The sequence below is a fragment of the Excalfactoria chinensis genome, chromosome 8, assembly GCF_039878825.1.
Source record: "Excalfactoria chinensis isolate bCotChi1 chromosome 8, bCotChi1.hap2, whole genome shotgun sequence".
Lineage (NCBI taxonomy): Eukaryota > Metazoa > Chordata > Aves > Galliformes > Phasianidae > Excalfactoria > Excalfactoria chinensis.
Window position 1 is genome coordinate 1,726,712 of NC_092832.1, and position 72,089 is coordinate 1,798,800.

Below are 72,089 nucleotides of genomic sequence, written 5' to 3' on the forward strand. Positions count from 1 at the left end.
GGGCTGTTAAAAGGGGAATGAGTTCTACTGATCACTCCCTGATTCTCCAGCTGACGAATCAAATCGTGAATGGGGAGCAAGGAATCCCTGTTAGTGCGGTACTGCCGTCTATGTACTGTCTTTATAGCAATTGGTACTTGCTGTTCTTTCACTCGTAGCAGCCCCACAACAGACGGGTCCTCTGACAGGCCAGGCAAAACAGACAGCTGCTTAATATTGTCTGTATCTACAGCAGCTATTCCAAAGGCCCATCGATAGCCCTTAGGATCCTTGAAATGCCCCCTTTTGAGGTAATCAATACCCAGTATACATGGAGCCCCTGGACCAGTCACAATAGGATGTTTCTGCCAGTCTTTACCAGTGAGACTTATTTCGGCTTCTAACACAGTCAACTCTTGAGAGCCCCCAGTCACTCCAGAAATATGGATTGGTTCTGTCCCTTCATGACTGGAGGGCATTAGAGTGCACTGTGCGCCAGTATCCACCAGTGCCTTATATTCCTGTGGTTCCGATGTGTCAGGCCATCGAATCCACACAGTCCAATAAATTCTATTATCCCTGTCCCTCCCCTGACTGAGGGTAGGGCCCCTCTATTGGTTACCTGTGATAACCGGAGCAGCTCTACTGGTGGTTGGTCTATTCTGTAGTTCTCTCACCCGTGCTCGCAGTACAGAAGTAGGCTGGTTATGCCACTTCCTCATGTCCTCTCCACAGTCACGTAGGTAGCGCCACATGGAAACACGTGGTGGAATTGTACTGTTATTCCTTGCTCGAGCTGGGAAGCGTGTGCGTCTAATTGCCGAGACTTCTGATCTTACAGGTGAGGAGTAGTGTTCATCACCTTTAATTAGTTTGATCAGTTCCTTTAATAGACTTCCTTGATCGTTCTGATCTTCATTGGACACTGCTGATACCTGTATGGGTTTGTCACGATTGGTCAATGGAAATAGTTTCTCGTGCATCTCATCCAGCCGGTCTTTTACTTGTGAGATGGCAGAAATAGTGGCGGTGTACAGTGGGGAGAACTGATGTTCGAAGTATTGAAGTGTCCTAATCAGTTCACTAACTTCGGGCCTTCTGTTGTGGTCCACATATTCTTTACACGTTGTTGCCAGTGATGACGCGTATTTCTCTGGTGCTGTACTTGTAAGTTTCTGCCATATGTCAGGATCGGTCTTCACATTCTCAGGATCACGTTCGTTTAAATTCGCAGGGTTGTACAACAGTTCCACCATGGCCATTTCCCTCAGATACTGGATACCACTTTGGATTGTATCCCATTTAATAACGTTAAGCTTCAAAGCTGCCTTGTAGGGGTGCCTTACTTTCACAGCTGCTAAGAGTCGCTCCCAGAGGGTGGCATCTTCATCTGAACATCTGCTAATCTCTCTGTCGATAGCTGTGTCTCCGGAAATGTTTCCTAGCTGGCGTGCCTCATTACCATCTAGTGACAGGCTGTGGGCCCCGTTGTCCCAGCAGCGAAGCAACCAGGCAAGGATACCTTCGTTTTGACGCCGTATGAACTCCTTTCTTGAGCCTTGGATCTCAGTCAGCTTTAGAGGTCGACGATAAACAATTTCCTCCTCATCAGCCTCTTCTTCACGCCTCTTAGTCTTTCTTTTTGCCTTTCTCGGTGCCGATCCAGACGAGGTACCTTCTTCTGCTTCCTCTTCTTCTGCTCCTCCTTCTCTTCGTTCTAGACGCGTGGACACCCGTCTCCATTTCTTGCCTTCCACAGGGGCAACTGATATTGCTACTGATGCCTCCCGTGACTGATTAGAGTCGACCTGGATATTATCTTTGTTGGTCTGAATCTCAGATCGGAAACTCTCTCTCTCCAGAATAGTATTATACAGAGCACGGTATGCGTAAGCCAAACCCCAAATAATGTTTACCTCCTTAGATTTCTGACCCAAGTACTCACTTAATTTCTCAGGGTCCCTCAGGTGTTCAATAGTGAAATCCCACGACACTGCGGGTCCCCACGCTTCTAAGATCTTTCCTAAACCTTTCCATATTCCCTGCCAGTCAGCATTCTCTGGTTTTGGAGGAGACTTCTGCATAGAACGAATGTATAGGAATACATATACATTCACTGATATTGATAACATGAACATGAGTATGAGACCAAGAATTAATATTACCTCGGCTGTTGAAAAGCGTACGACAATCTGAGAGTACAGCCTGTACACTGGATTGAACATCGTGGTGTCTGTTAAATTAGCTATTCCATCTGGAATGTATGTGCCGACAATTAAATTATACCACACTGCATATAAGTACCAGGCAGGTGTCTCCATCACGGTTCTTATTAGGTTATATAGATACAGAATTCCGCAAAAAGAAAGCACGTATGGACAATATGTTGAGAGGATCATGATTGCTTTCAATCCCCTAAACAGAGCGACTGGAATGAAGAGTGGGTTCATAGCTGATAGTAGCTAGCAGGCCCTGTGAAAGTCAGAGCTAACTAGCTGTGCTCTGAGAGAGCAAGAAATCTCTTTGTTTTCTTTACAAAAGCAAGATAGTAATGCTCAGAGTGAGCAGCTAGCTCAGACTGTTGACAGTTCGTCTGGAATTTCAAGGTCACGCTCTCAGTGAGCAGCTATGAAAAAATAACACTCCTGTAACAAAGCTTTTAGAGAGCAAAAAGAGAGTTGTTCTGGAAGCTAAAAAAGCAGCAGATCTAATCGAATCAGATTGCCCGCATTCTCCACCAAGATAATGTAATCGGGTTATCTAGATTTATCCGTGATAGAGGCTGCTGCCCCTAGAAGGGGAGAAATGAACAAAAACAACGGCAGCAATCTAAGGAAAGAAATTATTTTACTAAATACGAGACACAATATGATACAATATAACTACAACTACTATATCAAACAAGGCAGAGAAAAAAGAAAGAGAGAAAAAGAGTCCCGGAGAACCGGGGGCCTACTGCAATCTCTAGGCGACAGGCTGGAACGTTGCTGATAGAGCGAGACGGCAGGGATGGAGCGCTCCAAAGCAAAAGACAGGGCGAAAAGAGGGACGTTCCAGCCTGGGAGCGAGATTATATGTGTGTCCTCCTCCTCTGGTGATTCATCTCTGGCCGCGTTGTCCCCTGGGATATGTAGTTTCCTCCAAGGGCTGAGTACTCGGGATGCTGCCATTCCACAGATCTGGAGCATGAACCTTCCACACTTCCGCATACCCTCTGTTACACTTCCACATACCCTCTATTACACTTCCACATACCCTCTGTTACACTTCCACATACCCTTTGTTACACTTCCACATACCCTCTGTTACACTTCCACATACCCTCTGTTACACTTCCACATACCCTCTGTTACACTTCCACATACCCTCTGTTACACTTTCTTATACCACCAAAACAGTTCATACCGCACATGATGTCATGATGTAGAATATTGACAGCACAAAACCATGACACACCTGCAGACTGTCCTGCAGTTTCTGTCTCAGCAGTCTCTTCCACATCACGCTGTACATCCTGCACTCCAGCATCCAAGAACTGGAACTCTCCCAGGGCAGGAAAGCAGACCTCCACCCTCGATGTTGAGGTACAGATGTTCAGCATTCCCTGAGCAGTGTCAGTAGCATCGGCACTGTCTGCTGTTGCTTGAGGCCTCAGCAGCCTGGGCACACTCATGCTGTTTGGCCAGGTTGCGTTCCAACTGGACAGCGTCTGGTCCTTCTTTGCTTCATCCTGGATTCTCTGGATCGCTGGGTGAACTGGAGGACATCCATACGCCTCCCCGTGCACCTCTCCGGGATCTTGTAATCTCTGTGCTTCTCCCAGAGATTGGTTGGAGAACTCAGGCATGGGTTCTGCCACATTGCCCTCCTCTGGAAAGCATTCAGCGTTGGAAGAAGTTGAGTTCTCCCCATCTTCAGGAGTGGTTACTGGGAAGGGCTCGAGGTGTCCTCCAGGCCCAAGGTCTGCATCAAGAGACGCTGCACATACAGTGTCTGCCTCAACAGATGAGGCAAGAGATGTGCTCCACAGGTTGCCAGATGACTGTCCCGTGGGTTTCTTCTCAGCAGCCTCTTCCAGCTCCTGCAGCTCAACCTGCACTCCAACGTCCCTGGTTCGGGAACCAGCAGGGGCAGGAATTTGACCCTCAGCTCCGGATGTCACAGAGCGTACGCCCAGTTCTCCCTCAGCAGTGCCGGCAGCGCTGGCACCGTCTGCTGCCGCTTGGGGCACGAGAACCATAGGCATGCTCACAGGGTTTGCCCAGCTGGTGTTGCGACTGGACACCTGTGGTATTTGTCTTGGGGGAAGTATTGGGAGTCTGAAGCTTCTAACGCCCATAGCGCATTCTCTGCCTCGCGCAGCAGGTGCGAAGGCTGCTGCTTGCAGAGCAGGCTGCTTACAGACATTAGAAGACGCTGCCGCACGCCGGGACAGCGGCGGCAGATGGACGCCGTGGAGGGACGAGTCCGGGCTTTGGATTTGGTCTAATTCATGTCACATGTATTTCTGGTTAAGCTTTGTTTGATTGCAAATGTCAGGACATCCTTTTGGGGGAAAAAATGCTGCTCTTAGCGAACAGTGCACAGTCGTGCAATTGCAGTAATCTTTCTTGAAGTTTTCATTTTAATTCAGCAAAAAAAAAAAAAGAAAAAAGAAAATAAAATTCAAAATAAGAAGAAAGAAAGCAGTGAAGAACGTTTGCTTTGGTTTTGTGTTTTTTTTTTGTTTGTTTGTTTGTTTGTTTTCTTTTCCTCTCACAAATACATTATTTCTGGAGGAGAACGGCAGTAGAGATGACAGTAGGAAGGTCCTACTTTAGCCTGCCGTAGTTTTGAAAATGTTCCCCTAGACGCAGACAGAAGACTGTGGGCTCATCCGTGATGCTTATTTTCTTCAAGAAACTGAAGCAGTGAACACAAAAAGCGTGGTTGTTGAGGTTTAGCCAGTCAGGCAGCTACACACCACACTACTCTGGCTCGCTACCCCACCTGGAGGTGGGAGACAGAATCGGAAAAGAAGAACGTTAAACTTTCTGGTTCCATTTTGTGGGGGCTCTTACTACTGCTGGCAGCCTCATGCCTCTCTTCTTGCTGTCCCCTGATGCAGCTGCAGGTGAATGCCCTGCGCGGAGCTTAAAGTCTCATCCTGATGACAGCAGGTCACTGTCAGCAAGCCGCTGTGTGTGGTGCGGCAGCTGTAACTGGGGGGGACAGAGAGCTGTAGGCAAGGGGCAGAGGCACGGCCCTGCCTCCACCCACCGCTTCAGGTTTTCTGCAGGAGGGTGGGCCTGGATATGGCAGGGCACGCAGTGCTGCCGGCCTCCATGCCACTTGGTGGGCCGCCTGAGCTGGGCGGGCCCTCCCTGGGATGGCTTTCTTCCCGGGGACGTAGCTGGGCCATCCTCCGGTGTGTCTCTGAAACACCTGGAGCTCTGTGCAGCTCCTCTCCACCTCTGCAGAAACCTTGCACGTGGTGTGGCAGCGGTTCCTGTGGGGGACAGATGGCTATGGGCAAGGGGCAGGGCGGGCACCGGGCACCGTATGCTGAAAATGTTGAGGGACTTCTCCTGGTGTGGAAGCCTAATGGAAAATGGGAGACTTGCAGGTACCTGGATGCCAACCCTGCCCCTTCAGCACCAGCTGTCCCAAATGTTTCAGAATTGACTGCTGCTCTACAGGAACAGGCTCGCTCCTTTCTGGCTGCTGTTGATGTCTAAGACAGGTTTTTTATGGTCCCCTTGAGGAAGGCGGAGGACAGTCAGTTTGCATTTACTTGGAGGGACTGCAATGCACATTCAGCTGATTACTCCAGGGGTACAAACACTCCCCCACTCTGGCGCTCAGAGCGAAGGCACGGAGGATGGAGAAGGTTACATCGGACCACAGTGTCCGGGTTTGTCTGTACGCTGATGACATCCTCATATGTGGGAATGATGTCTTTGTGGGAATACCCAAGACTACACAGTGTGGCACCTGAGGAGCCCCGATCCTGCTGGGACACTCTTGGTCTCCTCTAGCAGGTGCCTGGTTGCAGTCTCACCCCTACAGACACATCGGCACTCTCCCACCAGGGCTTTGGAGACCCTCAACCCCTTCATGGCAGGTCACCTCACACACACACCAGCTCAGCCAGCTCACGCTTTGCAAGCGAGAAATCACCGTGCCTTGCACGCCCACACTCTCTGCACTTGCTGCCATCACTGACACGGGGATTCACTGCGCCATGCTCTGACCCCAGTAGCCACACAGAGACCAAACGTGCACAGACCACACAGCACTCAGCCAGGATAGAATAAAGATAATAAGATTTAATAAATTAATAAGATTTCTACATCTACAGGATTGAGTGTTTCATCTCTGGGAGGTTGTGGCCAAGTTGGATGGGGCCCTGGACAACCTGATCTAGTAATTGTGGAAGGTTGGTGGCCCTGCCAGGCAGGGGAGTTGGAATTTCATTGTCCTTGAGGTCCCTTCCAACCCAGGTCATTCTGGGTCATTCTGGGATTCTGTGGTTGAGTTTGTTGTCTCTGGGCGCTGCCTGGTGTTTGCAGCCTCGTGCCTTTCCTCTTGCTCTCCACTGATGCAGCTGCAGGTGCAAATTCTGCACAGAGCCCGAAGTGCCGTCCTGATGACTTCTGGTATCCGGCGGCGAGCCGCTGCGTGTGGTATGGCAGCGGTACCTGTGTGGGACAGAGAGCTGTAGGCAAGGGGCAGAGACAAGGCCCTGCCTGCCACCCACCACCATGGAATTTCCCTGGGAGGACTGCACTGCATGTGGCAGGGCACGGAATGCCACCGGCCTCCATGGTGGACTTGGTGGGCATGGCTTTCTGCCTGGGGACGTACCTGGGCCATCGTCTGGTGCATCTCTGAAGCACACAGAGCTCTCTGCACATTCTTCGGCCTCTGCAGAAACCTGTGTGGACAGAACAAAACCACAACCCTGTATGTCACTGCCTGGTGATGCCTCAATTTCGTGCCTGGTACCAACCACACATGCCTTGCTTACCTCGTGCTGAGGGCCCACATCTGCTCCCACAGATGCTGACATCTGCTCCTCAGGCCTGGGATCTGCAGCCGCAGATGATGCTGAAGAAGTGGCCTCCACCTCACCAGATGAATTATCAGATGTGCTGGGTGTGACACTGACTGCCTCTGCTTCAGCATCTTCCACAGAGAAGTCTTCCCAGTCTTCCTCCAAAGAATCCAGAGTTGAAGGGCAAAGACTGGAGGGCAGGGGCACGTCCTCATCTGTCTCTGCAATGTCTTTGCTATCCAGCAGGCTCTCAAAAGTGCTGGTAGAACTGCTGCTGTCATCGCTGGACTCTGCCTGCTCAACTGGCCATTTAATAGCCCACATTCGGGAATCAGCAGAGTCAATAAACCAGCCATCAGCCCATGATGTCGTGGGCTGCATGTCTGGCATGTCCTGAGCCGCAAGTCCTGGACCAAAATGCAGAGGAGATGGTGAACACACAGTGTTTGCCTCAGATGAAGTTGAGTTCTCCCCATCTTCAGGAGTGGTTACTGGGAACGGCTCGAGGTGTCCTCCAGGCCCAAGGTCTGCATCAAGAGAAGCTGCACATACAGAGTCTGCCTCAACAGATGAGGCAAGAGATGCACTGCACAGGTTGCCAGATGACTGTCCCGTGGGTTTCTTCTCAGCAGCCTCTTCCAGCTCCTGCAGCTCAACCTGCACTCCAACATCCCTGGTTCGGGAACCACCAGGGGCAGGAATCTGACCCTCAGCTCTGGATGTCACAGAGCGTGCGCCCAGTTCTCCCTCAGCAGTGCCGGCAGCGCTGGAACCGTCTGCTGCCACTCGGGGCACGAGAAACCTGGGCACTCTCACAGGCTTGGCCCAGCTGGTGTTGCTACTGGACACCTGTGGTGTTTGCTGAGGTCTTCGGGGAAGTACTGGGAGTCTGAAGGTTCTGAAGCTTGTAAGGCCCATGGCGCATCCTCTGCCTCGTGCAACAGGTGCGCAGGCTGCTGCTTGCAGAGCAGGCAGCTTACAGGCATTAGAAGAGGCTGCCGCACGCCGGGGTGCAGCTGCCGGCATCCCTGCCCGCCCCAAGTGAGGCAGGAAGGATGGCTGGGGCTGTCTCCTTTGCCCGCCGGCACTGCTGCGAGTCACCGACAGCGTGAACTCCCACCCGCCCGCCTGCAAGAGAAGCCGAGGAGAAACACCAAGTGAGCGCGGTCGTTCCCGCTCACGCCCCACCGAGCACCGAGGGCAGCGCTCAGTGCGGGCGGTCCCCGCGCGACGCGGGACGACGTTCGGCCTCGCCTCGCTCGGGCTCCCTACCTGTGCGCGGCGGCTCCCGGAGGCCCGCGAGCTCTCCGGGCCGGGCAGCGGCGGCAGATGGACGCCGTGGAGGGACGAGCCCGGGCTCCGGCTGCCCGGCGGCACCGCTCGCGGCGCCGTGCGGCCCACCTGTGGGGAGAAGGAGGCGTGGGATGGAGGTGGCGAAGTCGCCACCGGCGTCCCCCGCGACGGCGACATCGAAGGCCGCCGGCGGCCCGGCCGAGCCCGGCCCCGCCGCTCTCCGCCTGCGGCGGCGGAGCGGCCGGGCCCGGCCGGGCCTCGTTCGTCGCGGCGGTCAGCTGCGTCCCAGGGCGTCCCCCGGGGCCGGCCGGTGTCGAGCCCCTCACCTGACGGCGTTCCTGCACGCGTGGCAGCCCTGCGTCGGGCTGGGAGTCGACCTTCTCCCGCTTCTCGCTCATCTCCGCGTTCTCGCACAGAGACACCGTGAAGCGCCCAGGATCTGCTGCCTCCTCACGGAGCCGCTCTCCTGAGAGTGAGCGGCACTCTCTCCAGGGGGCTCTGACCCCTCCAGGCAGCCCCGCGTCACAATGGCCTTGGGGCGCGATGCCGGCCCGCGTCACAAAGCCCTGGCGCGGGGCTCCCCTCGGCCATCTCCATGGCCGCCACCGGCCCTTTCCCAGCGGCGCCATCGCTGTCGCTGACGGGCTCGCCCTCGGCTGCGCTGGGGCCGTGGATATATATATTATATATATATGGATAAATATATATATATTTTAGGCTATATTTTGGAGTAGACCTTTGCCTAATTAGCTATCAACTTGGGGACTAAAAGGAATGTGAATTATATAGGCTGCTATTGAATATAAAGGTTATAAGCTAAGTTTTGTCAACATACTGAGAAACAGCTTCTCACACCAATTACGTTTTCACAGAATCACACAGAATCACAGATTGGCTTGGGTTGGAAGAGACCTCAAGGATCATGAATCTCCGACCTCCCCCACCACACACAGGGCCACCAACCTCCACATTTAATACCAGACCAGGCTGCCCAGGGCCCCATCCAACACCTTGAACACCTCTAGGGATGGGGCATCCACAGCCTCTCTGAGCAGCTGTTCCAGCACATCACCACTCTCGTAGCAAAGAACTTCCCTCACATCCAACCTAAACCTTCCCTCCTTCAACTTAAAACCATTTCCCCTTGTCCTGCTGTTATCTACCCTTTCAAAGAGTTGACTCTCCTCCTGTTTATAGGTTCTGAAAGGCTGCAATTAGGTCCTAGAATCATAGAATCACTAAGGTTGGAAAAGACCTAAAAGATCATCCAGTCCAACCGTTCACCTATTACCAATAGCTCCCACTAAACCATGTCCCTCAACACAACATCCAGTTGTTCCTTGAACACCCCCAGGGTCGGTGACTCCACCACCTCCCTGGGCAGTCCATTCCAGTGCCTGACCACCCTTTCTGAGAAGCAATACTTCCTAATGTCCAGTTTGAATCTCCCCTGCCACAGCTTGAAACCATTCCCTCTGGTCCTATCACTAATGACACGAGAGAAGAGGCCGACCCCAGCTCACTACAACCTCCCTTCAGGAAGTTAGAGAGAGCAATAAGGTCTCCCCTGAGCCTCCTCTTCTCTAGGCTGAACATTCCCAGCTCATTCAGCCTCTCCTCATAAGGCCTGTGCTCCAGACCCCTCACCAGCTTTGTTGCCTTCCTTTGAACACGTTCCAGGGCCTCAATGTCTTTCTTGCAGTGAGGGGCCCAATACTGGACACAGTACTCGAGGTGCGGCCTCACCAGTGCTGAGTACAGAGGGACAATCACCTCTCTGCTCCTGCTGGCAACACTGTTCTTGATGCAAGCCAGGATGCCATTGACAGCATGAGGATTAAACATTCAGAGAAAGCATTCACCAGAGAAACTCAACATGGAACCATAAATACATCCCTTCTAGGCAGTTTTTAGGGCTACAGCATACAGGTAGAGTAAGAAAATGAGAGTATCACTTCTAAGATAAAACAAACTAAACTGGGGCTTTGGTCTTAGTCCATAGGCACGCTTTAATCAAAGAAACTGTAAGTCTATAAAGTAACCCTTCCCAACTGAAACAGTGATCAGCAGCATTTTATTTAATACACATTAACTGGTTACAGATTAATAATACTTATTTTTTCTAAGATAATAAAGGTCTTGGGTCAAGGCAAAGACAGGAACATCACCCACCAATTACCATCATGGGCAAAACAATCTCAATTCGTGGAAAATTAGATTCACTGCCATTTTAAATGGTGGAGAATAGTGAGAAATAAAGACAACTTAAAGCACCTTTCCTTCATTCCTGCCTTCTTCCCAGACCCCCCCACCCCCCCCAAAAAAAAAAAAAAGACATGGCTTGCTTTCCATCCCTTCAAGAAGAATGCTGTTTTGTATTAGTGAGTGATCCAAAAGTCAGAAACCCCAAAGTTATTAGTCCCAGATATTTAGGCCAAATCAAAACCATGAAGTTTAATCTCAGACAAGCAAAACCACTGCACCAGTGAGGAAGTCACAGAAATAAAAAAATTAAAAATCATATAGATGCAGATATAAAGCAGTGTAGATAACAAATTATAACAAAAACAAACAAGCACACAAGTAAACAAACAAAGCACTCAAATATTTTATATCTCAACCTGTCTTCAGTTCCCTGGAACAAATGGTTACCAAACTGCATTCCACTGCCATCTGAAGAGTAAGTGCCTAGTAGTGAGCTCATATTGTACAGAGCACTATTTCTATATCTACTTAAGACTTTCAACAATGAGCTTCAAAATTAAGCAGTGTGTTGATGTTTGAACAGATATAACAAGCTCTCAGGCTGAAGAATTTGGAAAGCATTTTGGAGAAGTATAATGCTACCTTTCTTTTGAAAGGCAGGCCCATATCTCTGACATGTAGATTGAGTGTGATGTAGTGACTTGCCAGTTTGAAATTCTAGCTGCTGCTCCTTTTCAGGAAGTTCTTACATTCGGTAAGGGACAATAAGCTTATTTGAGATACTTTGTAAAGCAGAGATATATGATTCAGATGTTTTGCCTTATACAATTGCAGAGTCCTGAAATTAAGATGTTTTGGAAAAAATAGTTCTACTACCTGGCAAATTAATTTGATATGCAGTTCAATTTATACCACTTCTATGCAGAGACCTGTGTGTTCTGATGTTTCGTGTCCTCTTTTGCATTACTTTTATAATGAAAATGAAGGGAGAAGGTCTATAAATGGGTTTGATTGTTAAGGTATTTTGGGGACAAGTTTCACCGTGTCATTAATCTTTTGCGGGACTTGAGTATCTGCTTGCCCATCATGCCACAGAAAGCTTTTTCATACATATTTTATAATCACAGAATGGCTTACATTGGAAGGGACTTAAGGTCTCCAAACCTCTTGCCATGGACAGGTTTATAAACCATTTGATTGAGCTGTCCATCCAACCTGGCCTCGAATTCCTCCAAGAATGGGCAATCCGCAGCTTATCTGGGCAACCTGTTCCAGTGCCTCACCACTCTCTAGGTAGAGAATCTTTTCCTAATATCTAACCTAAATCCCTCTGTTAGTTTAAAACCATTCTAACTTGTCATGTCATTATCAGACTGTGAACAAAGTTGCTCCACTTCCTGCTTAAAAGCTCCCTCAAAATACTGGAAGATGGCAGTGAGATCTCCCCAGAGCCATCTCTTCTCCACGCTAAACAATCCCAGCTCCCTCAGCTTGTCTTCATAGGAGGGGTGCACCAGCCCTCTGAGAACCTCTCCTATGATCTGACCTTTGTGGCCCTCTGCTTTGCGGATCTGCTGCAACAGACATCCCATCTCTGCACATCTGGGCAACATCCCTACATTACGTCCAGTTCACTCACTGCTTCTACTGCTTTTACTTTTCCTTCTTTTCTCTCAGCCTTACCAGAAAGTCCTTGCTCAGCCATGCTGGTTTCCTGCCTCCTCTGCTCTATTTCTTCTTCTGGGAGATGGAGAGCTCTTGTGCTCAGAAAGGCTTCTTTAAAGAGCTGCCAGTTTTTCTCTGTTCCTGTGTCCCCAAAGATAACTTCTCAGGGGACCTCATCCAACAATTCCTTAAATAGTCAGAAGTTCTCCTTTCTAAAGTTTAAGCCCCCGACGCTGCTCACTGCTAGGCCCATATTCTTCAAGATCACAAATTCAGCCAGGGCATGGTTGCTACAGCCTCGGTTACCTTCAGTCTTAACCTCTTCGATGACTTTTTCTGCATTGGTGAGCACCAGATGGAGTAATGCTTCATCCCTGGTTGGTCTGTTTAATACCTAAACCAGGACTCCAGGAGTCTCCTGGATTGTTTGCAGACCTCCTTGTCGCTTCTCCAGCAGATGTCAGGGTGTGGTTGAAATCCCCTATTAGAATGAGAGCCTGCAAGCATGTCATCTCTTACAGCCGAAGCGAGAAGGCCTCATCCACAGGCTCCCCTTGATCAGCTGGCCTGTAGTAGATTCCAGCCACTGGCTGTCCTTTATTCATCTGATCCCTAATTTTAACCGGCAAGCTCTCAGCCATTTCCTGACTGTTTCTGAGAGGGAGCTCTTCACAGTCTATCCACTTCTTAGCATGGAGCGTAACCTCATCCTACCTTGCCTTCTAAAAAGTTCATAGCCCTTAGTCATAGTGTTCCAGTTGTCTGAATCATCATCTTCCTCTGATAGCAATTAGGTCAAATTTTCCTAACGTCTTTATATTAAATTATTAATCATCATGCACCAAGATGACACTCAAATACTTATCAGAGTACAAGAATCTAACCTGATTTTCTAATTTACCTATTCAAAAGGGAGTTCCATTATGGCGTACAAAAAGTTGCTTCACTCGATCCCCTTTCTGAGTAAATGACATGTAGAAAACTGATTTGAGTTTGTATTACATCACAAGCACAAGTTACTTTGTTGAGCTGTCATGTGTGAAAGGAATGCTCAAGGCTTTTACGTTTTCACATGGCCAATCACTTAGAAAAATGAAAAACCTCAGGAAATCGGGAAAAAAACCCACCAAATTAAACCAAACCAAAACAAACAAACAAAAAAACCCAACCCTGTTCTTATGCCTTAATTTTAAACTAGCCTTATAGACTTTCATCTTTAAATAACAGAACACTAATAAAAGACTAAACTCTTTAAAAAAAAAAAAAAAAAAGAAAGAAAAAGAAAAAGAAAGGCATTAGTAAATTAGAAAATTAGTAAATTAGAAATGCTGATTTCCAGTCTTCTGCATATAGAGTGACTGTGACAAAATACTTTGATTCTACGATACTGTATGATCTATGATCTCTACGATACTGTAGAGAATGTCCGTTACTGAGGCGCTTGGACTAGATGATGAGGTCCCTTCCAACCCCTACAATTCTGTGATTCTGTGATAACGTTTGGATGTCTGGATGTTGTGTTGAGGGATATGATTTAGCTGAGAAGTTTTGGTGATGGTTGGACTGGATGATCTTTTAGGTCTTTTCCAACCTTGATAATTCTGTGATTCTGTGATTCTGTAATGTGCTATGCAAGGATTTCCTCCAAGTGCTGGTTCAGCAAATGCACATTTGAATGGAACTGCCTCCTTTGCCTTTCCTGTGAAAACTGGGATAACTTTCTGCCTGCACAGACCACAGCGGCTACCCAGAAAACAGTCTATACACATACAAAAGGTAACAACTTGCAAAACAGTCTTCAACACTGCTACATTACTACTGAATTCTGAGACACCTTCACTTCCTTCTGACTGGTGGTATTCTGATTTTTCTCTCCCTCTTATAAACCTGTAACGTTTCACTGCCCTCTAAGAAATGTATTTTCCCAAATATGTCAAAATTCTTTACCAAGAAACAAAAAAAGTGTTGTCACACTCAGGGTGGCACCTTACAGAACCACTCACCAGCTTCACTGGAGGTGAGAAAAGCTACATACAAGTACCCAAGTGCCAGGAGGAATTGTCCCCTCACCACACTCCCCAGTTGCTAGATCACAGATGCAGGAGTCTTCGAGGCGACAGCACCAAACACTCCTGCTCTCCTCTACGAAGGCGCTCTCAGACCTATAGTCACACCACCTCTCTCAAACCAGGGCTGCCCCTCATGGAGCCATTCATGCCCTTCATCACATACCACATCACACACACCAGCCCCAGCCCAGCTCACATTTCACTAGCCAAAAATCACTCTGCCTTGCACGCCCATGCTCTCTACACTTGCTGGCTCCACTGAAACAAGGATCCTCCACCCCATGCTCTGATCCCAGTAGCCGCACTCAGAAACCAAATGTATGAGCGCACAGATCAGACAGCACTCAGCCGGGAAACAGCTAAGACAATCAGAATTCCCAATCTACAATACAGAACTAGACATCTCAACTACTACACCACGAGATAAAACAGCCAACGAGTGAAGCCGGTTGTGATTCTGGGTGAGGAGATGTAAGGACAGCAGCTGGGAGAGGGGAGCGAGGGGTGAGAGAGGCACTGCCGTGCAGTCACCCAGGTGAGTGCAGAAGGAAAGCAGGGTGTGCCCCACGCACGGAGCAGCAGCTCCCTGCAGCCCGCGGAGGAGCAGGCTGTCCCCTGCAGCCCGTGGGCACCACACGAAGCACGACTCCTTTGCAGACAGCAGCGGCCCGCAGGAGGCGGCATCCACGTTGTGCCTACAGGAGCAGCCCCGGGCCCGAGCTGCGGCCGTGGGGATGGACCCGACGTGAGGAGGGAGGGCTGTGCGGGCTGCCGCTCTCCAAGAGGAGCGTGCGGTGGCGGAGCTCCGTGGGGAGCTTCCTCACAGAGAGCTTCTCTGTGGAGAAACCGTGGGGCGGTTTCTGCAGGATGGACCCCGGGGTGCGGAGCCGCTTCGGAGCGGTGCTGGCAGAGCTGCAGCCTGTGGGGAGCCCGCGAGGGAGCAGAGCAGAAAAGATGGCGGCCATGAGAGGAGCCCTGTGTGGTGCCGTGTCGGAAACGGACCGCGGAGGCTTAGAGACCGCCTCTGTTGTTTCCACTTTTAAAAGGAACAAACCACCACCGGGAGAAATTTGCCTATTTCATGTGTAAAAAGTTGGTGACTATTTGTTCACTGTGTCGGGGAGGGGGCCGTGCGGAACGGAGTCAAGCGGGCTTCCGGGTTTTGTAAGCGCCGCTGCGGCTCCTGCGCTCTTCGCCCCCGTTTCCGCGGCTTCTGTTTTCCCGCTCCGGTTTTCGCCGCTTCGCCCCCCCCGCCCCAGGTCGGACGGGCTCGGGACGAGGAGCGGAGGCGCGTGGCAACGAGAGGCGGGGAGCAGAGTGCCGGGAAGCGATGGCAGCAATCAACAAGAAGAGAAAACCACTCGGAGCAGTACAAGGCCGACACGGCAGCCACTGAGAAGAGATAAGAGACTATAAAAGCTGGGGCCAGGAGGGGGGAGCGCGCGCCAAGTGCGGAGCCGTGACTCCCGTGGTCGGCCATCTCCGATTTTGTTTGCGATTGCTTACTCAAATTAATAAATTATTCATGATTTGAAAACGGACTTGGTCTAATTCATGACACAAGGCCTCATGCCTTTCCTCTTGCTGTCCCCTGATGCAGCTGCAGGTGCAAACTCTGCGCAGAACCCGAAGTGCATTCCTGAATACAGCTCGCATCCGGCGGCGAGTCGCTGCGAATGGTGCGGTATTGGTACCTGTGTGGGACAGAGAACTGTAGGCAAGGGGCAGAGGCAAGGCCCTGCCTGCCACCCACCACCATGGAATTTCCCTGGGAGGACTGCACTGCATGTGGCAGGGCACGGAACACCACCGGCCTCTGTGCCAGTTGCTGGGCCACCTGAGCTCGGTAGGCCCCTCCCTGGGATGGCTTTCTGCCTGGGGACATACTTTGATACTCCACCAGAGGATCTCCGAAGTGCACGGACTTCTGTGTACCTCTTCTGCCCTCTGCAGAAACCTGTGTGGGAACAGCAAAACCACAGCCCTGTAGGCTCCTGCGCAGCAGCAATCCAGATGCCAGGGCCCCAGGAAGAAGGATACCTCCCTCCTGGCTTGTCAAACATGCCCCTCGCTTGAAGGAGGTGTTATGGAGGGGATGTCCACCCTTGTGCACAGAGCTGGCTTGAAAGGAGACAGCATCAGGCATCGCCCCACAGTGTACACTCTGGCATAGCTACTGCCTGTGCTCTCATTTCACACCTGGTGCTGACCAAGTGGACTTTCCTCACCTTGCGTTGACTGCCTGTAGTTTCTGCTCCTTTGCATGCAGGTCCGAAATCTGCAGCCATGGGGGAAGTTGAAGGCGTGGTCTTCGCCTCATCAGATGAGGAACTCAAAATGCTTAGTAGTACCCTGACTGCCTCAGCATCTTCTTCCTCACTGTTATCTTCCCATTCTTCTCCCACACCCTCCACAGGATCAGGCCAAAAACATGCGCTCTCAGCCATCAGTGCAGTGTCCCTGGTATCCAGCATGCCCCAGGCAGTATCAGCAGCATCGGTACCATCATGTGCTGCTTGGGACACGAGAGGTCTGGGCAAGCTCGTACTGTGTGGCTCTGAGATGTTCCCACTGGACAGCATCTCCCTCCTTGCCTTATCACGGATTCTCCGGATTTCCGGGTGATCTGAAGGATATATATAGGTCTTCCGGTACATCTCACTGGGACCTGGCAGTTCTGACAAGTCTCCCAGAACTTGTCCGGAGGACTCAGGCACGGCCATAGCTGGTTCTTCTCGTACTTCTCCCTCACACTCTGACAGGAAGAAGGGTGTTTCACTGGCCACCTCCGGAGAGTGCGCTGCTGTGGAACAGCCTGGGTTTTCTGCATCCTCAGGAACTGATGCAGGGAAAGGCTCAAGCAGTCCTGCAGGCCCATGACCTGCGTCCAGAGCAGAAGCTGAATGCACTGTTTCTGCACTGTCATGTGCTGCTTCAGGTGCACTGGCACTGTCATGTGCTGCTTTGAGTCCGAACAGCCTGATTATGCTCATCACTGGCCAGATGTTCCAGCGGGACAACATCTGTTCCTTCCCCGCTTCATCAGAAATTCTCCGGATTTCTGGGTGTACTGGAGAACACCCATCGGCCTCAGTGTTGATCTCTCTGGGATCTTGCAGTTTTGGTGCTTCTCCCAGAGCTTGTGTGGACAATTCCGGCACTGCCATAGCTGTTTCTTCTTTTTCTTCTTCCTCACGTGCTGACAGCAGTGGTACTGTGTTGTTGGCCTCCTCTAAACAGTGCTCAGTCTCAAAAGAATCTGACGTATCCAAATCTGCTGGCACTGATGCATGCAGAGGCTCAAGGTATCCTGAAGGCCCAGGACTTGCATCCAGAACAGAAGCTGAACACACTGTTTCTGCATCATCAGATGGGGCAAGACATGCACTCTGCAGGTCACCAGATGACTGTCCTGCAGTTTCTGTCTCAGCAGTCTCTTCCACATCACGCTGTACATCCTGCACTCCAGCATCCAAGAACTGGAACTCTCCCAGGGCAGGAAAGCAGACCTCCACCCTTGATGTTGAGGTACAGATGTTCAGCATTCCCTGAGCAGTGTCAGTAGCATCGGCACTGTCTGCTGTTGCTTGAGGCCTCAGCAGCCTGGGCACACTCATGCTGTTTGGCCAGGTTGCGTTCCAACTGGACAGCGTCTGGTCCTTCTTTGCTTCATCCTGGATTCTCTGGATCGCTGGGTGAACTGGAGGACATCCATACGCCTCCCCGTGCACCTCTCCGGGATCTTGTAATCTCTGTGCTTCTCCCAGAGATTGGTTGGAGAACTCAGGCATGGGTTCTGCCACATTGCCCTCCTCTGGAAAGCATTCAGCGTTGGAAGAAGTTGAGTTCTCCCCATCTTCAGGAGTGGTTACTGGGAAGGGCTCGAGGTGTCCTCCAGGCCCAAGGTCTGCATCAAGAGACGCTGCACATACAGTGTCTGCCTCAACAGATGAGGCAAGAGATGTGCTCCACAGGTTGCCAGATGACTGTCCCGTGGGTTTCTTCTCAGCAGCCTCTTCCAGCTCCTGCAGCTCAACCTGCACTCCAACGTCCCCGGTTCGGGAACCAGCAGGGGCAGGAATCTGACCCTCAGCTCCGGATGTCACAGAGCGTACGCCCAGTTCTCCCTCAGCAGTGCCGGCAGCGCTGGCACCGTCTGCTGCCGCTTGGGGCACGAGAACCATAGGCATGCTCACAGGGTTTGCCCAGCTGGTGTTGCGACTGGACACCCGTGGTCTTGGGGGAAGTATTGGGAGTCTGAAGCTTCTAACGCCCATAGCGCATTCTCTGCCTCGCGCAGCAGGTGCGAAGGCTGCTGCTTGCAGAGCAGGCTGCTTACAGACATTAGAAGACGCTGCCGCACGCCGGGACAGCGGCGGCAGATGGACGCCGTGGAGGGACGAGTCCGGGCTTTGGATTTGGTCTAATTCATGTCACATGTATTTCTGGTTAAGCTTTGTTTGATTGCAAATGTCAGGACATCCTTTTGGGGGAAAAAATGCTGCTCTTAGCGAACAGTGCACAGTCGTGCAATTGCAGTAATCTTTCTTGAAGTTTTCATTTTAATTCAGCAAAAAAAAAAAAAAAAAGAAAAGAAAAGAAAATTCAAAATAAGAAGAAAGAAAGCAGTGAAGAACGTTTGCTTTGGCTTTGTGGGTTTTTTTGTTTGTTTTTGTTTGTTTGTTTGTTTGTTTGTTTGTTTACTTTTCCCTGCAGAAACCTTGCACGTGGTGTGGCAGCGGTTCCTGTGGGGGACAGATGGCTATGGGCAAGGGGCAGGGCGGGCACCGGGCACCGTATGCTGAAAATGTTGAGGGACTTCTCCTGGTGTGGAAGCCTAATGGAAAATGGGAGACTTGCAGGCACCTGGATGCCAACCCTGCCCCTTCAGCACCAGCTGTCCCAAATGTTTCAGAATTGACTGCTGCTCTACAGGAACAGGCTCGCTCCTTTCTGGCTGCTGTTGATGTCTAAGACAGGTTTTTTATGGTCCCCTTGAGGAAGGCGGAGGACAGTCAGTTTGCATTTACTTGGAGGGACTGCAATGCACATTCAGCTGATTACTCCAGGGGTACAAACACTCCCCCACTCTGGCGCTCAGAGCGAAGGCACGGAGGATGGAGAAGGTTACATCGGACCACAGTGTCCGGGTTTGTCTGTACGCTGCTGACATCCTCATATGTGGGAATGATGTCTTTGCGGGAATACCCAAGACTACACAGTGTGCCTCCTGAGGAGCCCCGATCCTGCTGGGACACTCTTGGTCTCCTCTAGCAGGTGCCTGGTTGCAGTCTCACCCCTACAGACACATCGGCACTCTCCCACCAGGGCTTTGGAGACCCTCAACCCCTTCATGGCAGGTCACCTCACACACACACCAGCTCAGCCAGCTCACGCTTTGCAAGTGAGAAATCAGCGTGCCTTGCACGCCCACACTCTCTGCACTTGCTGCCATCACTGACACGGGGAACCAGTGCGCCATGCTCTGACCCCAGTAGCCACACAGAGACCAAACGTGCACAGACCACACAGCACTCAGCCAGGATAGAATAAAGATAGTAAGATTTAATAAATTAATAAGATTTCTACATCTACAGGATTAAGTGTTTCATCTCTGGGAGGTTGTGGCCAAGTTGGATGGGGCCCTGGACAACCTGATCTAGTAATTGTGGAAGGTTGGTGGCCCTGCCAGGCAGGGGAGTTGGAATTTCATTGTCCTTGAGGTCCCTTCCAACCCAGGTCATTCTGGGTCATTCTGGGATTCTGTGGTTGAGTTTGTTGTCTCTGGGCGCTGCCTGGTGTTTGCAGCCTCGTGCCTTTCCTCTTGCTGTCCCCTGATGCAGCTGCAGGTGCAAATTCTGCACAGAGCCCGAAGTGCCATCCTGATGACTTCTGGTATCCGGCGGCGAGCCGCTGCGTGTGGTACGGCAGCGGTACCTGTGTGGGACAGAGAGCTGTAGGCAAGGGGCAGAGACAAGGCCCTGCCTGCCACCCACCACCATGGAATTTCCCTGGGAGGACTGCACTGCATGTGGCAGGGCACGGAATGCCACCGGCCTCCGTGGTGGACTTGGTGGGCATGGCTTTCTGCCTGGGGACGTACCTGGGCCATCGTCTGGTGCATCTCTGAAGCACACGGAGCTCTCTGCACATTCTTCGGCCTCTGCAGAAACCTGTGTGGAGAGAAGAAAACCACAACCCTGTATGTCACTGCCTGGTGATGCCTCAATTTCGTGCCTGGTACCAACCACACATGCCTTGCTTACCTCGTGCTGAGGGCCCACATCTTTTCCCACAGATGCTGACATCTGCTCCTCAGGCCTGGGATCTGCAGCCGCAGATGATGCTGAAGAAGTGGCCTCCATCTCACCAGATGAATTATCAGATGTGCTGGGTGTGACACTGACTGCCTCTGCTTCAGCATCTTCCACAGAGAAGTCTTCCCAGTCTTCCTCCAAAGAATCCAGAGTTGAAGGGCAAAGACTGGAGGGCAGGGGCACGTCCTCATCTGTCTCTGCAATGTCTTTGCTATCCAGCAGGCTCTCAAAAGTGCTGGTAGAACTGCTGCTGTCATCGCTGGACTCTGCCTGCTCAACTGGCCATTTAATAGCCCACATTCGGGAATCAGCAGAGTCAATAAACCAGCCATCAGCCCATGATGTCGTGGGCTGCATGTCTGGCATGTCCTGAGCCGCAAGTCCTGGACCAAAATGCAGAGGAGATGGTGAACACACAGTGTTTGCCTCAGATGAAGTTGAGTTCTCCCCATCTTCAGGAGTGGTTACTGGGAACGGCTCGAGGTGTCCTCCAGGCCCAAGGTCTGCATCAAGAGAAGCTGCACATACAGAGTCTGCCTCAACAGATGAGGCAAGAGATGCACTGCACAGGTTGCCAGATGACTGTCCCGTGGGTTTCTTCTCAGCAGCCTCTTCCAGCTCCTGCAGCTCAACCTGCACTCCAACGTCCCCGGTTCGGGAACCACCAGGGGCAGGAATCTGACCCTCAGCTCTGGATGTCACAGAGCGTGCGCCCAGTTCTCCCTCAGCAGTGCCGGCAGCGCTGGAACCATCTGCTGCCACTCGGGGCACAAGAAACCTGGGCACTCTCACAGGCTTGGCCCAGCTGGTGCTGCTACTGGACACCTGTGGTGTTTGCTGAGGTCTTCGGGGAAGTACTGGGAGTCTGAAGGTTCTGACGCTTGTAAGGCCCATGGCGCATCCTCTGCCTCGTGCAACAGGTGCGCAGGCTGCTGCTTGCAGAGCAGGCAGCTTACAGGCATTAGAAGAGGCTGCTGCACGCCGGGGTGCAGCTGCCGGCATCCCTGCCCGCCCCAAGTGAGGCAGGAAGGATGGCTGGGGCTGTCTCCTTTGCCCGCCGGCACTGCTGCGGGTCACCGACAGAGTGAACTCCCACCCGCCCGCCTGCAAGAGAAGCCGAGGAGAAACACCAAGTGAGCGCGGTCGTTCCCGCTCACGCCCCACCGAGCACCGAGGGCAGCGCTCAGTGCGGGCGGTCCCCGCGCGACGCGGGACGACGTTCGGCCTCGCCTCGCTCGGGCTCCCTACCTGTGCGCGGCGGCTCCCGGAGGCCCGCGAGCTCTCCGGGCCGGGCAGCGGCGGCAGATGGACGCCGTGGAGGGACGAGCCCGGGCTCCGGCTGCCCGGCGGCACCGCTCGCGGCGCCGTGCGGCCCACCTGTGGGGAGAAGGAGGCGTGGGATGGAGGTGGCGAAGTCGCCACCGGCGTCCCCCGCGACGGCGACATCGAAGGCCGCCGGCGTCCCGGCCGAGCCCGGCCCCGCCGCTCTCCGCCTGCGGCGGCGGAGCGGCCGGGCCCGGCCGGGCCTCGTTCGTCGCGGCGGTCAGCTGCGTCCCAGGGCGTCCCCCGGGGCCGGCCGGTGTCGAGCCCCTCACCTGACGGCGTTCCTGCACGCGTGGCAGCCCTGCGTCGGGCTGGGAGTCGACCTTCTCCCGCTTCTCGCTCATCTCCGCGTCCTCGCACAGAGACACCGTGAAGCGCCCAGGATCTGCTGCCTCCTCACGGAGCCGCTCTCCTGAGAGTGAGCGGCACTCTCTCCAGGGGGCTCTGACCCCTCCAGGCAGCCCCGCGTCACAATGGCCTTGGGGCGCGATGCCGGCCCGCGTCACAAAGCCCTGGCGCGGGGCTCCCCTCGGCCATCTCCATGGCCGCCACCGGCCCTTTCCCAGCGGCGCCATCGCTGTCGCTGACGGGCTCGCCCTCGGCTGCGCTGGGGCCGTGGAACCGGCTGGAAACGGCCGCGTCCGGCACGGAGCGGCCCCCGTCCTCGTCTCGTTGCCCAGCCTGGCCAAGTACACCCGGCCCGAGCGGCTCGTCCGCACCTCAGCCCTTTCTTCGTGTTGCAGCTCTCCAGACCCCGTTCCAACGTCATGGGATCATGACGTTGTGGTGGTGACCTTCGGAATCAAACTCTATAATCCAGAGATTGGTTATAAAGCATGTATGTTTATTCCAGCGTTGCGCAGCGCCGGGTGCAAGGGGGATAGCTCCTCCAAACTTGCACACCGACTTGCAAAATCATGACACAGATATAGGTACATTTAATGCATAGTCAATGACTTCTTAAACTTCTAATACATAGTCAGTGATTTCTCGGACTTCTAATACATAGTCAGTAGTTCTCGGAATACTGATACATATTCAATAGCTCTTTAGCATACAGACCCCCTCTTTTCTTTAGCATGTAGACCCCCTCTTGTCTTATCAGGGGGAATGCAACTCCTCTTCTGATATTTGCTCCTCCTTGCCTCATGTTGTCTGTGAGGTCTCACTCCTTATCTGCATCCTCCCTGCTCTCCTAGGCCCCTTGTTTCTTTTATTTGTTACTTTTAAGTTTCCTTTACTTATTTCTATAAGCTACCTTTAACTATCCCCTTTAGCCCTCCTTTGTTCCAAATTCCTGCTTCACTGTTCATTCCCCCCTTTTCTTTAATCTAGCAGGATTTCTCTCCTGCTAGATCATTCCTTTCCAGTGTGTGGCATCTAGATTCCCTTATAATTTCTATGTTCTTCTTGATTGTTACCCACTAAAACAGTGACTCAAATCCTGCAGCATTTTGATTTTTTTGCCTTAAATTTATCAGGGACACCTCTAGGTACCCCGACTGAATCTATATACATTTCTTTTTCAAATGCCAGGGTGAATGGTATAACTAATTGAACAAGTGCACAGGTGCCTCCCCAGTTAGATGGTTAAGTCGGACCATAAAATCTTTCCCCCACAGTACCACCAGAGATTTGCCCTTGAGATTTCCAATCTTGTATAATTTCCTGCTGAGTCCTCCATAACATTCAAGACCTCACTGCATAAGGAAAAGTTTCCCATAGGCCTGGTAGCCTTCACACCCTGCCATGAGAGGCAAGCTGTGTGGTTACCTACTGCTGTAGAGATTGCAGGAGGGATCTTGACATCTGTATCAGGCATTGGAGGAACAAGAGAGAGAGAGATCTGCAGTCTCTGTTTTCCAGGCAGTTTTCTCTTGGTACAGGGCAATCATGCATTGCATTCTCTTGGGGTCCTTGGTCCACCCCAGCAGAAAGGGCACCACCTGAGCTATGGGCCGTTCTGATACACAAGCATAGCAATTGCTACGGTTGAGACTCTGGACAGTACACTTAATCCATTCTGCCCAGGCATTAATGTCCCCATATCTTGTTTCAATTTCCAATGTTTGCCTAAGATCTTTTATCTCCTTAACTGTCCTAACTGCAGGGTTTTTAGGGAGATTTTCTACCCCTTTTTAAGCTCTTCCCTATCCTGGATGTTCTAGGTATTTTCAAGGAGTGTATATGTCCAGCCTCAATAGGCAGTTGTACACCATACATCATTCCATACACTACAAGAGTCCCTTATTCACATCAAAACTATCAGTTGGTCCCTCCCTTGCATTATTGTCAAATTTTACATTTTCCAGATAATTATCAGGATAACGAATGGGTACAGCAGTAGAAACTCCTTGTTACAACATGGAAAACTTTTTGTGAGCATTAGTTCTATATAGGTTATAATACATATTACATAATACACTTACATATACAACTTATTCACCTATTTGAGGAGAAGTTAAAGGTTAGTTAAAATGATAATAAAAAATATGCATATATAAAAAAACTTTGCATTATATCCTCCTAATTCTTATCTTTTAAAGGTTTTTCTGTGGCAACAGTTCCCACGCCTCAGGGCTAGTGGATGCCTTCACCAGTGTGTAGTGAGTCCATCCTTTCTCGGCTGTCCTCACAGCTGTTTCAGTCATTAGAAGTACTCGGAATGGTCTTTCCCAGTCAGGCTGCAGCTTTGTCTCCTTCCCCATCTCCTTGTTTCACAAAACTGCAGCTGTCAGTAAACCAGGAACTTCTACATCTTCTAGGGGTTTGTCCTTCAGTTCTGACTGAACGTCTGAAATGTGCAGCTTCAGTTGTTTCTAAGTAGTCAGGAGATACTGGTTCTCCAGGTGTTCTGCTAAGGAAAGATACTGGGTTGACAATATTAGTCACAATTATTTCTACAACATTCTGCTCTATCAGGATGGGCCTGGTATTTCAGGAATCTTTGGGGTGAGAGCCAGTGTCCCCCTTTTGCCTCCAATACAGTAAACACTGGATGAGATATTAAAATTGGGATCCTTTGGCCCCATGTAGATTTACAGGCTTCTTGAATATTGAGCACCAGTGCAGCCACTGCCCTCAGGCACCCTGGTCATCCCTTACTATCTGTTTGTCAATCAGTTTGTTTTGTTTTGTTTTCATATCGTTTACCTCTCTTCAGTCCTGATATCCCTGTTATACCTTGCTAATCCTTGCCTTTTTCAGCCTGTGTCTGTCCCAAACTTTCTCACTTTCCAAACTCTCATCGTTACATAAACTACTAACATCCTATTTCAGTTTCATCTCCTTCTCTCCAGAGGTGTCCAGTGCTAATACTGGAATTTCAGGTTTCCCAGACCTCTGCACATGAAAGCTGTTCTCACTTCCAGTGCCCTGTCCCCTCCACCTGCCCCTTTGTGGTTTACAGCAGCAGTCTCTGGCTGGCTGGCTGGCTGGCTCTCTCTCCAAGAGTTCTTGCGGGGGGGGGGGGGGGGGGTGGAACAGTGCAGGGGGTTGCTCTCATACAGGCACAGATAAACTCACTTTCTCTTTAGCTCTTTTTTTTCCTTTGTAGACCATTCCACTATTTGTACCCTCAGTTACATTTCCACATACCCTCAGTTATACTTCTGTATCATTAACAATTACACTTTCTTATACCATCAAAGCAGTTTGTTCCATTCCCTTCAGAACCCACAGAACAAACAATACAGTTTTTCAGTTTCCACAAACACCCTTAGCAATCCATAGCGTTCAATACCTTGGGCTGTTCCACCCTTATTTTTATGGCCTTATTTCATGTTTTTCTTGATTCCCAATTTCATCTTTATCCCCTAGTTTTAATTCAGTATTCTCAAAAATTGGTACTGTCATCCAGGTTCTCTCCATCCCTGTTGTCTTTAAGGCCTCATTTGTTAATTTGAGTCCTGATACCTTATGGGCCAGCAATGAATGAGCTGCCCCCATATCAACTAAAAACACAACTTCTTCACCCTCAGGTCCCACTTTTATATTTACATGGGGCTCCTGGTGGGACCAAAATTTTGAAAGCCCTAGGAATTGATCTAATTGTTCTGCTACTCTTATTTAACTTTTTTTTTTTTTTTAAATTTATTTTATTTTTTTATCTCAATTAAAGATTTCATTTCCTTCTTAAAATTTCTAATTTCTCCACTAGTGAGTGGGAGTTTTCATAGCATATTTGTCCTTGTCCCAGTGGGACCTCCCATAAGGGGTACACTGAGGTGTTGGTACAGCTAGCGTCCCTTTCACATTGTTTTAATTCTCTTCAGAGCCCAGCATGCCCCCCTTTTCTGTGAAATGACCCTATGTGAATTCAAAATAAGAAGAAAGAAAGCAGTGAAGAACGTTTGCTTTGGTTTTGTGTTTTTTTGTTGTTTTTTTTTTTCTTCTCACAAATACATTATTTCTGGAGGAGAACGGCAGTAGAGATGACAGTAGGAAGGTCCTACTTTAGCCTGCCGTAGTTTTGAAAATGTTCCCCTAGACGCAGACAGAAGACTGTGGGCTCATCCGTGATGCTTATTTTCTTCAAGAAACTGAAGCAGTGAACACAAAAAGCGTGGTTGTTGAGGTTTAGCCAGTCAGGCAGCTACACACCACACTACTCTGGCTCGCTACCCCACCTGGAGGTGGGAGAGAGAATCGGAAAAGAAGAACGTGAAACTTTCTGGTTCCATTTTGTGGGGGCTCTTACTACTGCTGGCAGCCTCGTGCCTCTCTTCTTGCTGTCCCCTGATGCAGCTGCAGGTGAATGCCCTGCGCGGAGCTTAAAGTCTCATCCTGATGACAGCAGGTCACTGTCAGCAAGCCGCTGTGTGTGGTGCGGCAGCTGTAACTGGGGGGGACAGAGAGCTGTAGGCAAGGGGCAGAGGCACGGCCCTGCCTCCACCCAGCACCTCAGGTTTTCTGCAGGAGGGTGGGCCTGGATATGGCAGGGCACGCAGTGCTGCCGGCCTCCATGCCACTTGGTGGGCCGCCTGAGCTGGGCGGGCCCTCCCTGGGATGGCTTTCTTCCCGGGGACGTAGCTGGGCCATCCTCCGGTGTGTCTCTGAAACACCTGGAGCTCTGTGCAGCTCCTCTCCACCTCTGCAGAAACCTTGCACGTGGTGTGGCAGCGGTTCCTGTGGGGGACAGATGGCTATGGGCAAGGGGCAGGGCGGGCACCGGGCACCGTATGCTGAAAATGTTGAGGGACTTCTCCTGGTGTGGAAGCCTAATGGAAAATGGGAGACTTGCAGGCACCTGGATGCCAACACTGCCCCTTCAGCACCAGCTGTCCCAAATGTTTCAGAATTGACTGCTGCTCTACAGGAACAGGCTCGCTCCTTTCTGGCTGCTGTTGATGTCTAAGACAGGTTTTTTATGGTCCCCTTGAGGAAGGCGGAGGACAGTCAGTTTGCATTTACTTGGAGGGACTGCAATGCACATTCAGCTGATTACTCCAGGGGTACAAACACTCCCCCACTCTGGCGCTCAGAGCGAAGGCACGGAGGATGGAGAAGGTTACATCGGACCACAGTGTCCGGGTTTGTCTGTACGCTGATGACATCCTCATATGTGGGAATGATGTCTTTGTGGGAATACCCAAGACTACACAGTGTGGCACCTGAGGAGCCCCGATCCTGCTGGGACACTCTTGGTCTCCTCTAGCAGGTGCCTGGTTGCAGTCTCACCCCTACAGACACATCGGCACTCTCCCACCAGGGCTTTGGAGACCCTCAACCCCTTCATGGCAGGTCACCTCACACACACACCAGCTCAGCCAGCTCACGCTTTGCAAGCGAGAAATCACCGTGCCTTGCACGCCCACACTCTCTGCACTTGCTGCCATCACTGACACGGGGATTCACTGCGCCATGCTCTGACCCCAGTAGCCACACAGAGACCAAACGTGCACAGACCACACAGCACTCAGCCAGGATAGAATAAAGATAGTAAGATTTAATAAATTAATAAGATTTCTACATCTGCAGGATTGAGTGTTTCATCTTTGGGAGCTATCCTACAACTACAGGAGAAGGGGAAATGGATTTAAGTTGAAAGAGGGAAGATTTAGGTTGGATGTTAGGGGGAAGTTCTTTAGTAGGAGAGTGGTGAGGCCCTGGAACAGGCTGCACAGGGAGGTTGTGGCCAAGTTGGATGGGGCCCTGGACAACCTGATCTAGTAACTGTGGAAGGTTGGTGGCCCTGCCAGGCAGGGGGGTTGGAACTTCATTGCCCTTGAGGTCCCTTCCAACCCAGGTCATTCTGGGTCATTCTGTGTTTCTGTAATTGAGTTTGTTGTCTCTGGGCGCTGCCTGGTGTTTGCAGCCTCGTGCCTTTCCTCTTGCTGTCCCCTGATGCAGCTGCAGGTGCAAACTCTGCGCAGAGCCCGAAGCGCCATCCTGATGACTTCTGGTATCCGGTGGCGAGCCGCTGCGTGTGGTACGGCAGCGGTACCTGTGTGGCTGGCAGCACCGCTGCTGTCATCGCTGGACTCTGCCTGCTCAACTGGCCATTTAATAGCCCACATTCGGGAATCAGCAGAGTCAATAAACCAGCCATCAGCCCATGATGTCGTGGGCTGCATGTCTGGCATGTCCTGAGCCGCGCCAGCAGTGCTGGAAGTATCATCTTTTGCCTGGAGCCTTTGCTGCCCGGGGCTTCTCAGATTCTTTGGCCGGGAAATATTCTGGTCTGACAACACGTGCTCATTTCCGTCCTTGTCAAGAATTCTCCAGTGTACTGGGATCACAGGATACCCACGGGCCTCCCAGTTGATCTCTCTGGGATCTTCCGATCTCTCTGCTTCTCCCAGAGCTTCTTCAGAGGAGTCAGGCGATACTGTAACTAGTCCTCCACTTCCTCCTGTCTGAGACGCTGACAAGAGCAATTCTGATGCATTGGAATCCACCTCAGACCATGCAACCTCAGAATATGAGCTCTCTGTATCTTCCGGTGCTGATGCAGGCAGAGGCTCAATGAGTTCTGCAAGCCCAGGACCAAAACGCAGAGGAGATGGTGAACACACAGTGTGTGCCTCAGATGGGACAAGAGATGCAGCCTGCAGGGTGCCAGATGACTGTCCTTCTGTTTCTATCCCAGCACTCTCTTCCAGTTCCAGCTGCAAATTCTGGACTAATACATCCCTGGCTGGGGAATCATCAGAGGCAGAGAACTGGCCTGCAGTCCCCGATGTCACACTGGGGACACCCAGTGAATCCAGAAGTGGTGCTGCATCGGCCTCCTCTGGAAAGCATTCAGCCGTGGAAGAAGTTGAGTTCTCCCCATCTTCAGGAGTGGTTACTGGGAAGGGCTCGAGGTGTCCTCCAGGCCCAAGGTCTGCATCAAGAGATGCTGCACATACAATGTCTGCCTCAACAGATGAGGCAAGAGATGCACTGCACAGGTTGCCAGATGACTGTCCCGTGGGTTTCTTCTCAGCAGCCTCTTCCAGCTCCTGCAGCTCAACCTGCACTCCAACATCCCTGGTTCGGGAACCACCAGGGGCAGGAATCTGACCCTCAGCTCTGGATGTCACAGAGCATACGCCCAGTTCTCCCTGAGCAGTGCCGGCAGCGCTGGAACCGTCTGCTGCCACTCGGGGCACGAGAAACCTGGGCACTCTCACAGGCTTTGCCCAGCTGGTGTTGCTACTGGACACCTGTGGTGTTTGCTGAGGTCTTCGGGGAAGTACTGGGAGTCTGAAGGTTCTGAAGCTTGTAAGGCCCATGGCGCATCCTCTGCCTCGTGCAACAGGTGCGCAGGCTGCTGCTTGCAGAGCAGGCAGCTTACAGGCATTAGAAGAGGCTGCCGCACGCCGGGGTGCAGCTGCCGGCATCCCTGCCCGCCCCAAGTGAGGCAGGAAGGATGGCTGGGGCTGTCTCCTTAGCCCGCCTGCACTGCTGCGGGTCACCGACAGCGTGAACTCCCACCCGCCCGCCTGCAAGAGAAGCCGAGGAGAAACACCAAGTGAGCGCGGTCCTTCCCGCTCACGCCCCACCGAGCACCGAGGGCAGCGCTCAGTGCGGGCGGTCCCCGCGCGACGCGGGACGACGTTCGGCCTCGCCTCGCTCGGGCTCCCTACCTGTGCGCGGCGGCTCCCGGAGGCCCGCGAGCTCTCCGGGCCGGGCAGCGGCGGCAGATGGACGCCGTGGAGGGACGAGCCCGGGCTCCGGCTGCCCGGCGGCACCGCTCGCGGCGCCGTGCGGCCCACCTGTGGGGAGAAGGAGGCGTGGGATGGAGGTGGCGAAGTCGCCACCGGCGTCCCCCGCGACGGCGACATCGAAGGCCGCCGGCGTCCCGGCCGAGCCCGGCCCCGCCGCTCTCCGCCTGCGGCGGCGGAGCGGCCGGGCCCGGCCGGGCCTCGTTCGTCGCGGCGGTCAGCTGCGTCCCAGGGCGTCCCCCGGGGCCGGCCGGTGTCGAGCCCCTCACCTGACGGCGTTCCTGCACGCGTGGCAGCCCTGCGTCGGGCTGGGAGTCGTCCTTCTCCCGCTTCTCGCTCATCTCCGCGTCCTCGCACAGAGACACCGTGAAGCGCCCAGGATCTGCTGCCTCCTCACGGAGCCGCTCTCCTGAGAGTGAGCGGCACTCTCTCCAGGGGGCTCTGACCCCTCCAGGCAGCCCCGCGTCACAATGGCCTTGGGGCGCGATGCCGGCCCGCGTCACAAAGCCCTGGCGCGGGGCTCCCCTCGGCCATCTCCATGGCCGCCACCGGCCCTTTCCCAGCGGCGCCATCGCTGTCGCTGACGGGCTCGCCCTCGGCTGCGCTGGGGCCGTGGAACCGGCTGGAAACGGCCGCGTCCGGCACGGAGCGGCCCCCGTCCTCGTCTCGTTGCCCAGCCTGGCCAAGTACACCCGGCCCGAGCGGCTCGTCCGCACCTCAGCCCTTTCTTCGTGTTGCAGCTCTCCAGACCCCGTTTAGAGCACGGATCTGCCGCGCTCTGTGGAGGAGCCTGTGCTGGAGTAGCTGGACCCCATCAGGAGCCGAGTGCAGGACACAGCTGAGCCCCATCGCAGGCACATCGCAGTAGCTGTGGGGCCTGCCAGAGGAGCTGCTGTAACTGCAGGGCCTGCCACAGGAGCTGGAGCACTTCATGGAATCATAGAATGACCTGGGTTGAAAAGGACCACAATGCTCATCTCGTTTCAACCCCCTGCTGTGTGCAGGGTCACCAACCACCAGACCAGGCTGCCCAGAGCCACATCCAGCCTCACTCTCTCTCTGTTTTGTTTAGTTAATTAGCCTCAATTATATTGTATTATATTGTGTTATCTTGTATTCCGATATTGTATTTAGTAAAATAAGTTTACTTCCTTAGATTGCTGCCACTGTTTTTTTCCATTCCCCTTTTTCCCGTCATTTTCTGGGTCTGGGGTCCCTACGGGGCGGTTGCCCCTGGCACGGGCACAGGTGAATCTTGGTAACCTCTGACACATCCCAAGTGCAGCATCTTGCACTTGGCCTTGTTGAACGTCATTAGGTTTTTCATGGGCCCTCTTCTTCAGCCTGTCCAGGTCCCTCTGGATGGCTTCTCTTCCTTCCAGTGTATTACAGAATCACAGAATCACAGAATGTCCCAGGTTGGAAGGGACCTCAAGGATCATGAAGCTCCAACCTCCCTGCCTGGCTGGGCCACCAGACTTCCACGTTTACTAGATCAGGTTGCCCAGGGCCCCATCCAGCCTGGCCTTGAACACCTCCAGAGACAGGTCATCCACAGCCTCCCTGGGCAGACTGTTCCAGTACCTTACCACTCTCCTAGTAAAGAACTTCCCCCTGCCATCCAACCTAAATCTTCCCTCTTTCAACTTAAAACCAGTTCCTCTTCTCCTGCTATTATCGGCCCTTTCAAAGAGTTTACTCCCCTCCTGGTTATAGGTTCCCTTCAGGTACTGAAAGGCTGTAATGAGGTCACCCCACAGCCTTCTTTTCTCCAGGCTGAACAAGCCCAGCTCCCTCAGCCTGTCTTCGTAGGGGAGGTGCTCCAGCCCCCTGATCATCTTCATGGCCCTCCTCTGGACCCTTTCCAACAGCTCTCCTTCTTGTAATGAGAACTCCATACCTGGACACAGTACTCCAGATGGATCCTCACAAGAGCAGAGTAGACAGGGACAGTCACCTCCACATCCCTGCTGGCCACCCCTCTCCTGATGGAGCCCAGGATTCCATTTGCTTTCTGAGCTGCAAGAGCGCACTGCTGGCTCAAGTTTCTCATCCATCAGTACCCCCAGGTCCTTCTCTGCTGAGCTGCTCTCAAGGACTACTCGTCCCAGTCTGTACAGATGTCTGGGGTTCTTCCGGCCCAAGTGCAAAACCTTGCACTTTGCTGTGTTGAACCTCATTAGGATCACCCTGGCCCACCTTACAAGCCTGTCAATGTCCCTCTGAATGGCATCCCTTCCTTCCTCCGTGATTGACTGCACTGCTCAGTTTGGTGTCATCTGCAAACTTGCTGAGAGTGCACTTGATGACATTGTCTGTCATTGATGAAGATGGTGAACAGCACTGGTCCCAAGCCCGACCCTGAGGGATACCACTTGTTACTGGCCTCCACCCTGACACAGAACCACTGATCGCAACCCTTTGTCTATGACCAGCCAACCAATTCCTAACCCATCACACGGTCCATCCTTCAAATCCACACCTCTCCAATTTAGAGAGAAGGATGTGGTGAGGGACCATGTAAAAGACTTCGCAGAAGTCCAGGCAGATGACATCCATTGCCCTTATCTACTGGTGCTGTCATTCCATCATAGAAGGCCACCAGACTGATCAGGCACGATCTGCCCTTGGTGAAGCCATGCTGGCTGTCTCAAATCACCTCTTTGTCTTGTGTGTGCCTAAACACAGCTTGTAGGAGGGTCTGCTCCATGATCTCCCCACAGAGGTGAGGCTCACCAGCCTGTAGTTCTCCCAGTCTTCCTTTCTCCCCTTCTTAAAAATGGGAGAAATGTTTCCCTTTTTCCAGTCATAGGGGGCTTCACACGACAGTCATGATTTTTCAAATATGACGAAGTGCGACTTGGCAACCACAGCAGCCGTCTCTCTCAGAACCCTAAGATGGAGATCATCCAGCCCCGTGGACTTATATACATTCAGTTGCATGAGGAGGTCTCAGACATGTTCCGCTGTTACAGTGGGACAGAATCCCCACAGCCTCGCCTAGAGATTGCAGGGCCCGTCTGGTTCTTGTCAGATCCAAGGGCTTTCTCTTGCACTCCAGGGTGTTGAATCGCATTATTATAATATTATATAATATCCCTGGGCCAGGCCCCTCACGTTGCAGCGATTTGTTCTCTCAAGAACCACCAAGGTGACTTCATACCTTTTCCAAATATTTTATTCCTTTTTCATGATTCTGCAGTTGTTTGGGGGTACTGTTACAAAACCCTGGAGGCTATGCATTTTCACAGTAATGAACAAGGGCCTGCATGTCGTGCTTGAAAAATCTGAGCCAGCGGAGGCGACCCGCTGTTTCACAGCTGCTGTGATGGTGTCACTGCTGAAATGCACCACCCACCACATCCCTGTGCTCACATCCACTGTTTGGTCTCCATATACACTCAGCAAGTGTTGAAGAATTTCAGTGGGTGCCATTTTTTCCAAATGGTTGACATTTAAGTATCATTTCTTCTGATCTCAGGATTGGTGAATTCCTAAGTGTTAGAAATCAGGCAAGAATGGCAGGAGATCCATGTATGACCTTTCACCCACGAGTGCTGAGGGAGGTGGCAGAAGTGACTGGCAAATGGCTCTCTATCACCTTTGAAAGGTCTTGGAGAATGGCGGAGGTGTCTGAAGACTGGAGGATCAGCAGTGTCACTGCTCTTCAAAAAAGGCAAGAAGGTGGATCCAGATCTAAAGACAGAGATATTTACAGAGTCCAGAACGTGACCACAATGATGAACAGGGGCCTGGAGCATTTCCTGAGAAAGGCTGAGAGACCTGGGACATTTCTGCCTGGAGAAGAGTGAGAGATAACGAGGAGCAACAGGTACCAAATGTAGTGAGAAGAGCTTTCATCTTTAATATTTATTTTTACAGTGAGAACAAGCAGTCCCTAGGACAGCATCCCTAGGGATATGTAATGTCCATTGATGGGGGCTTTCCAGATGCAACTGGATAGAATGCTAGACAGATGGCTGACAGATAGAGACACTAAGAACACCCCGCTTCTAAAAGTATCAGTCTAGTGTCCCTTTTATTCTGTATACTACATTTATCAAATGTGCATTTAGACAAACTGTACAACTCTATATAAAATGGAAGGTGGCATGTGAAGGAAAAGATGTTCCTAGCCATTTCTGCAGAGATCTTGGCATAATCCTTTGTGCTTATTTTGTTATCTACCTGATTTTGTGACCGTGTACAGCAGAGGAAAGCAATGACAGTACCTTCTACTGGATGTAAGTGCTAACGAAGTAGTAGAGAGTAATAAAGAAAAAAAGAAATAGCTCAATAGCTTTCACTCAGAAGGAGTGCAAACTCTATCCACAGCTCCCTTGGCTGCCATCCCTTACATAAAGATAAGGAGGGGTGGATCCAGGCTTCACCTGTTCAGGTCACTCATGTGCACCTGAGCTCCCAGGGTTAGTCATTCCTTCTCACCTAGTGCTCAATGGTTGGTTCAGGCTTTGGCTTAGAAATTCTGCTGCACTAGGCTAGTTTCCTATAAATCAGATTGCAGTAGATGCTTAAGGCAATTTAAACTTACACGTTTAATTTTTCAGCATTCACACACAGAAATAGTTGAAAGATAACTTTTGTACAGGCAAGGACCATGAAGAGCAACAAAATTGAGACTCATGGCAAAAAGGTGTCTCCCTACTTTGGGATAATGGAGCTGCTTTCTCTGTCTAGAAAGCAGTCAGCCAGGAAGGCAGAGCCTGAGCTGTTATCCAGTCCTGGCTTGGCCCAGGTTTACACAGCTGGCCCACAAAGCTCCATTATGCTGCACTTGGGTGGCTCTGCATGGTTGAAGCTGAAATTAATACATATAGGTGAAGTTAGACTACTTTGCTGGAAGCTGCTGGTTTTCCTGTGAATTTTTTTTTAAGGGTGGAGAATGCTGGCTCTGCACAGTTTAGTTTAATATTGTTAATTTCCAAAAGTGATGTTCAGTGAAAGCTGGTTTTCTCACACATTTCAATTAATATTATTGCTAACACTGATATAAATAAGTGGTATAATAATTGAAATAATTTTATGTATGCAGATGGAGTACCTTGACTTCATTTTTAAGAGAGGCAGAGAAAAAAAATCCTAATTGTTTCATATTTTTATGATTTCTTTTACAATCCTTATAATTACATTGCTGATTTTTAATTAGGCATGTATTTTGTGTAATGTGTCACATAAATAATCCTTCTGAGCCATACTTTTAATAGCTATTCACCATTCATTTAGTAGGTGTACAGGGTAGGGAGATCAATTAGTAAAACGTGCTTCTACAAGGTAAAGCAGAGCCCAAGAGATTAGACAGAGCATTTCATTGTTTGATTATATCTATTGCTGGGCTTACAGTGGATCTGATTTTAACTGGTAAGCAAATTTATGTCTTATTTCTTGTTATTGAGAGTGATGCCCTGGTAGATTATTTGTTCACTATTATTTTAAATGTTAACAAACTGAGCGCTTGTATCTATGCTCTCTTCTTCCTTTCTTGTTTTGTTTTGATTTGCAGATTTTGTTTTGGCCCTGCTTAGTAGTGAGAGACACTGGAATTCACTAAAGAAACACCAGTTGTAGATACAGTTAACAGATCAGATCCCTTATTTGAATCTGTGCTAAACCTCAAGATGGACAGGTAAATTATATGTACTTAATGAGAATCGATTTCTTTTTCAAATGGAGTGAGCAGTTTCTGTATTTAATATAGATGATTTTCACGCAACTGTATTCAGTGAAGTGTTTCATGCTTCAGCACTGCTCTGGCCAAACCAGGAAATCTAATGCATGAAGAAGTAGTCACAGTGCTACCATAGACTGGATTTTGTTCTTTTGCCTTTTTAAAGTTTAAATACCTACTTTTAAAATCAAGGACCTTCTTTTTTCTTTTTCTTTTTCCATTGAGAAAAGATGTTTTGTATATTTCCAATCTGAATTTAAATTGAGCTCACATTCGAGTTAAAAGAGCATCATAGAGATTCCTTAAAGGCTTTTCTGAACAGAGAAGGACTTTAACTTACATTTCACTCCTTCTTTACCAATCCTATACTCACCATTAAATATTGTTTTTCACAATCATCCATATATTTAAATTGATCATCATTCCTTATCCTGACCTATTGCGATGAACAGCAGTTTCATTCGTCCTCAGTAATTCCAATATTTGGATGTGACATTGCACACACTTCACAGTCTCATGAAGAGGGCTGGCACACTGCGTAATCATCCTAATATAGATTCATTTTTACCTTATTTCACCTTTTTCTTCTGCTGTGTACAAGACTAACTGTTGTTTATGGATTCAAGTGGAAGATCTTGTCAGTCTCGAGTTTCCAGATATCCTTCATCTGAAATATTTCCAGGGCTGATTTAAGGGTTATATGTGCACTTTCCTCACAGTTTCCCAAGGAGCCTTTTTTTAGGCTTTGCTAAAGCCAACGTAACTTTCAAAGTCTAGTAAATAGAATATTACTATAGATTTTAGCATGCTGTGCCTCAAGCTTTGTGTTAAATTAGTGACATGGTTCTTGACTTAACAGGCTTTGCCTGGACTTGTCTTGGCCTGCTTAGAGATTTGGTCTAGATGTTTAGCTGTAACAGCGACTAGGAACCATATTGCTGATACATACGTTGCTTTATCTTTAGTTTAGCTTTGGACAGTTGTATGGCCTAGAAACAATTTCTGTACATATCCCTATACATAATGAACAATGTTAAGAATTTTGTGTAGAAGGAGCATTGACCCTGGGGTTGGAAAGTGTTGGAAGAGCACAGAAACGATAACAGGAATCCTCTAAGTACCACACAGCATTGTATGGGATGCCCCCGGGCTGTAAATAACATGTCAGCTGTCAGTTATTGGTCACCAAATGTTTGCAGCCTGGTCAAGACCAGTTTTAGGGGTAGCAGAGAGAGTAAGTAACACCAATTAAATGTATGTGAAAATGGGGTGAGCAGACAGAGAGGTAGAGGTAAGCATTACATCAAAGAAACAGATAGATGTTAGTTTTTGTATACATTAATCTTTAGTATTATTGAATGTAAATTATAAACATTAGAATCATTTAAATGTGAATAATAGATCATTGATTATGCTCTTAAGATGTCAATTAGAATACCGATTCTTGTTTTTGCATATGTTACATGGTCCTCATGTTACAATTCGTAGTGCAACAAACTAGCAGAGAGTCAAGCAGTACATTTGGCACAGCTGATGCAACAAGCTGAAAACATAAGCATTTCTTTTGTCAAGCAAAATCACTCAGGCACAGATATGGACAGAATGCATTTGACAGCCTTGCTTGTATTAAGGGAAGGTCTATTATGACCATTAGGTCAGTCAGACTCAGGTTATTTTGTACAAAAAGTTCTTAAATACATCACATTCTTCTCATAGACGTTGCTGTGAAAATCAGTACTGAGCACTGTGAGAGCATGTTCTCTGTGTTTAAAAAAAAAAAAAAAAAGGATAGGGTTTGGTGGTGGGTTTTTTTGTTTTTGTTTTTGTTTTTGCAGGGCCTTGACAGACGATGCTGGACTAAAAGACTCAGGATGCAAGGCTTTTCTTCCCCCCTTTTTATGACTGATAGTAGCTATTTTGCTGAGACAGGGATTAGATGTGTAATAGGGAGGTGACTCATCTGTTTTGTGCAGCATATTTATAATGTCCTGAATAATAATCTAGCACTAGACACACTCTATACTTCAGAAAATACATGTTTTCCTATGTATCTCAAGCATTTCAGGATAAACCTTTTGGCTGTGCAGTTTGAGGGAAGATTTCTGGTTACTCCATTGTGCGCAACCTCTATGAGAAGTTTTCTTAGAAAAGCCTCCTGAGACAGAAATATTCCATAAGTTAAACAGTACTTAGAAATTAAAGCCTTAACCTGGAAGTAATTTGTAAAACCCCTCGAAGAAGGGATATGTGAAAAATTTGGGCAGAATTGGAAATGGATTCTTAAAGCTAAACATTCTTCTGTTGTGTTCTAGTCTTGAATGTTTTCCCCTGTGTTTTTAATCTCCATGTGTATTTTTAAATAAGCTGAACAGGCTAAACCTCTGCTTTTTCTTGGATTGATGATTGTTCAACCTTTTGTTTAACTACTGTTGCCTCTGGGAATTAATGGTTCAGAATTAATTTCTTTTCCTTGGCTTTTCCTCCTTTTCTTAGCACCTGCTGATTTTATGGCCCTTCCCAAGCATACCTAAAGCATCTGTCAGTTTCCCTCTTCATCCTACTGTATAAAGGTCTCTAAATTGTATTGGAAACTTTGTCTCAGGCTTCTTTCCATTCTGTGCTTGGTCTAGTTCAGGTAGAATCAGTTTTCATAATGCGCATGCTAAACTGTGAAACACTAGGCAGATGGCTCACATCTAGTCCCATGTGGATAATATGTATGTATACATAAAGCTAGTTTAGGTTGAGATTTAGAAGGCACAAAATGGAATTGAAAAAGCAATTCTTCTTAGATTTTTGCTTGGCCAAGTAAATGCATTAATTTGACTTTGGAAATCAAAGGGAGCTGAATTTCGTTTTGCTTTAAATATTTTTCAATTAATCATTTAGCTTTAAAGCATGATTTATGTATGAAACCTGGATTCCAGAGTGAAGCCAGTAGATCCCTACTATCTGATGAGCAACATGTTCTTTCTTAAAAGTAACAGAGATCACAGAGTCTTCTTGCTAATGCTCCTGCTGCTATCTTGACACCTGAAATGTTGGGATAAAGGAAATTATTGACATAAATATTGTATAAATATTGTTATGGATAACGGTTACAAAGGGTGAAATGAGAAAAAATTTAGCATATACTTTGACAATGCTTTGTTATGTCTGCAAGAGCATCTGATGAAAGCTGTCAAACAAGCAATTATAAACTCCTTGAATCTTATTCCAGCAGAGTAAGTCATGTTAGTATGCAAAATTATTTGTAAGGGAAGAAAACATATATAAATCTTTCCTCCTGCTGATTCTAAAAAATTAATGTTCCAGGGCTTTGGATTAAGCCAACAATACAAAGTTTCACTAGTCTAAATATGTTCAAAGGACAGAACTTCTTCTGTCATGTTTATGTGTATTTGCATTGAATACTGCTAGGACTGGCAGAGACAGCAAGCTAATTCCATTTTTTTACCCTAGGTGTTTGACTTAGCACTGAGAAACAGAAAATTTACTGTGTGAACTGAAATGCAGCAAATCTCTGTCATTCAAGGTGTTCCGCTAGCTTACTATTAATTGATAGGCTATCATGTGCTTGTGTACCATGTCTCTGAATGGAGACAGAGGGAAAGCTCACATTTCTTAGAAGAATCAGTTATCTCTTAGCTCTAGATAATGCATGATTGGACTTTTATTCAGAAATATTTCCAAGTGGATACAGAGATTTCCTTTCCCAAGGAAAGATTGATATGATAACAGTTCTAAACAGAAGCAATATTCTTCCTGATCTGGATCAGCTATTGGATGAAATGCCATATTAAACACATTCAGAATGTCATTTTTAAGATAAGTTCTTTGTGAAAGTAATGAGCGAAGTAAAACTTGAAAAGCAAATATCAGGCTAGAGGTGACTGCAAGTGGAAGTGTGTGGTCTGATTTTGTTTGTTCTTTTTTTTAAGGATTGATTGTGCCTTACACTGTAGGCATTGATCCTGCTTTAATTAAAGATCAACAGAGAGATCTCTTGGGATGCCAGAAATCTATTCCAGTTCATCACTATTGCTGTATTCAGGATAAGCTGTTTCTTTCATGTAGGGGGGAAACTTTATTGTCATAGTGCTCTCTCTTTTTTGCTTCACGTGTTGAGCAAACCCAGTTTATTCAATCTTTCTCACAATAAGAAAAAGTCAAGGAATGTATCTAGGGCTCATTCATATGAATCTGATTTTACTTATTTTCTTAACATACAAAAGTGATACTGAGTTGGATAAAATTGAGGTTTATGTTTGTAATTGTTCCTTCTTTCAATATTAAGGCTCAGATCATATTTCTGATATTATTTCTTTTGCTATTACTGTTCAGTATTTGTGTGCTTTTACAGAAGAGACTAAAATTGTGTGGCTTGCTATAATTCCCTTAGAATTATGTAAAGATTATGAAATATTATTCTATTTGCAATTAATTTCATCTTAAAATTGGGAAGAAAAATCAGTTTGGAAAATTCTAAGGAAAATGTGCTTTATTAGATGCATTTTTAAAAGAATTGAGAATGAAGGTAATGGAACTAGATGACTGAAAATGCTTCCTTCTATTGTTTTATGATACATGGAATGAGATTGGTTTATTTATTTATTTATTTTATTTCTGCATAAAAGTATTCCTCAATTTCCTAACTCAAAAATCATCTCTGGAGTGTCCAACAGCAGTCTGTACATTACTGAGTAACATTGTAGATGTTGATATTGGAGATATGTTCCCTCCTATGTTTTTCTGTTCTTTCAAAAGACATTAAAAATAAAAGGAGCATTTTAAATGTAGGCAGTCCCAAATTCAATCTACTGTATTTTCCAAGACCTTCCTTGGGAGACTGATCGTAGCTTAATAAGTTTTAGGACATTAAAAACTACCAGTCACCGAAGTCTTTCATAAATTGTAGATGATTTTGAGTGATGGCTGTGTTCAACAACCCTATTGAAACTAGTTTTCAAAGAAAGAATAACATTTCCATGGAAATACTGGAGATCTGTAAAAATAGGCAACAGGGAAAAAGAAATCAGAGAACAGCCAGGCTTTCTTGTCTTGTTTGTTCTTCCAGTCTTTATCTCGGTAGATGTTTATAGAAGACAAAAAACATTTGAGGCCTCACTTGTTTTCATTCTTTTTTATTGCATGCAGTCTTCAGTCTTACAAATAAAATTATTTGTTAATAATCTGCCCTTCCTTCAGTTGCTGGGTTGCAAAATTGCCTGAGTCATTAGGTAAGAATGGACACAAGGCTAGTAATAGAAACAATGGAGTATTTATTTGCATTAGTGATGAAAAACATTTAAGTCATATCTAAAGAACTCATAATATCTGATCTCTGTTGAATTTTGTTGTTGCTGTTGTTTTCCTAGCTTAATTATACTGGAACAGCATCACTTCTAAAAGATCATCATCATGCTTCAAGTCTAATTTCAGAAGCAGCAGCTCAGTTTTTTGACTACACAGCTTGGTTCACTCTTTTCAACAGTCCTTTAATATGACAGTTGTCATATTTAAAATAATTCAAAATAGTAAAGCAATCTTTTTCAAGCTCTTCTGATCCCCGGAAACTTCCTCTTTCTTTCATTTTCATTGTGTTGATTTTGCCTTTCAGGATACAATTACCAGACACCATTACAAAGTGATTGAACATCTCCAGGTTTATCAGCTTTCTAAAGAAACAAATTAGCGTTCAATATCTATTAGTAATATTTTTTTTCTATTTGGAATAACCCTAAACGGAATGACAAAATAAACTCAAAAAACAACATTTACTTAAGAGTACAGCCCCATTTAGCCTTCACTTTTAGGTGGAATACAATGCTGTACATATCAGAAGAAGAGATAGTTTCTTTATCTGCAATGAAATTACCTGTGCTATTTAACAAATACAATATGTGGTAAACATTTCAGTGGCAGCTCTGTGTAGTTCTGGTATATTGATTAGAAAAAAACAATAATAATAATAGAAAATCATTGAAGCAAATACAGTCACAAAATTAACTTCTTGGTCTGCAACTTTTAACATATACCCTGGAAAAAATGCTGATAAAATCTCTGAATGGAAGCTGGGGTTTTTCATCCATAGAGCTTCAACTGTAGTTGTGTTTCAAGTTAGTATGACTCAACTTGTACAGTAATGTTGTATTGCCAACTATAATTATGTCTACATTACCAAACAGTACAGTGAGATAGGAGCAGATCTGTACATCAAAGAAGTACGAATTAATAATAAATAGTATTTTTAGGGTTTTACTTTATGGTGGCTGCAGTCTAACTACTAGTGCCTAGAGTGCCTTGGACATACACAGACTCCTGGAGAGCATTTTTCTGTTGTATTTTTTTTTTTTTTTCTAAAAAGTATCCAATTCTTGTCTTCAATGATTTCCAAACTGTGAACTGTTTGCAAAGTGTGGCTGGTGGATAATTACTTCTAAAGCATTCTCCTGATCAAACATGAACCCAGTGTAGACACACTCTAGAAAACCAGTCAGCACTACTAAAGTAAGATTGAATTCTTGCCTAAGGAGCTTAGGACTACCAGAATATCATCCTTAAGCATTCTATAGTACAGTATAAGTAACATTTATAAACTATGTAATAAAACCATATTAACATTAAACTCTTGTTACTAGTTCTGTGCAATTTTGCAGAATTTAATCTGAAGGACTATTCAAGACCAGTTGTGATAGTTTGCATGGATTAGGATCAGAAAGAACATCCAATTTTTATTTTGGAGACCAAATATCTACTGTCAAAGTACATTTCACCAAATGACAATAAATAGTTTGCGCTAAACAGCCTTCAGGCATGCACTGAATAGGAAAGAAAAAGTAATTACCAGCACTTTGGGAAGAACTAATTAATGTTTCCCAATTCCATTTTAAAGGAAATTGGCAAAGAACTTTGTCAGTATTAGACAGGGTTCCAGGAGAATAAACCCTCTGATATTTCTGTTGATCTGTGTTACCTTTAGGAAAAGGGAGTACTTAGAACTGCTTGACTCAAAATGTCTGAGATTTCTGATCACTGCATAAAAAAAAAAAAATAATAAAATAAAATGTAGTTCCAGAGAATTCTTTTGCCATAGATTTTTTTTCTTTCCTGAACTGAAGAGATTTCTTTTTGAAAAACTGAAACATGGTGTGGAATAGAAAGTGTAGTTTGTGTCAAGTTAGAAGTACAGTAACATCATGGCTGTTGCAGGAATTAACCATACTGGTGCAGTAGTCTGTTTCCCTTCTTATTCAAGTAGGAATTTTACTTTTCCTGATCTCTTCAACATTTAAAATGCTTGCTGTCTTGATTCTCCTCCACTGAGGGCAAGCTGTCATTGCTCTGGTCTTTTTTCCTTGTCTCAGAGTCCTGGGATTCCTGAAGGCTGGTTTTACCAGTGGCAAAGAAGACTTTAAGTATACCAGCTTTTTCCATGTCTTTTTCCACCAGGTACCTGACTCCTTTAAGCAGCAGGCCCATGTATACATTAGTCTTCGTTTCTACTGCTGATATACTTGTATAAACCTTTCATAAGACCTTCTCTTGCCACGTTCAGGTCTAGATAAACTCTCCTAATCCAGTCCCAACATGTTTGAACAGATGAATGTTCATGTTTCTTCTGGACCACTTGAGTGTACTTTCACCTTGTGTACGCTTCCTGTTTACCTCTGAGTTTAGTGAGGAGCAGCCTGTGTTCATCCACACTCCAGTCTTTCGATTTCAGATGGACCGTTCTTGGGACTGGAACCAATGAACCTTGAATCAGTCACCTGTCCTAGACTCCTTCTTCTGAGGATTCTCTCCCATGGAATCTATCTGAGGATTTTCCTGAACAGGCCAAAGTCTTTCCTCCTGAAGTCCAAGGCTGTGGTCCTGCTTTTTGCCTTCTCCCTCCTTGCTGGTTCCTGAACTCCACTATTTCATGTTCACTGCATCCAAAGGTGCCCCTGATTTTTGCAATATGATACCCATTCTTCCTTTTTTATATGTGGGATGTCCATCAGATTGTCGCCCATTTTTGGCACCTTAATCACTCACATCAGGAATTAGTGCACTCCAGAAACCACCTGGACTGTTTGTGCACGGCTGCATTGTCCCTCCAAAAGACAGCATATCCTACTTAGCCTCCAGGTCATCTAAATTGAGTTTAAAGTGGGGGTAATAGTTTAATTTTAATTGATAAACAATTTAGCCTGTTGGGGTAGAAAAGGTTACAAACCATTTTCTCAACTTATTAGGTTAAATCTTATTAGGGCTGCCATATATTAACAGTTATTCACACCCATGATGTGAATTTGTTGTGGTAGTAAGTTTCAGATTGCACCAGGGCAATAGTAATGATATACATGATGTAATCATGCAGTTTTAAGCATTTGAATGAAGAATGCAATTTTGGTATAAAATAAAGAATTTGCATCACAGACTATAACAGACAGATATCTCCTGTAATTATATTGATCGTGGTTTATGTTTGTTTGCATCCTCTGTTGCTTAGCCTTTACTTGCATTCATGAACTCCCGTTTCAGGCATCACAATCGTTTACCTTGGAAGCAGGTGCTCAGAGAGGTCGAAATAGCACAAGAATTTGGTATTCAACTATAGTTAGGTATCATTTAGCTGCATTTCAGTTCTAATTTATTAAGCTATATTGTGTAGTAGAGAAGCACGTTTATTTACAGCACTATGGTATTGTTCTGTTTGCCACTTAAGCTGCAATCATTTTTGCTGGTACAAATGCTTTATACAAAGTTTTTTCTATGCTTTCTATAAAGCCACGTGATAGAATATGTTAATAGAATTTTTTAGTATGCATGGAAAATAGTTACATCTGTAGCAGGGAGAAAGGTTTGCTCAGACTGACTGCAGAGCAGGCTGGAAAGCTGCAACAGTAGCTAGACAACTGGGAACAAATGCACAAAACCCTCTGTCTGAGAGATGTTCTTTGAGAAACAAAGAAAAGCAGACATCCTTAGAGCAAAACAGAAATGAGCTACCTGATTGCTCAAAATTGGAAATCACACACAATGGGAGCTCTGAGGAGACTAAGAACTGTTGGGCAGCATGAAGAAGCTTCTTTCTTTCTGTCATCTGGGACTCTTGCACTGTGTAGCTGTTGTTAAAGACTTGGAAAAAAGCCTGGAATTCAGCTGAAAGGGGAAGCTGTATGCACTGATAAATCACTTGCTAGACTAAAGACCAGTATAGAGAATGCTGGAATTCATAAATGAGTAAACTTCTGAAAAGAGACCTTTGAAGGGGAAAGAATGACCAGGTTTGATAATTCTGAGGGAAGTGGGGCCTTTCCTAAGCCTTAGATCTGGTCTTCGATTCCATCATTAAATGCCAAAGCTAGAAGAGCTTCACGAGCTTCACACACATTTACATAGATGAGAATATAGGGCATATGATTACCTATACTTATTCAAAGGTAGTGCCATTCTAGCTGTTTGTAGTCAAATGATGGTTATGTAGTGAAGAAACACAAACTAAATTATTGAAAAAATACTTAAAAAAAAAAAAAAGAGAGAGAGAGAGAGAATCTTTCTCTAAGGTATTACTCTCCAGCGTTTATCATATGCTCAGACAATCAATCCAACTCATCTAACACTTCTTCAACTATAAGGAAGAAGCTTCCCTTTCATGCCACAGGCAGATGGGCTTCTCATCAAACTGTGTCACCAAGGAGAATGAAGACAGTGTCAGGGATATGAATCAAAAACCATGGGGGTGAGTGAAGAATAAAGCTGGAAGGAGATAGTTTAACATCATTTATGTATTCACCAAATCAAACTTAACTAGGATTGGCCAGGCTGCCCATCTTCTCTTTCTGTACTCAAATACTATAAAATGCTGACTTTAGACAGGTATAGAATTTTCTGACTTTTCAAAAGTTAAATCTGATTTTGCCACAAAAACATAGACTGTAAGGAAACAAATGAGTAGCGTTTTCTGTTTATTACCAGTATATCATAGTCCACATATTTCATTTGTAATCAGAGTTTCATTTCTCACTAATACTTTCTTCTCTTCTTCACTGTACAAAACCTTCAGCGGTTTAAGTCATTTTGTTCTTAGTTCTGCTCATGTAGTATCAAGGCCAAGGCCTTAATATGTACCTACAAGAGACTGATCGCTGTACAGGTAAGAGTCTTCAGTTGTGTGAAAAAATGCTTTTTTGTAAGTCTATAAAATAACTGAATTTCACAATACAGGCTGCAAACAGTTGCTGGCTGTCTGCTGCATGATTTTCTATCTGAAGTTCTGCCCTTGTAGAGACAGTGGAGTATGAAGAACCAGTAGTGTGTACGACTTTTCCTAATTCTTTCCCTGCACCCAAGGCCATCACACTGCCAGCCTAATGATAAAATAATATCAATAGTTGAACAACCAGATTTACACATAGTTTTTGTAATGATTTGATGCTCTGTCTTTAAAATATCTTCCCTTATGGAGTGAGAAAGGATTTCCTGTTTCTTTGACTTAGAAAGCAATCCTACCTAATATTTTCATGTCCCAATTGAGTAAGAAGATCTAAATACTTTTGCAGTGCTTTTGTTTCTGGTGTTGGTGCATTTTCTGTTGTTGTTTTCTTACTATCATCTTTGGGTTTGTCTCTGTGTTGTTTTTTTTTTTTTAATTCTTATGGTTTGAATGGTGAGATAGAAGCTTGTTTATATCATTGTTTTATATATAAATATTTGCTATTTCTGTATTTTTTGTAATAAGTTCCTCAGAAAATAAGTCCGTCTTAGCATATGAAACCTTTTAAGTATAACTCATTTCTGATATGTGAAGAGATGTGGAGCACAAATCTTGAGGAGCGGCAGATTCTGATTGTTTATTCTGGAGGAGGGGGGGCTCCAGGAAGACATTATTGCTCTCACAATTGCCAAAAAGGAGGTTGTAGAGGGGTGAGAGTCAGCCTCTTCTCCTGGGTGATTAGTGATAGGACAAGGTGAGATGACCTCAAGTTGAGCCAGAGGAGGTTGAGGTTGAATATTAGGGAAAATGTATCTCAGAAAGAAGGGTGAGGTATTGGAAGAGGCTGCCCAGGGAAGTGGTAGAGTCACGGACCCTAGAGGTATTCAAGAAAAGGGCTGATGTGGCAGTGGGTGACATGGTTTAGTGGGAATGGTGGTAATGGGCAGTTGGACTGGATGATCTTAGTGCTCTTTTCCAGCCTTAATGATTCTATGATTCTATGAAATGATAATTCCAGAATATTAAAGTCATCATCTTCTCTCCAGTCAAACTCTATGCTCAGTACAAAATACTGAGTGAAAGTTTCGCTTGTCTGCAATAAATTGTAAAAGCTACTTCAGAGATCTGTGCTGCCAAACAGAAAATCAGTCTAACTGTGGTTAAATAATCTATGATTATAAACAGTGTCAGGGCCTTGGTGTCTTCATAGGCTTTAATGGCCCTGATGAGTCCCCGCTGTGCACGGGGTTCCTGCACAACATACCTTGTGGGACTCTCCAGTCCAGCTGCTGTCATGCTTATGCCTGGTGCAGATCCTGTTGACCCAGTCCCGACCTCTGGTTACAGGGATGTGTGTGACCAGTTGCCATCACTGGACTTGAATCTGATAAGTGGATTAGTTTCCCAGCTTGACCTCAGGCCTAACTTGTCACTGTGGACTTGCTTGATGATTTTGACTCTTAGTTCAGTCTACCATCCTCAGGCTTGGCCCTCTTGAAACACTCAAGTAATTATGAAACTGGGCCCTCGCAGGCAGAGACCCCAATTCGCTAGCCATGTTATCCTACCTGCGTTCTCGTCCCTTTGGTAGCTGCTGATACTTAATTGTCACCGATTTAATTTGCTAAAGACTGAAGGGTTTGTTGATATTTGAAGACTTGAAAATGAGACAGTTGTTTCTCATTTTTTTTTCACTACTGTGCTTAAAATTATCACCTGACCTTTTCAAAGGACTATAACAGGTACTTGTTTGTTTTATTGTATGTCGAGATTAAGTAATTTTCTATTTTTAACTACAGCATCTTGGTTATGTTAGGAATATTTTTTTCTTTTAATGAAGTTAATCTATTTAATAATAAGGAAGATTCCTCTCTTAGGAAATTGGGTCTAGCTTTTCCTGTAGCACGTAATTAATTTCCCATTCATTCAGTAATATGTAACTTGCCACTTAAACCACTGAGATATGACTTAAAGTGATATTTGAAACCAAAGAGAATTAGACACTTAACTACAAGGCAAAAGGTAGAAACGTCCTTATACAAGATATGTAAGAAACAAATTTCATAGGAAAATGCTTTCTGGGCTGGTTCTCGTAGTGCTGACACCAGGCTTGCACTATTTGTTACCACAGGTTTTTCATTGAGATGTTTGTGTAACATGAACCCTGTTACAGATGTGTAGTTTAAACAGCAAGAACAACTCAGAGACCACCCAGACACACAGTGGGGCATTCCACTTATAAAATTCAGATGATATATTTATGAAGTCACTTGACAGACAGGTTTTCAAAGTACGCTTGTTCAGACTTGTTCTTCAATCTCTAAGAAGACAGGAGTGATTTTATTAGATGTATTTACATATATTACAGAATCACAGAACTGAAGGGATTGGAAGGGACCTCTGGAATCATCTGGTCCAACCCCCCACCTAAAGGAGGTTGCCAACAGTTGCATAGGAAAGCATCAAGGTGGGTTTTAATGGTCTCTAGAGAAAGAGGCTCCACAACTGTCCTGGTTGCATCTAGGTGAAAGTTTATTTTTCTTCTGGTATGATGCTGTGTTCTGGCTTTAGCAGAAAAGCAGTGTTGATAGCATAGCAGTGTTTTAGTTGTTGCTGAACAGTGCTCTACACAGTCAAGGACATTTCAGTTTCTCAGCTTCTCACAGTCCTGCCCGCGAGGGGACTGTGACTGCACAAGGAACTGAGAGGGGATAGAACAGCTGCCCTAAACTGGCCCAACTCACGAGTTCAATTTTGTTGTGTTCTTTTTCAAATCTTTGTCCTTTCCCACTGGGAGGGTGGAGTAAGTGAACTGTGTAGTGCTGAGCTGCCTGCCAGGTTAAACCATAACAACAGCAGCACTACCTCTCTGGGCAGCTTGTTTCAGTTCTCTGTCACTCTCAAAGTAAAGAATTTTTTTTCTTATATTCAGATGGAACCTTTATTCTAGTTTGTGCCCATTGCCCCTTGTTCTGTTGCCTGTCACAACTGAGAAGAATCAGGCCCCAAGCACTTGACACCCACCCTTTAGATATTTACAGTCATTAATACGATCCCCTTCAGCCTTCTCTTCTGCAGACTTAAGAGTCCCAGGTCTCTCAGCCTTTCCTCAGACAGGAGATGCTCCAGGACCCTACTTATCTTCGTGGCCCTCTAGGAAATCCCTGTCTTTTTTGAACTGAGGAGATCAGATCTAACATAGTACTCCATATGCAGCCTCACTAGTGCACGTAGTTGCTGGCCATATTCATTTCAATGCACTCCAGTATGGTCGCAACAGAAGATGCTGTTGATAACGTTAAGGGTTCAAGAAGCCTTGGATTTCCCTTTTGCTTATCAATACTGTTCTAAGGTGTAAATTTACATGACACCGTGACAAAAAGCAGCAAGCAAATTTACCTTCCTGGTATCCCTTTACCACAAAGCAGAACATCTAAAAATTATAATGCTACAGTTATGTTTAGATTGTTTACCTGGCTGCAGGTACCTGCCTAGAACACTTAGTTTTGGATAATCTGGTCTATGTTCATCCTCTTCCATCTGTTCAGTGGAATAAGTTTTTATATCATAATAACTTGTCAGGTTTGGTTTTTAATACTGTGTTTGGAAACATAAAATGTTAGTGCAAGTCCTACAGTTGGAGGAGGGATATAATCTAGTATGTAACCAAAATACATGAAGAAATAGCATAACATTTTGTAGACAAACTGTTCTTTGGTGAAAGCCAGACTTAAAGAAAATGTTTGATTTGATTATGTAAGCAGCTAACAACCTTCAATCTGAATAACTCTTATCTGCTTTCCCTATTTCTGGAAGTAATGGATAAAAAATTTCTACCTAAAAATTAATAAAGAAGTGAATAAATACTTGCAGTGTTTAATTTCTTTGTTAATTCCTTTCTATACATTCAGTATCTTCGGATTCTATGAAAAAAAATTCTTTCTTTGTATCAGTCTCAGGAATCTTTCATCGAGAGTTTCATATCAGTCTAAATTTGATTTTGAAGACATTACATAGCTAATTGAAACAACTCTCATTTCTGTTTTCTGTGAGATTTGAGCCATATAAATTATTTTCCTTGCCATTTTCCAAATTCGTTCAAATCTTATCTTGTCATCTTCCGGACAGATGTGTGTATAATAAAATATTTCAGATGAGTTTTTCATCTTCCATCCTATTCTTCAGTTTTCCTCTATGTTTGGAAGAAATAAATCATGATTTTAGCAGTGTCTATATATTTACTTCCCAATTATTACATAATTTTGTAATAATTTTTCATCAATATATATTGAAAGCGGGAAGATTCTAAATTACATGTTCTTGCTCTTTAGGTAAGTCCATACTTACTTAGGTAAGTAGTACTGAAAACTCTACCTAAGCAAATTCTTCCAAATTCACATTAATCAGATTAATCATTGCAGAAGTGTGAGGTTAGAAGTTGAGGGATGATGTAAGACACGCATAAAGAACTACATATCAGCTATCATAAAATGCATCAGGATGTCAAAGAGGGAAGAGTTAACCAAAGAAGTGTGACCACTGATTCTGGTGAAAAAAATGCTGGGATTCCATGTTGTTCCTACACATTAGAAACACGACAAGCTGTGACATGCTATTGTTAAACAGCAACCAAAATGAAATACCTACCTCAAGGACAAGCAGTTTAAAAGAGTTCCAGACAGAATAAACACAAGCAAGATTAAAGTTTCCCTCATGAATCAATGTTTTTACCAAAATGTCCTTATCTTCTCCTCCCATTCTTTTTGTTTACAATGATGAATTTGATTATAAACCTCTGCATAAGACAGAAGATAACAAGGAGAGGGAATTTTACTGATGATTAAGATGATCCATACCTCTTTATCTCTCTCAAAAATAAAAGCTGCCATTTTTGTACTCTGCATTTTTGCTTGTTTATATCTCAGTCTATGGAATTTAAGAGGCAGCGGTGGTATGAGTTTTAAAAAAAAAACATAAGGATAAAGTCTGCATGGGATAAATCACCACGAGACTGCTGCAATTAGTTCGGTTATGATTTGTGCATAGACTAAGCTAGTTGAAACAGGCATGGGTTTACACAAGTCAATGGACCACATTAATGTTAAGAAATCAGTGGACAAACATTGTGGCAAATATCACTTGAACTAGCAGAAGGCACTATAAGGATGCTTAGTGCGTAGAGAAGGCAGTGAAAACATAAAATGAAGTGGTCAGCTACTTTCTCGCCTAGCTTTACTTTTCTTACCCTTGATGTTTTAAGTTCTCTCTCGAAACAAAAGGTGATGATCTCCTCTGCCATTGACGTCACTTATATTGTTTTGTAGCCAAGAACCTTCTCTAGTTTCACTGGGATCCTCTCACTCTTAATCTAGTTCCAGCACACAGCCCTCTTTCTTGTTCCAGTTTCCTGTTCTCACCTTGCTGATTTTAACTGTTTACAGGTGTTTTCCTTATACTTCCTTAATGCAGTTCTATCACAGGTCTCTGATGCTCCCTTTGTGGCTACAATATATATTTATTTATGTATTTATATATATTTAAATGAATTTAAATATTTATGCTTAGCTTAAGTCAAAGCAAGCAAAGCCTGAGTTTTTTCCTTAGTCTCCTTGTGTTTATGAGTGAAACAAGCTCCTATGTCAGCTCTGCCACATTGATTTGAATGGCACAGGAATAGTACTGTCACTCAATAAAAGCGATGCTGATCTGTCACTATTGCACACTAAGTGGCTCATATTTCAAAAGAGAAAAAATAAAGACAGCTTGCCAGTGTTACAAATTTTAAAGCACAGAGATCACTGTGAAGCCATTAAATTGTCAAGTTTGGTGACGGCCTTGAAACCACAATTATTTAGCAAGTACACCTCCAGTTGGGAATAGTACTATGGCTTGGTTCAGTGTTTCAGACTCATTTGAATAACTAGATTGAATACAAATGCCTCTCAACCTTTTAAGAAATTAACTTGGCTTTATCTTTAGTGCCATGGGGAGGTGTAAGTCACTGTTTTCTCAGTATCATGTATAAGTTTTCAATTCAATTTCAATAGGTTTCCTTTCACTGCTGATTTTTTCACAGTAGGATGTATTTTTGGAGATGCCTAAGTACTTTGGATTGTGTTTGTTTAAAATGAGTTTGTTTAAAAGACTGAAATAACATGTTCCCAGAAGCTATTTACTGTTCTAGTTGTTTGACTGGTGTGCCATACAGTTCCCCTGGCAGCAAGACTATTGGATAAGTAATCATCACTTTTAGGACTTTGAAGACAGTATGTTTTCACTGTGTTAGCAGTGTTTTAGCTTGAAGGTTTTGGTTTTTTAAAGCAAATTTCATGCAAATTCCTCATTTCCGATGCATTTCCCTGGCTGAAACTTCCCTTTATTTTTTCTGTGTTCTTAAAAACAACGTTGCTAGTTTATCTTTTCGTTATTATTAATTGCCGTTATAATAATTTTACTTTTTCTTTTGACAAGTCCTTGACAAGTGCTTGATGGAGTGCATAAGAACCTTTCCATATTGCTATAGTTATTTTTTGTTTGTTTGTTTGTTTGTCTTTTGTAGCAGTTGGTGTGGCCTGGTTAAGTACTCAATGATTCACTTGGTCAGTGTTTAAGGATCACCTTCTCCAACCTCAAAAGAGGTCCATTTTAATGAAGCCAAGCAAGAATGCCAGGAAGCCTACATGGATGAACAAGAAGTTCTTGGCCAAATTCAAACATGAAAGGTAATCATACAGAGTGCAGAATACAGAGATACTGTCCGAGAATCCAGTGATAAAGTTAGGAAGCTAAAGCCCAAACAGAATAGAACTTGACCAGTGATGTTGAAGACAATAAGCAGGACTTGTGTAAGTAGTAAAGGCTCAAAAGTACAAGTGACAAAATGAAGACAAGGGAAAATGGGATCTTAACAAGACAAGGATGCTGGTTATGCCTGAGGTGCAGAATGTTTTCTTTTCCTTAGTCCTCAGAAATCCCAGGTCCCAGTGAGCAAAGAAGTGACTGAAGCAAGGAAGATGCCTCCTTGGTGGAAGAAGATCAGGTCAGGGAATATTTAAGCAAACTGGACATACATGAGCCCTGATCAGATGCACTCACGGATGCTGAGGGAGCAGACAGAGATCACTCTTAATAATCTTTGATTGATCATGGACACTGGGAGAAGAATAAATGGAGGAAAGAAAATGTCATTCCTATCTTAAAGGCAAAAAGAAGGACTCAGGGAACTACAAGAGATACCCAGTTAAGGTGATGGATCAGCACAACCTGGAAACTATTTACAAGAATGTGAAGTGCAATAAAATAATCAGGAGTAGCCAGAATGGAATAGTCATACCTGAGTAACTTGGTAATGATGTGGTTGATGGGAAAATGGGTGTCATTAGTAATTTTACAGACAACAAGAAACTAGAAGTAGTGTCTGATACACAAGATGCAAACCTTAAAAGGCTAGGGAAATGGGCTGTCAGGATCTTCATGAAGTTCATCAAGGAAAGCTCAAGTGTTCTACACCTTGTGATTAATAATCTCATAAATAAGGATGTGCTGATGGCCACCTAGCTGGAAAGCAGCCTGGCAGAGAAGGACCATACAGTCCTGGAGAACACCAAGCTGAACTTGATTTAGAACACACACTTGCTGCAAAGAAAGCTAATGGTATTTTTGGCTGTGTTAGGCAAAGGGTTGCCAGCAGATCTTTCTCCTCTATTCAGCATTAGTAAGGACACACCTGGAGGACCACGTCCAGTTCTGGGTTTCCCAGTATGAGAGAGACAAGGAGCTGCTGGAAAGAATCCAACAAAGATGATTAAAGGACTGGAACACCTTTCCCAGGCGGAAAGCTGTCTATTTAGACTGGACAAGACAAGGCTCAGGGGGATATTATAAATAAATTTAAGTGCTTGAAGGGAGGGCACAGATAAAATGTGGCCGGGCTCTTTTCAATAGTGCCCAGTGACAGGACAAGAAGCAATTGCTATGAACTGAAAAACAAGATTTCCTGATGTTCAGATGAAAACAGTCTTTCACTGTATGGGTGACTGAGTACTGACGTGGGTTGCCCAGAGAGGTTGTAGAGTCTCCTTCTCTGGAGATCTTCAAAAGCCACATGGACATGGTCCCAGACAGCACCTGATAATCCTGTCTGAGTAGGAGTTTTGGTCCAGGTGTCCCGCAGAGGTTTCTTCCAACATCAGCCATTGTGTGGTTCTGTGATGGCATGGCTCAAGCATAGCAATACAAGCAGGTAAAATCTGTGAAGGTGTGCAGGAGGATTATAGATGGGAATAGGTCAGTACATCTTAAATCAGAATATCCAAATCTATACAGGGCAACATCTCATACACAGATAGACTACTGCTTCCTAATGCCTGTACAGAAGTTTGTGTGTGAAAGGCTCTTGCTTTCCTTATTTTAACTGCAGAGGGCGCAGAATCAATTTGTGCAGACGTATTGGAAATGTAATATTCAGCATCATTTCAGTACATATGCACCTATACAGAAGCCTCCAAGAAATAATCCAGGATTGAAATACATTCAGTTACTTACTTTAAGATCAAAACGTGGGGGAACAATACAGCTATGATAGTTAAACTATTAAGAAATAAGTCAGGAAGTATACTGCAAAATTACGTATCTACTGTATAATCTGTAAAATGTGAATGCTCAATATTTAAGATTCTATAAATGTTAGATCAGTCAGGGTGACAAAAAACACCTTTACTCTGTTTTTTAAATAAATCCCAGTGTTGTCCATTTAAAATATTCATCCCTTTCACTGAAATATCGAGATAACTGCCAAATGGTAAGTATTCTACTTTGTAAGGGCACTGTGGACTGATCATGCTGATCATCTGAAGGATGACTGCCCCTGAGGGCTGTAGAACTGAAGTTTGCACTGCTGTAACATATTGTCTCAGAGGAAGCGTATTCCTTTAGGTGAGGTGTTTGTTTGTAACACATAATTCAGATGAATGTTATTCACAGTTCTTTCAACACTGTTTGAAGAAGTTATTTAAGAACTATAGAAGTGGGGAAAAATGTTTATTTTGAACACAATGGATGTGAAGACAAGGAAATAGAAAGTAGGATATATTACTATTTTTTTACATTGATTTGGAATTAATGTTTTGCATTGGAGAAGGAGTAAAGAAACAAAATAAATGTCTGAAAGAATAGTGCGCAGAGTAGTTGCTTTGTCTTCATAAGCAAAACATTTGACTTCACAGATTATTTTTCTATTTTCGTTTGTTGTTTGTTTTCTTTCTCCTTTTTTTTCCCCCTCTATTTCTTCTTTTCTCTTTCTTTTTTTCTTCTTTCTGGTGGTTTGCTTTTGTTTTCCTGCTTTCTGTAGGAAGACTTGCAGCTTTATTGCTTTCTACTTAGTGTTATTTCAGCAGCCCAGGAAACAGTTTTCTTAGTATTTAATGATGTGTTGAACCACTCTGTATACCAGCTCTTTGGAGACTGCTGGCTTTGGAAAAGTGAAGTTTTCAGTACTGGTAACATCAATAAACATTTTTTTTTTTTTTTCCTTTGTACTGTTTGTTTCTTCAAAATACTATTAAGGTTATCAGCTCTATGCATTCAAATTACTGAAGTATAGAACATCTGTTGAAGAAATTGTAGTGACAAACACACTGCTAGTCTGAAAGTGTTGCTAACTTGCATGATGGCAGCGTCACTGAATTTAAAAAAAAATAATAATAATGGTAAAAATAAAAGAAATTATCTGGTGTCACCTCTAAGTCACCAACTGTGAATACATATGGCACTTTCACCCTGCCAGTCTGTTTGCTGAAGTTTCTTTTAAAATTAATGATAAGTTCTTCTCAGGCTTGGTTGACTGTGGCAGCAGATTGATGCTGTGTTCAAATTCTGTATGCCTTGCAGCATTTCTTCTTCTGTGCTGGAGAAGCATTCAATTCATTATTTACATTTGACCTGTGAGAATAGCTTAAGAAATGCGTGATTGTAATGCTGGAAAGTGGACCTTTTAGGAAGAGAGTTTTTTATTTGGAAAGCTAAAAGAAGAATGAGACATTTTCACCTTGATTAATGTTTAACTTATAAACAACCCTGGCGTAGTTGTGTATTGCGAACTGTTGCATTGAGTGCAACTATTTGAAAGGAAGCACTAATGCAGCTGCAGTTCGGATGCTGAAATAGAAGCTTTTGTGAAACCTTTTCAGAATTTTTAAAAACACTGTGGTCTTACACTAAATCCATAGCTTGAAAATAGACAAGATTGAAAATGGCAAGGGCATTATTTCACATAACCTTAGTTTGTACAGAATAAATGCAATAGCAGTGTTTTCCTATTAAGAGCTCTAAGGAGATGACAAGATTCTCCATGGTGTTTTAGAGTGAAGAAGTAAACGTATTAATCAGAAATCGGAATAGTATTTTTGTCTGTAGACTATTACTAAGAATCCAAAACTCCCCACGTGTTGGAAAGTATCAAACCTGTAATTCTAAACTGAGGGAAAAAACTACTCTGAATAAATATTGTTCAGGTTGTTCACGAAAGCATTGTTTATGTAGGTTGGGATAATTGTGTAGAGTCTCTTCAATGTTTGTGTGTTGATAGCAGTCGATGTTGAATAAGCAGTAAACTGCCTATCAGTTAATATATGTTATTTGAAGTAAAACTCCTTTCAGTTTAGTAATGCTGTGTAAATTTCCCTAGTGATTAAGCTGCAACAACTGATGTCTGCTGCTTTTGAGATTTCATAGGTGTGTAATTTCTCAGCATAATTATTTTTTTTTTTCCTTTGCCTAGGTAAATCACTCTACGTATATAATCACACACACATGTAAGAACTGCTGCACTCTGTTCATTGTTATTTTTTTCTCTTCTCTCTCTTTTTTTTTTCCTTCTACATTATTTCAGAACACTTGATGTTATTTACTTTTCATTATGATGCTATACATTTTTCTTTTGTAATTTTAGAAATTATAGAATTTGCAATATCATGGAAATGACGTAGCAGTCACGCTGTATTTCCTGTGTGGCAGTCATAATGCAATGTGCAGGCCTTTCCTCATGCGGGAGGATTTTCTAGGCTCTTAATCATCTTAGTGGCTCTCTGCTGGACTATCTCCAGTAGTTCCCTGTCTTTCTTGGACTGTGGAACCCAGATCTGGGCACAGTATTCCAGATGTAGCCTCACGAGGACAGAGTAGAAAGGGAAGATCATCTATCTCCCTCATTCTGTAAGCCACACTCTTTTAATACACCCCAGGATACCGTTGGCCTTCTTGGCCACAAGTGCACACAGCTGGCTCATGGCCAGCCTGTAGTTCACCACACAGTAGGCATGCAAGGATTAGAAGTCATGGGCCCTGATGGAATACACCCATAAGTGTTGAGGGAACTGGCAGAAATGATTGTCAAGCTGCTCTCTATCATCTTTAACAGGTCCAAGAGAATGGGAGGGCTGCCGGAGGACTGGAATGTAGGCAATGTCACTGCAGTCTTCAAAAGGGCAAGAAGGACTAACTGGGAAACTACAGTCCAGTCTGCCTCACCTCCATTCCTTGGATACTGTCACAGCTGGGGGGAGACCAGTGGGTATAGCCTACTTTGACTTCAGCAAGGCTTTTGGCACTGTCTCGAAACATCCTTGTAGGTAAGCTTAAGAAGCGTGGGGTAGATGAATGGACAGAGAGGTGGATGGAGAACTGGCTGACCGGCAGGTTAGGGGCTGACCTGCTAGAAAGTAGCTCAGTGGAGAAGGACCTGGGTGTCCTGGTGGACAACAGACGGAAAGATATTACCCACCGTACAGTCAGGAAAACAATGTTAAAACTTACAAATTCTTTAAATCCATGGAGTACTTTGTAGTTTTGTACTGCTTACTCTTAAAGATATTCTTCACCTAATCTCTATTTCACTGTATTCATGTAGCATGGCAGCTTGTTTAAAAAATAATAATAATAAAGTCATTTTAATGTAAATTGTTGATACAAACAGGAAAACTTTCAGATAACACACAAAAGTGGTAATCATGAAGATAGAGTAGACTGGGTGTAGTATATAAAGTCTGAATTTCAAAGTCTTCTTTTCTAGGCAGATTATCAGACTTTTTACCATACAATCTTTCTGGTTGTTGTTATACCTCTTTGGGATTAAGTCTTTTCCTTGTATTTCAGTATCATCTTAATTTCTACGTTGCATAGAGACAATCGGCAATTAGACAGACCATTAGTAGACTCCATTTAATTTCTTTTTAAAATTCTAGATCAGTAATTTTAAAGCAACCGTTCAATGGATAATAATTTGTTATTATGATTATTATTTAGCATGACAGTGCTCAAAGGCATACATTCTGAGTAAAAGCTTTGTTTTGGGTGCTACTTATTTGCAAATTACACTTGTTTTCCACCTCAAGGAAGCATGTTCTTCCTCTATCAAACTACATATTGAAATTGTACACATTGTACAGGAGTATATTTGATTCTTACACTTTTATCAAGTGTTAGACTGGGATATGTTATTTCTCTATCTCCACAATACTAATCAGAATGTATTAATAGTAAGGCATCTGCTTATAACATGCCAGAAGTACATAATATCATGATATTCTTCTGCCATAACTTACTCTAAGGAATGGTTTTCATCCCATTGGAATTTTGCAGAACCCAACCCACTATGATACTGGACCAAAGATAGGTAATTTACTGTGGGAATCTGGAAAGACCTTTCTGCAGATCTCTTCATTTTTCCTACAGAAGATGCGCAGCTCGTTTCTGGACCACTGAACAAGCAAGAGGCAGTCTTTTCTGTCTGATTTCTATTCTAGCCTTACAGTGTCGTTGGATTGCACTCTCTCTCCTTTGACATAACATTATTACATGTCTTTGTTGCATCATGGTCAAACTACTTCAAATGTACGATAAACCATGCTGCTAAAAAAGCTCAGCAATTACCTTCGATTTGCACAGAACAGAGGAGGGCAATTACTGTGAAGTTTGGGTGGACGCTTTTTGATCCTTCCTGGTGCTCTACTGTGCACAAACTGCTTGTTGGCGTTTTGATGGAGTTCAAGGTTTCAGACTGTACGTTTAAAGCCCTTAATAGAGTGGGTCACACTCTCTTGCTGGAATTCTGATCTTTAGGAATCTTTCATCTCGCCTTTAGAGATCTGAGGGAAAAGGTTAATCGTTGTAAGGGATGGAAAGAAAGCTTCAGTTTGGCTTGCATCCTAGCGGCAGTGCTGTCAGATCTGTGACATCTCTTCCTTTAAGTGGAAGGAGTAGTATGGACTCAGGCTCTTGAAAGAGGCATAAAGACTTCATTTATCTTACAGATATTGGGGAGGCACTTCTGACTCCTCTTCACTTTTTTTTTTTTTTTTTTTTTTTTTTCACCTTGAAGGCCAAAGATTGAAGTAGGAAGAATTTAACACAGCTGCTGCTGCACGTTTGTATGTTCAGGTTATGCTTTTGGTGTGGACTATATGGAGCTCATCTCCACACAGCTAACAACATGGTTGCTTTCAAAGCGAGAAGTATCCTAGGTAGAAAATGGCTCATAAATCATTCAGCGGCCCTACATCCACACTGACTGTTTCTGGTACATTCATACCTTCATTGTAGAACCGGATTTTTATTTTTATTAGTACTTCCTCTAATAACTGAAATATTCCATTCCTCCTTGGTTCTTAGCATGTGTTTTCATATGCTTTAGGCTAGGAAACAAAAAGAGCAACCAAATTTTATTTTCATTTTATGGAACCTGTTTATGAAACCATTATGTTTAATGGAAAGATGGCTTTTGTAGAACATTGGAGATCCAAATGGCACAATTCTAAAAATTTCAAAAAGCAGAACTGTAGCTATGCAACATACAGAGCTATGTTTTCACAGAATCCTGAAGGAAACGAAGAGGACAATATTTCTGCTTCAAAACATAGTTTCTGGAAGACTCTGCAATTGAAAAAGTCAAATTTTTGCCAAAATTGTTCAAAGTGGCTCAGTTTGGAATTTGTATGTAACACCTCCAGAGATCTACTTTGTACATTCCTGAATGTTATGTTGAAGAATAATTTAGATGATGAAATAATTAATTCCCACAGAGGAAGGAATTGATCTTAAAAATATAAAAAGTAGGGAAACACAAATAGGTCATGTTCAAATTATGTTCTTCTCTTCTCCAAAGGCAAAAATAAAATATGGGTGTATCTCCTACTCCAGTGTTGACCAGTAGATCAACCAATTCACAGGGTTTTGGGGTTTCCTCCTTTTCTAGGAATATAAAATGTGTTCTGATTACATCAGTCTTTTAGCAACTGTTCAAGGACAATTTTCAGAGTAATCAGAGTTCACCAGAGCATTTGAATAGCTGTTAAAAAGATCAACACATCATTAGTAAAGGCACTTGTTTTCAAGACATAAATAGAAAACCGATGATGTACTAGACCATAGTAAGCAGAGTAACTGGAAATTTCTTCATTAATATTTCCTTAATGAGTGGAGATCTATTTTTTATGTCCAATGTTCAGGTTTAGTTTGCTGCTAAAAGTCTGGAGAGAAGAATGATGTGAGAATTCATGTGCCTCTGAGCAGGCAAATATCTCTGGAGGGTTAAAAGCATTCATAATCCTAAAAATGGAAGTAAGTTGAAAAGGTTTGTTTATTGGGACAGATGCTTAGAATTTAGATAATGAGTTAAGTATGGCTGACTGAAGTCCTTACCACGCTACTCCCCCAGTTACAGTGTAGTTTCAGGTACCTCTGACAAAACATCCCCACTCCTAAATATTGAAATCATGATGAGCACTCATAGAATGTCAGCTTTAAAATTTATTGTGAAGTTTCAGAGCAGAAATGCAAGATTTACCATCTTAAGAGAATGAAAAGTCTCCTAAAAGCATTTTTGTGATATCGTTGAGGAACAGTACACAGGATCTATATAATGTATAGACGGGTTTTCGTGAAAGCAGTTATTATAATTACAGGGATCATTTCATTAAAAATAAAATTTATAGAGAGTAAAAGATTTTGATGTAATCCACCTTGGATCTTTATATAAAATTCATTTAATTTTAATATGATGCAATAATGTCTAATTGAGATGGAAGTGAGAGAGGGATTTTGAGTTTCTGCAGCTTTTGTAATCTGAGTTACTGTCAGCCAGTGAGCATTGATACTTTGTTCTGCTTACTCAAAAAGTTTGTTGTAATTCTTCTTTAAACCACTAGACACCACTAACAATCTCTTTAAAGTAATTGCACAAATAAAACATTCATCTTGCCTTCCTTTTCCCTCTCCATTTAATATAATATAAACTTTTGTTTATAAGTAATGATTCCATTATGATTCAGACCCGTCTGCATAAAACCTGCAAGTCTGCATAATAACCCATTTTTGCCATAGGAAGTATGAGAGGATTACAGATGAGAACACTGGCTAATAACCCAGGATATAAGAATTATTTTTATTTGTGCAAATGAGTGTCCTATTGCAAAATGAGTACAATATCCTTTAGTTCTGAGTTGCTTTAAAATCAGATTTATTTCTGTTGGTGTTAGCACATAAATGAAAACTTACAAGAAATAGAAGATCAGCGTTCTCTGTAGTAATAAGATTCTGTGCACTACACTGAGGATAGTTTACATCTATTCTTCACTAAGCACGGGAGAGGCAGTGCTTCATACAACCTTGCAGGTGAGCATAGAGTTTGACGTTGATAGTATTTATCTGTGCACTCAAATGCCTAATGGCAGATGATGAAGTCATTCATCTCAGAAACAATGTGAGTCTATCTTACTTTAAAAATACTATGAAAACGGATCTAAAGTTATGAAGGAAATTATGTTTGGTGTGAACAGACTTACTGTAATAATCCAGGAGGTTATATAGCCAGCCAGTGTGATCCTATTGGCCCCTTCTAGTATTAAAACAAGTGACACTACATTCCTGAAGCTGTGGTAGCTGTGCAGTTTCTGTTCCTACAGTGACCACGGCAAGACAGATAGTTTATAATTTGTAGGCAGTTTTACTCTTTTCTTTTTTCCTGTTCTTCTTTCTGTATAACGTGTTTTAGCTGCCCAACACACACTCAAATCTGATGTGCATATTGGCAAGATCCAAACCAACTTTAGTGAAGGAAGCACTGAAAATGAACACTGAGCACAGAGATAATTTTTCTTTTTCCTAAAAGATCCTCTTAATCCTCTTGATTAAATGAATACTTTTGTGCAATCACAAATGCTACATGCAGATGACAACCAATCTGAAAGAACAGGAAAACACATCAAAAATAATACTGGAATACTAAATAAAATATGGTTAGAGAAAGTGTATTTCAATCCTGTGTACAATCTTGGCAGTTGCAAAAGCTGTAAATATACTTCTATATGCTGTCAAGAGATACATAAAGCTGGTTCTACCCAGCTGTCACACTGGCATTACTGTACGACCCAGAATTCTATGATCTATCATCTGTGTTCATACTTTCAGGCTTTAGCATCTTTCTGTACCTACATTTTCAAGGCATCCTATCATATTGATCCTGTACTGTTGTTGTCCACTGCTGCAATCTTGTTTTCCTCAAACAGCCTTCAAAATGGAAATTACATCGCTAGTTTTTATTTAGCATAATATAGTGAAATATATATCTTCAGTAGTTCACAAAAGTAGTGGTCAAATAGAAAATGACATTGTGTATAAATTCGTACTCATATTCAACCAGAGAGGCTGTGAAGGCACCCTCCCTGGAAGCACTCAAGACCAGGCTGGATGGGACTGTGAGCAACCTGGTCTTGGGGAGGGGTTCCCACCTACAGTAGGGGGTTGGAACCAGATGTTCTTAAAAGTCCCTTCCAACCCAAACGATTCTATCATTCTATAGTTCTCTCTATATACATGAATCTTTAAATATATGTTAACTTCATATGACAGAATCATAGAATGGCTTGGGTTGGAAGGGACCCCAAGGATCATGAAGCTCCAAACCCCCTGCTGCAGGCAGGGCCACCAACCTCCACATTTAATACCAGCCCAGGCTGCCCAGGGCCCCATCCAACCTGGCCTTGAACACCTCCAGGGATGGACGGGACATCCACAGCCTCTCTGGGCTGTTCCAGTGCCTCACCACTCTCATAGCAAAGAACTTCCCCCTGACATCCAACCTAAATCTTTCCTCCTTCAACTTAAAACCATTTCCCCTCATCCTGCCATTATTTACCTTTTCAAAGAATTGGCTCCCCTCCTGTTTATAGGCTCCCTTTAGGTTCTGGAAGGCTGCAATGAGGTCACCCCACAGCATTCACTTCTCCATGCTGAACAAGCCCAGCTCCCTCAGCCTGTCTTCATCTACACAGATATAACTGTAAATCTATGCTTATATTAATCACAATTTATACAAATAGAAATTTTGCATACATTGCATTATTTGATCAACAGTAGACAAAAGTTTATTGAAAATTCTTTTTTTTCACCAAATAAAACGTGGGGGATTTTACACACTAAAGAATTTAATTGCTGAACATTATACAATATTTTACAATCCTGAAGAAATTTACATGAATGGAATAATAAACATGCTGACAAAAATACCAGTTAAACATAGCACTAAAACTGACATGTTTGTAGGCAGTTGTATAGAAGCTCATGGAACATCTGACATTGGTACAGTGTTAGGTTGCATACATATGCAAAGACGAAGCTTAATTGTGTACGCAAAACTTAAAAGCTCCAAAATATGCACAATTGGGATGGTATTTCTTCTGTAATATGTAAATATGTAAATGGTGTGTTTCATTTGACAGTGTATAACCCAGATATTGGACATTTTCATACATTCTTTGAATATTTTTTAATTGCAAGCAAGCAACTAAATCGCTTTGAGCCCTATGTAGGCATACCTTTTCTAGGTTGAAAACACATAGGTGTGTAGAGCCCTGCTGTTTGGAGGGGCAGATGTATCAGGGTGTTGCAGAGACAACTACCCTGTCAGGGGTTCCCTTGCTATGTCTTCAGATATTGAGATGCTATCAGTTTGTGCTGGTTGTATTCACACTCATGAATAACTCCTTTCTAGTTTACCTAAGTATCAAGACTCCTCCATGATTTACAGTGTGTCATATCTATGGGGGAAAAAAGGGGACTTAGAACTGAAAGTCTATCTCCAGAACTTCTAGCTTAAAGAAAAAATGAAGCTTCTCTACCCACTGTTGTTAGCAGACTGCATTGAGTGTTGGTTTGCTGATTTCTGTTGTTTTAAAGTGTTATAATTTATATATATGTAACATGAATATCTCCTCAAGAGCTAAAATTGCTTTTGAGTGATATCTTTAGTAATAAGAAACTAGAATTAAACTTTTGATTTTCATCACTTGAAACTGTTGAGTTGCAATTACCATATGAAAAGCACAATTGATTTCTATTTAGCTGTAATGGAATTTGTGTCTGCAGTTTATTGAATGGAGTGACCAATGTGAAGTGCAGTGAATCACGGTTCTGATGTGCTCTCCATCTTGTGTGACAAATGGAGGGAAGCAAACCTCTCGGAAATAAAGCTCCCATGTTTCCCTTCAGTTGGCTTACTGCAGCTGTTGTCTAGCGAGTAAAGGATGCTTTTAAGCAGAAGCAAATTGTAGATGATCAACCACAGGGCTTTTCTAATGAATTAAATTACACCAGTGATACATTCTTATTGTTGCAGACAGTAATGTCTGATATTCAGCAGCCCATGGGCAATAATACTGAGTAACTGACATGATCTCAACTGATCTTAGTTATTGCTTTCCTATTTCCCACACCAGCAGAGGATTTTAGAACCATAGGTTGGGACTACTAGTCTCAAATCCATTTTAAGAGGTCAAGAGGTGTCACTGAAAGTCATCTGGAAGAGATTTTATTCTCCTATGAAACGTGCGACACATAAAGCTTCATTTGAAGTGCCTTTCCTTTGCTCATTCAAAAAGAAGTGCTCTAAAAAAGTCTGAAATAAACTTTTATCATCTTCTGTCATGTTGTTGTCTCAGCTTCTGTAGTATTTGCATACCACCAGCAACTTGCATATGATGCTAATCTGTGTTCTGGGTTACTTTTACTTATTGTTGGTGATTTTGTGCTTAATCTAATGAGTTTGTGATTTTAGGGTTCCATCTTGAATTAGTTAGAAATTACTCAGTAGAAGCTTTATTTACATTTAGTGTAGTTCCACCCTGGATATGGGCAATTACATACTGCTGTTACTTTACATTCTTTCTTCACACACACTCCAGACTCCAGTTTTTCAATTTAATCTAATCAACACTTTAAAAACCCCGTACAGAAGTGACTTTCCTAGCAACGTGTTTTTTTGTTGTTGTTGTTTTCTGTTATTTCTGTAGATGTTTTATTTTCAATTTCCAGTCCTTGCACATGCATTTTACATTAATCTCTATTTCATTAATGAAGCAGGTCATGTTATATTTTCACAGCTCCATGTACTGGAGAATTCTCTGGCCAGAAGTATTCATTTTCAGTTTTATGTGAAACATTCAATTCAATGTTCTTTACCTTTATTATATGAGGTGTCAAGTGCGTGAAGTAAGAAACGTGTTTACAGACTGGAATGTCTTTAATGCCTGGATACCCTGACACACAAAACTTTTCCATAGCAAAAATAATATAAATGTTGTTTATTTGTCACATTAGGTAGTGGCCTCACCTCCTTTTTCTTTAGTATAAGTAAGGGCTTTCTGAAGACATTCGCACAACTTCAGTTTGAATTGTATTCACTTTAAGATCAACAAACTATGTAATTGTTGGGTGTTTGGTAAGGAGGTGGGGTTTTTTAATAGATATTGCAAGGATATATGGGACTTTTATTAAAATAATAAAGTAAAATTTTTGAATAATATTTCCTCTTTTGACCACTAAGGATTTGTGTCATGCAACTGAATTTGTATAGGAATATCAGTAAAACAGCAATTTCTCCAGGATATAATAAAGAAAGCTTAGTTCTCATCTGTAGCTTGGTTTTTTCCACACAGAGTAGACCACTCCTGAGAACAAAGCACAGCTGAGGCTTTGTTCCTCTCTCCATTGTTATGTGGTTAAAAATGGATGACTTTTCTTACATTCTACCGGGGTTGTGACTGCTCAGAAGCACTGAAATTCAAACCCCAGATATCCAAAGATCTTCTGCTTAAAAGTGTTTGGTTTTGCGTAGTCCTATTTTCCTGCAACATTCTCTAAAACCATAGTCTGTTCTTTGTTGATAATCTTTTACCACTCCAGCTCCCATATTGATAGCTCTTACATTCTATCAGAATTATTTCTGAGGAATGTGTTCTATTTTCCCATTGTCAAGGCCGTACACTTTTATAGAATTCCCAGTACTGATTTGTATCAATAATTATAGTTTTGATATGTGAAACTTTATTTTTTTTTAAATTATTTTTTATTTTTTAAGTTCTTACAGGAGTTGTCCACATAGCTTTGTAAGATGAACATGATAGCAAACACAACTGTTTCTGTTTACCTGATATTTATTTGTACTGTGTAAAAAGTTGCTGCCATAGGGAAGAATGGGATGGTTGTCAGTTCATCTTTTCTTGGCTACTGCACATGGTGAGGTAGACCTACAGGAAAGAATTAAGAAGTTGCAAATACTCACCTTTGTGGGGAAACAGTTTGTCTTTGAACAAGAATACCTGTCAGTGATTTTCTCATTCTTCTAGCTTTTCTATTATGGAATTGTACCTGAGGTTGATCGGCATTTCTAGTTAGCCTTACACTATTAGGTACTTAAGCAGACAAAAACCTAAGAGCTTGAACACCTCCAAGGATGAAGACTCCATGCTGAACCTCAGTTTTTAACCACTCTTATGGAATATTTACGTTGAGTGGTGAGGTTGACACACTGGAGGGAAGGGATGCCATCCAGAGGGACCTTGACAGCCTTGAGGGGTGGATTTGTGTCAAAAAAACAACCATGCAGTTCCATGAAGTCAAGTGCAACACATAACACGTGTCAGGCTGATCCTTAACAGATACACAACATGAATGCTGAGTGAATCGAGACCAGCTTTTCTTCTGCGAAGGACTTTGGGGTACTTGTGGCTGATAAGTCAGTTTAGACATGAGCTGGCAATGTAAGCATACAGCTCAGAAAGCTGATTGTATCCTGGGCTGCATTAAAAGAAGCATAGCTAGCTGGAGCACCTCTCATGTGAAAAAGAGCTGTGAAGGTTGAGGTTCTTCAACACAGAGAAGACTCTGTACAGAACAGCTGTCTCCCAGTGTTTGGAGGCGTACAGGAAAGATGGTGAAATACTATTTGGCAGTGTAGTGATGGGACACAGGGTAATAGTTCTTGTCTACGAGAAAGTAGGCTTAGATTAGATATAATGAAGACGTTTTATCTGTGATGGTGGTGAAGCAGTGGAACAGGTTGCCCAGAGAAGTTATGGATGCCCCATTGAACACAGATCAGCTGGAGATTTAAGGAAACTGATCTTCTGGGACCTGTGCTCTGTGGCTGGGGGGTTGGAGATGTGCGATATCTGAGGCCATTTCCAACTCAAACCATTCCATGATTCAGTGATTTGCTGCTGCTTACTCTTAAGAGTAAAAATATAATGGAGACTTGTCTCATAGAATACTCACTAAAGAAGATGAAATAGTTTTTACCATACATGGCATTTCTATTTTTAATTGGTGTTATATGAGTTTTTATAAAACTCTGAGTTTGATGTATGCTTGGCTGATGCCAGTGGAGCTTTTATTGGGTAGATTTGGTACCTCCTATGGAACAGATTCCTGTGTAGAGCTCTGCAGTGGGGGACTGTAATAGCATTTCGGTCTCTGTGAAATGTTAAGAGTTATCCCAGTCACTGCCTCATAGTAATTACACTGAGGATTGGGTTAATTTTTTATGACTTTCTCATTCACTTTAAGACACATTGTTTTAATGTACACACTGACACATTGAGATGGATCATTTATGAGGGGTGATGGACTTTACTGCCATTAAATTTTAATACATCATTAGTTTTCTGGGCAGATGTAAAACAAGGACTGTGATATTCTGTTCCTCATTCCCAAGTTTAACTTAAAAGTCAGTGACCTCTCTTGATTGAGTGGTCATTAAAACAGTCTATACTGTGGTCATTTTAATCTTCAGAGTATGTAAATACTAGGAGTTCAAATAAAAAAAAAAAAAATCATGCAAATTTTGTCTGAGACTGGAGCCTATTAATTTCTACATTAAAGAAGCACCCAAACTTCTCTTCAAATGTACCTGAGAGAAATTTTTGGATTCCTTTCTCTTTTTTGCACAAGGTGAAATTCTATCGAAAATAACTGTGTGATGGCAAAAGTATTTCAGGCACTCAGCCTGCCAAGACTAAAGCATGTTCATTGTTCAGGTCTTAATTAAGCCCTTCAGCAGGAAGGTTATGTGGAACCAAGAAAAAACACAGGCATCTGACCACAATAGGAGTATAGACGAGGTAAAATGGTACAGCCCCCACAGATATCAGTCAGTAAAGTATAATATCATGGTGTAAAGCTGCTACTGAGGAGTCTGTTTCCTGTCACTTTGCTGTGAATATAGAGAGCTGAGCAGGAAAACTTAGAAAAACAAAACCCACAACTAATTTATTGGGATCATCTGTACAGGGTTAATTGCCACATGGGGAATCTCATCTTGACCATTGCAGCCAAGAGTTCTCCAGATGGCACCACAATCTCCACCGCTAACTTCCTTGCAGTGATGTTTTTCTGCTGGTCAACTGCGCGTCACTGAATTCTTTTTCTGCTGATATGTGTTAACATTTGCTAATGTGGATTTAAAAATACTTGAGTAAGGTCCAGCCAGCACATTGATCTGCAGCTGGAATTGCCTTTGGTCTCCTTGCTTTCCTGGACTCCTCCTCCTTCCAGGGAGCTGATCAGCATATTTTGGTTCACAAATAGTGCTTCTCAGCACAGTGCTTCTCAGATATAAACACAGGAGAAGCTGCTGGGGGGGTTCCCAATGACTGCCTCAAATCCTTCACAAACACCTCCTGTATCCATTATTCAGTCACGTTATTGTAGAGCTGCTGGGGAGCAAAATCAATCATCTTGTTGTGAATCTGCCCTGATGTCCAGTCAATCTCATGGCTGTAAATCAGTGGCTTGTCTCACACTAGTCCCATTTCATCTGTACAAAGGTCAGGTACACGCAGTTACAACAACATTAAAAACTCCACAGATGTTGCCACATCACTTAAACAAAGTAGTGACCATGCAAGATAATGAACTGCAAAACATACAATAGTCGATTAAGTGATCATTTTAATTTCAGATCTCTAGGAGAACAACAACAAAAAGAGCTTAAGAAGTTTAAGTTAATTGTGCTTTCAAATAGAAAGCAAAAAACAGCTTTTCAATGTCTGCCTAGACAATAATTATTAACTTTTATATGCAACAAAATTGTGCATGTGAATATTTGTTTTCCAGTGCAGCCAACTGTTCTCAGAAAGTGTGGGTTGATTTGGATAATATAGAATGAATTGCTGGCACAGACTAATTGCCTGTGCAGATAATTAATACATGGGAACTCAAGAATTTTGGTGACACTTATCCACAGTTGTTTGCTTTGAAATGAATACATAGAAAGCAATTACAACAGAGTAAGGCTGGGAAAATGTGGTTGAACTTTTATGGATTAATATTATTCACAATAAATGGCTCTCTTTTTCTTCTTTTTCTATAACATCTTTTATCAAACTCCTGTTTTTACATGGAGATCTTCTTTCCTCTATGGGAGGGTATTCTTTGCAACAGTGAAATCATGGGTTGAAGAGTTAACTTTCCAAGTCAGTCATTGTGTCTATAATCTTTGCAAATCACATGCATACAGTGTGTAAGAGCTGCCACATTACAGACTGGTGTTGTTTAATTAATTAAATAAGTACTTACATTTGAATTTGAATTAGTATTATTTAATCAACTACCTTGGCCTCCTCTGCTTTCACAGGACCATCAGGCATGGTTTGGTGTGAACACATGATTTTTTGTTAATTTCCCCCATCAGATTTTTGATAAATATATGGTAATTAAACTGGAAGCAGCTTCTTGTGGAGGTTTGTCTGTCTGTCTGTTTTGTGTTCGGTGTTTCTTTTTTTCTGTCCAACTTTGTTTGTTTGTATTGGCAGAGCAGGAATAAAATCCTGATTTTCATGCACCGTTTGCAGCATGGCTGTAGAGAATGAATGTGCTTGCTGTGATGTCTCCAGTCACACGGAATTAGAAAGAAATATGAGCTAGTCCTCTCTTTGCAGAGATGAGGTGACCCCCTCGATATCTGCCTGACCAAGTTTGCCTCCTTGGTCAGCTGGGCTGGCAACTCACCAACTTCAACACCAAAAGAGAAAAGCAAATGTAGACCATGTGCCTGAGATGGCCGTGCCTATCAGGTGTTGGGAAAACTGGCACACACTTCACTAGGCTGTCATGGCAGTTTTGTGCAGAGAGAAGTGAACTTTTCTAAAGCCTGACTGTTTTCCACGCTGGAATTAATTTCTTCACTGAAACAGATGAAGCACCTCAGAGCCTCTGGACAGTCACTAAATGGAAGGTTTACCTCTGAAGCAGGAGTGGTGATGAAGAATGTTGTATTTACAGAAACACCCTTTCTGAGAGAAAAGCAGAAGGTAGCTCAGCTTTCAGTGCTAGAGTAAGAACCCGAGAGTCCTTCAGCGAGAGGAAATAAAGACAGATGCAGAGTGCTCCATATTTCTCTCTCCCCAGATATTTCAGGACAGTGTTGCTATTTTCCAAAGACTGATTTTACAGAAAAAATGAGGAGCAAAACAGCTGGACTTATGGTTTTGTTTTCAGAAACCTCATAAGACACTGCTTTCTTATTCTAGTCACGTTTAACAGTTTAGTTGATATTCTTTTCCTCTTCCTGAAATCTACCCACAGAAAGCTGAGTGTACACACACAGCTTTGTACTTCCCCTACTTGTTTGCTTTTGTTGTTAGCATCCCCTTTCCACCCCCTCCTCATTTGTGCTATAAAATTCAATTAGGTCTTCTTCTGAAGTAGATACTGCTGGGGAACCAACGTTGCCCTGAAGGCTACCTTGCCTCTGTCTTCAGTCTGTACAGAATACTGGAGGAATTCTCTCCATTTCATTGCCAGGGAGAAGTTCTATTCAACACTCTTCCTGTAAAGGAATCAAATCCTGCTATTTTTTACTGATTTTTAAAAGAGAAACCTCACTGTTAAATGCAGTGACAAAGAGGAAAAGCCCAGAGTTAAAATAAAAACATTATTTTAGATCTATTTCTAGTATCTCCTTCAAGCAGCCATGACATCACCTGTCATCGTTTGACACAATGTGTTCAACAGACAAAATATGAATAACGTCATTATTGGTTGGCCTGACTGAAAGGAAAATTTAGTTAAACTCAAAACTGCAAATCATGGCAACTATTTTGACTGATAAGATTCTCAATACAGTAAGAAGACATAAAATACCAACATTCATTTTTGGTCAGGTAGCTATCAAGTGGTCAGGGACTGGAATGGACTGTCCAGGGAGGTGGTGGAGTCACTGATCCTGGGGGTATTCAAGGAACAACTGGATGTTGTGTTGAGGGACATGGTTTAGTGGGAGCTATTGGTAATAGGTGAACGGTTGGACTGGATGATCTTTTAGGTCTTTTCCAACCTTGGTGATTCTGTGATTCTATGACTCTAAGTCCGCATGCACAATGGCCACTGATGGTTGGTATTCAGTTCTGAGGCTCAGATAATGTCAATTTGTTAATGCGTTACCAGGAACATGAATGTGGGTTTACTTCCCTAAGATATTAATAAACATTTCCATTTGATTTATTACGGTAGTTTTTTGTTAGCTGAAGATCTGTTCTAATGAATGCATAATGACAAATCTTACTGTGGGTAAGAAAACTGCTTGAATGAGGCACTTAGAGCACACAGCGTATTAAAGCATGTTTTGTAATTCATGTAGCCTAAACATGAATATAAACTGATGATTTTCTTCTGTCTTGTTCTTGTCTGAAAGTTTTCTGTTGTTACTTTTTTCTTTTCAATATCCTTTGTAATCAGAATAGGCCTTCTCACAAAAACATACATTCCACACGTGCATAAATTCTGCATCTTGGTGTGGATGGGTGCAAGTACAACTTTGGATGACCTTGCTGAGT